The sequence below is a fragment of the Selaginella moellendorffii genome, unplaced genomic scaffold, assembly GCF_000143415.4.
Source record: "Selaginella moellendorffii unplaced genomic scaffold, v1.0 SELMOscaffold_53, whole genome shotgun sequence".
Lineage (NCBI taxonomy): Eukaryota > Viridiplantae > Streptophyta > Lycopodiopsida > Selaginellales > Selaginellaceae > Selaginella > Selaginella moellendorffii.
The window spans coordinates 183,473-255,561 of NW_003314314.1; the positions used below are offsets into that span (position 1 = coordinate 183,473).

At 41.4% G+C, this 72,089-nt stretch overlaps 2 protein-coding genes and 1 long non-coding RNA gene across 3 annotated transcripts; all 3 read right to left on the minus strand.

Moving 5' to 3' along the window:
- Positions 1 to 40,937: 40,937 nt before the first annotated feature.
- Positions 40,938 to 41,622, minus strand: LOC112350726. Its single transcript, XM_024687457.1, has 2 exons — positions 41,520 to 41,622; positions 40,938 to 41,462 (listed from the first exon to the last, which is right to left on the minus strand). Exons 1-2 carry the CDS (start codon positions 41,595 to 41,597, stop codon positions 41,235 to 41,237), a joined length of 306 nt encoding a protein of 101 aa, XP_024543225.1. The 5' UTR covers positions 41,598 to 41,622; the 3' UTR covers positions 40,938 to 41,234.
- A 21-nt stretch (positions 41,623 to 41,643) lies between these two features.
- Positions 41,644 to 42,235, minus strand: LOC9636266. Its single transcript, XM_024687345.1, has 3 exons — positions 42,090 to 42,235; positions 41,883 to 42,022; positions 41,644 to 41,745 (listed from the first exon to the last, which is right to left on the minus strand). Exons 1-3 carry the CDS (start codon positions 42,223 to 42,225, stop codon positions 41,644 to 41,646), a joined length of 378 nt encoding a protein of 125 aa, XP_024543113.1. The 5' UTR covers positions 42,226 to 42,235.
- Positions 42,236 to 70,113: 27,878 nt separating this feature from the next.
- Positions 70,114 to 70,720, minus strand: LOC112350729. Its single transcript, XR_002993863.1, has 3 exons — positions 70,451 to 70,720; positions 70,331 to 70,392; positions 70,114 to 70,265 (listed from the first exon to the last, which is right to left on the minus strand). It is a non-coding gene; the product is annotated as an uncharacterized LOC112350729 (long non-coding RNA).
- Between the last annotated feature and the right edge of the window lie 1,369 nt (positions 70,721 to 72,089).

Genomic DNA, 72,089 nt, shown 5'->3' on the forward strand with positions numbered 1-72,089 from the left:
TGAGCGTGATCGCGAGTGGGAGCGCGATGCGAGCGCGAGTACGATGCAAAACCTAACCTCACACGCGCGAAATGTTACGACGGTTGGTAATCCCGCCACGTCATCATTCCTCGGACTTGGGCGCCACCATTAATTTCTGGATCGCCGCGCGCATGCATGCACGTGAAATCCAAAAGAAATCCGCAACATCATCATTCCTCGGACTGCATGCATGCGAAATCCAAAAGAAAGATCATGATTGGGATATCATTTAATACCCTCGCTATATTTATACCATGCATGATTGGATATTCCAAAGCATCTTGTATTTCCAAAAATGCCAGATGTTCAGCTAAATAAAGAATGGTATACAATGTCCTTCTTGATGACCCTGCAAAGAAGCATCTCGATCGGACACCACATGAGACCACACGAGCCTTACAATGTTTCAGGGGCATTTGCTATAGATCTGACTGTTATTTTGCTCCAAGATTCTACAGTTTGGTGTGCATTGACCTTTCCATCGACACTGCAAAGGGACATCACAATCAGATGTGGGATCACAAAAAACCAACTTCACTAACTCTGGTTTCACCAAGATCTACATAAGGAGTTATGAAATGAAAGGACCCTCTCTATTGAAATGTGTTTATGGTCCTGACATATCAAAGGATTTTGCATCAAGTTCTGTATTTGCATGTTTATCAAATTTGTCAAAGGAATTATAAGATCTGTTTTGTCAGAGGATTTGATGTGACGTTCAAGCGTGTGGGCTCATGCAATTTTGATCCCAAAAAATGCACCAAAAAATGCTCGGCGTCATTTGGCGTTATCTCTTGAATGGCGTGGGGCTGCATGCCATTTTCAGGGGCACATAGGAGTATATTCCTAGAATATTCTGACACGTGCGAGATTGTTTTGAGTTTTCTGGAGATCCAAACGTTAGATCGCAACTAGATTTTACAGAATGGTATATAATGTCTTTCTTGATGACCCTGCAAATAAGCATCTTGATCGGACACCACATGAGACCACACGAGCCTTACAATGTTTCAGGAGCATTTGCCATAGATCCGACCGTTATTTTGCTCCAAGATTTTACAGTTTGGTGTGCATTGACCTTTCCATTGACACTGAAAAGGGACATCACAATCAGATGCGGGATCACAAGAAACCAACTTCACTAACTCTGGTTTTACCAAGATCTACGTAAGGAATTATGAAATGAAAGGACCCTCTCTATTGAAATGTGTTTATGGTCCTAGGGGCATTGTGACATATCAAAGGATTTTGCATCAAGTTCTGTATTTGCATGTTTATCAAGCTACTGAATTGCTAAACCCTAAACCCTAAACATGTGGCAAATTCTGCGTGAAGAAAGATGCCCTTTCTGGGCAAATGCTGTAAGAGGCAGATGCCGAGCAGATGTATCTCAGGCTAGTGAAGGGGACAAACGAAAGCTAGCTATAAACATGACGGGATGCAAATAGATTACTAGGCTGGTCCTGCGAAAATCAAAAACCATAATTGAAAACATTGAAAATGCAAAAAGAAAGGTTTATAATATTTTTGAATTTTAAGCAACCAAAGGAATGTAAGTAGGGCATGTGTTTGTAAGTTTAAAAATGCCTCAACCACTTAAATTCCCAAGTAAATAAAGCTGTTTCTATTTTTGGTATAGGTAAACTTTATAGTGTGTGGGCTCATGCAATTTTGAACCCAAAAATACACCAAAAAATGCTCGACTAGCATTATTCTTTGAATGGTGTGTGGCCTTATATTTCCATAAATGGACGTACACACATAGCATAATTATTCCTTTACACGGCGAATAATCTTGGCGCGGATCGCTGACATGGCATGGCAAAGTTCGAATCAATGACATGGCACAGCTGGATCGAGGCAAGGACATGATGTGACAAAGTTCAACCTCCAACAGCAAAGTTTAGAAGCTACTCAGTTTGAAATTTGTTAGAGGAATCATAAGATCTGGTTTGTCAGAAGATTTGATGTGACGTTCAAGCGTGTGTTATTTTTGAATTCTCGAACTCATTCCTAGGTCTATCATTTTTGTGCGCCGTGTTCTTGGTTCCGCTGAGCGCAGTGAGCGCTGCTTGTGTAAGCGGCGTTGTGAGCTGTGGTTTATGCGTCTACGAGCGGTTGCGGCATTGCGAGCGCCATTGCGAGTGGCAGTTTATGCGAGTGGCAGTTTGTGCGAGTGGCGCTACGAGCAGTTGCGGTGTTGCGAGCGGCGCTACAAGTAGTTGCGGTGTTGCGAGCGGCACTGTCTTTGGTGTGGCTACCGCTTCCTCTTGATATTCGGCACTTGTGCTTCCTGGTATGTTCACCATGGAATGGCTTAGGACCACATTTAGAAATGGCATGAGGCCACATACCATCTTGGGCCCTTGCAATTTCATGGCTAGCGTATTGTTATGTATGTTTTTACTTGCCTGCAGCTGTGTGTATATCAAGATGGCATGAGGCCTCATGCCAATTTTGTGAATGCGAAATTTCACGTGGGTGTCAATAGCATGTTTGAATAATGGCATGTGGCCTCATGCTATTGAGGTTGTTTGGTATGTTATGATTTAGGCCATTCTCCAATCATCTTTTGTATGGTCTTAACTTCTTTTCTGCACTTTCAGAATGGCCTCCGCAAGTGCGATGCATGTTCCCTCCGTGGATCTTAAGAACCGTGCTACATGGATTCAGGCAAAGGTGTTTCTAAACAACCCTGAGGGGGAGGTGGTAGCTGAGGGCTTAGCCACAGTTGTCGATCCAAGAGATGCGGTTGCTAATCAAGAATTGGGCTGGGATGATATTGGAGTTGCGATTTTAGAGGTTGTTGACACAGAAGAAAACAGTCTAACTATTGGAAGCATTGTGCGGTGGAAATTGAGGCACTTAGTGTTTGAGAATGTGAAGGATTCACAATCAAACACCATTACAATTGATGACAGAACATCTCTTCATGGGAAAAGAAAGTACACCTTCCTAAAGCGCAGCCAAAGGGATCTGAGCAACGAACCGAAAAGGCAGAAAATGGTGATGGAGGTTCGAATGGTCTCAACAGTTGCTTGTTGCAAGAGGAGGTGCTGTTAACATGCTGATTGGGATGTTATTGAAGAGGAGAGAGCAAGATACAAGACATTGTCCTAGAAGGCAGCTTGCAATTTTGTGTATGAGGCATTACGGTCATCTGTTGATGCTTCAGAACATCAGGTGGGGGGCATGGTCTTCCAGAGGGGTTTGGTCTGCATGAAGGCATGGAGAATCATTTATGGAGTCCCTCGAACCACATTCTACAGAATCAAAACTGAGTTCGAGGAACAAAGGGTTCAATAGGCAGTCCATGGGAACGACGGTACTCACAAAACCAGGGGTCATGTTGTATATGGAGAGGCAATCTTCAAGAGGTTTATCGAGACATGTAGCGAGTAGCAACCACATAAAACCCGCCCCTTGGAAGATGGAACTCGAGACACCCAACGAGTTCTCCCTTCCATGTATACCAAGGGGGCCATATTGGAAGATGTGAATCGGGAACTCCAGAGTAATGGCTACAGGAAGCTGAGCCAATCTAGATTTAGTAGATTGTGGAGCAACAGGTTCAGGGATGTGAGTATAGGAAAGTACTCCAGCTTTTCAAAGTGTGACGAGTGCACTGCTATCAAAATGGCTTTGTCGAAGAATTCTTGCATCGCTCAAGAGCGAGAGACGTTGGTTAGAAGGCGGCTCGACCACAACATCGAGCAGAGAAGCTGCAGGACTGCATATTATCATAACAGGATTCTCTCCATGGAGAGACCTGACTCTTACCTCTGCATCATCCACGACAAAATGGACCAGAAAAAGACGTGCTTACCTCGACTCAATCCTGCCCCCAAGGCAATCTCTTCATCCATGTAGCTGGCTGTGTCTCTGTTTGGCATAATCGCTCATGGGCATGGTGCCCAGAACTATGGGAACTTCTTTGTAACTCTATGGGGTGGCAGGGGTGCAAACATGATGATTGCGTCCCTAGCAAAACACTTAAGGTCTCTGCAAAGTGCGCAGACTGAGCTGAACGGCCAACCCTTGCATAAGGCCCTTGTCGATCGAACCCCATACAGGGTTCAGCTGGAGGAGGAGCAAAGGCTTGTAGTATTGCGTGGGGCCCCATGCCATCCCAGTGAATATGTTGGCCGTCAGATTGTAGGGTTATCACGTGAGGCCTCATGCCATTCCGACGAGGCTGGTCACCCGATGAATGCACAGCCTCATCCAAACGAAGCAGAATCTCAAGGAAGTTCTTGCGGCCGATATGGCCTTCCACCCCATCTTCTGCTCCAAATAGACAATGCTGGCAGTGAGAACAAAAACATGTACGTCTTCGCGTACTTGGCGATGCTTGTTGCCAAAGGCATATTTCAAACGGTTACACTTGGCTTTCTCATGGTTGGGCACACTCATGAAGACGTCGATGCCATGTTCAGTCACCTGGCAGAGTCCCTCCGGCGATCCAATGTCCTCACCCTCCCACAACTCTACGATGAATTCCAAAATTGCATCAAAGGCACTGTTGAAGTTGCACTTGTGACAGAGGTTCCAGACTTTAAGGGGTTTGTAAGAGGCTACATCAGGGATAGATCCGAAATGCTGATTGGCCACTCCAAGCCTCTTCAGTTTCATTTCAGCATGCGTGACGGTGCTCCAGTGATGAGGTACAAGATGAGAGAATGGGACACAGTGTGGCTGCCAGTGGACGGCATTGAACTCTTCAAGAGAGATCCCATAACTGGGGAACCTATGATTCCTTAGGGTTCCCCACGGCCGATGCACCCGGATGGACTCAAAGACCAGGAAAGTATAGTGGCCGGGATTAGACAGCATATTGCCTTCTGGAAGAGGGGGTTGGTGTTTGGTGGAGAATCCTATTTTCAGAGGTGCAAGCCTTTGATCGAATACTGGGAGAAGATTATATCTACTATCCAAAATGGGCCGGTTGTATATGAAGAATTGGAAGAGTCCTTTTGGCCAGAACCCAGAGCACCAGATAGTAGCGGAACAATGTCCTCTAGAAATGCAGTGACAGATAATGATGTTGAGGATCACTATTGTGGGCCGAGGAACAAGAAGCCGGATTCAGCATTCAATCCAGTACAGGTCTGCAAAGGAATGGTCGTGCTTGTCAGACCCAGTAATAAAAAACAAATGATATGGGTGGGGCGCTGCATCACTGATGCAGAGGAGGACACGGAAACTAACTCCTTCAATGTAACTGTGGAGTGGTTCAAGCCAAGTTCCGGATATACGAAGGATTGCCTAGAAAAGAGATGGGTGCTGAATCCAAGGGATCCCAGCATGAGCATATCGGTGGATAATGTTGTGCATGGTTGGATGCGGAAGCAGAGTGCCACCATCACCTTGCCAGACCATGCAAGAGATGCAGCAAGAGCATTCATAACCCGGGTTCAAGGTGAGATTCATTAATATTCCTTTACTAAGTTTCTAATGTATTTTATTTCAAGGTGAACAATCCGAATCTGAATCAGAGGAGGCGTGATGGCATGTGGCCTTACGCCATTCCTAGGTGAGATGATACAAATAACAAGTATAAATTCTTAGTTGTTCTAGCAAATCTTACTTAAAGTTCAAGGTGAACAAGCCGAATATGAATTCATCGGATTGTTATAACAAATTGCGAGGTGATGGCATGAGGCGATACGCCATTTGAGAGTGGTAGCCATTCCTATATGAGGTGAGTGAAATATTTATTAGAAATACCTCATTCAATTGTGCACTTCTAAGTCTTGGTCCACTTAGTACTGTTTGCATGTTTTTATTTTAATTCTTTCTCTAAAATGTTATTTAGCATGTGGCTTCATGCCATTGCTCTCCACAATCATGCATTGAATTTTTCTATCCTTGCATAATACTTCTCCATATATATAGCATGTGTGCACATGTGATATGGTTCATTAGGCCTGATATAGTGTGTGAGGTAAAACAAAGATGATATGACATATGCATTTACCAATCACACGTGCATAAATCTAATAATATGGCGTGTGGCCCATATTAATGGCACATAAACCCATATTGTGGGCTTACGTGCTTTATGTACCATCATTCCCTTGCAGCGTGTGTGTTGGTTTCCTTTTATAACACAACGAACTCCATATTTTAGGGTGAAGAGCGTTCTCATGGCAAACACAAAATCTGTAAGTGAGGCAGAAAAGGAGACGGAGAAGGAGATAGGTGAAGATGTAGAATATATAAGTCTTCCAAACTCCCCGTACTATACTCCAGGTGATCATTCTTTTGAACAAACGGCAACATTAACAACTATCGAGAACGCCCCAGTAACGTCAGAGACAACAATCCAAAGCAAAACAACTGACCCGGAGAAGGATGATAGTACCGCTGAGAGTACCAAAAAGGAGGTGTCCACTAACGCTTAGGCTTATAATGGCGTGTGCCCTCATGCCATTTACTTGATCACCAAATACCTTTTTCCCTTTGCACTAGTATATCTTAATACCGGTCTGAGAAATAGAATGGCATGTGCCCTCAGGCCTTTTACTAAATCACCTTTGAAAGAAATGCAAGCCTCTATGTCGTAAAAAAAAGGTACTAGAGAAATTCCTTAATAATATGAATGTTATTTAGTTTCATGAAAATACACTAAGGGTCAAATGAGTTAAATGACTTCTCCAGACTAGCAATGCCTCTTGCTACACCTTCACAATTAGATTCGTTAGAAAAAGATAACATTGAATAATATCTAAATGTTCTTACCATTAAGTTATATGTCTGGCTAATAAGAATGACATTCATCTTGGAAAGCTCACCACACGCTCAATGAACAAACAAATAGTGTGTGCGCGCATGCCATCGCTCTTCTTTAGCTTCAAATTCGGCTTGTTCACCTTGACAATGAGATTTATTATACAACCAGATGGACTCAGTCTGGACACAAAGTCACCGCGCTAGTCACCATGCCCTAGATATGTCTAGCCCCTGGACAAAAAACATATAATTTCACGTCATTTTCAAATACTTGAAAATTTGTACCTAGTCCCATTTTACTGAATAAATCCCACTTTAATGAAATAGAGCATTTATATAAACTAGTTATTCCAAGGGAACCAACACTTCCATTTTTGTACTGAATTTACCAATCCTTTCATTGTGTAAACTAACTATTCCATGTGAGGTAACTAGTCATCCACTTATACCGCAGTCCCAAAGTGGATACCTTCATTCGTGGATGCTCTACCAAGAGGAAGGATGTATGCATGGATGCCCAATACGTACGATTTCAAATTTAGGAGTAGGAATATATGTTTCTCAAGGGTATATTATATTTTTAAGTAACTACTAATCAATAGGATTTGAACCCGTGCCATTTGCTCCAATACCATACTATCTTTCTCCCCTTAAACCAACTAAAAAAGGATGAAAGAGCCTTTAGTGGTTATTTTATCCCTATTTATTCCCAAAGGTTCCAAAGATCCACAATGACAGTATATCCAAATCTCATCCCATGATCACATGCACTACACTAGCAAAATTCTTCCACTTTAATAATGAAAAGACTGCAATATAATCATTTTTTAACAATGTCTAAAAACTATGCAAATACGCATAAATCTTTTTGAAAGTTTTGTTATCATAGAGTAGTTAACCTCCATTAGTTGCAATATATGGCTAATATACACAATAGAATTATATTTACCAAATACAATCATGCTTTTTAGCAACAACACACCTTTGAGATAATGTCAAAAGCATCTACAAAAGGTTGAGTGTAGTCAAAATAGTCAAAAACTAGAAAAGTTGTCAACACATCTTTGAGATTTGCGAATGTCTGTTCACAATCCCAAATTAGATGAAAAATAATATGAACAACTTCATTAATACTTGCAATGATAAAAAAGACAATAACATGAAAAAGATATTGCACCTTGCCAAGAAAGTGTTGCATATTGTTCACGCACTTTGGAGTAGAGAACTTCATAACATTTACAAGTTTGTCAGAATCAATTTGTAAATTTTCATGAAAAATATAATACTCAAGATATATTCATTTTAACCGTATCAATGTCAAACTAACTTCCTATAGCTGATCCCAATGTTTTACAAACATCATAAGTGTGTTCCTCCTATGTCCCCTTAAAGTGGATCAAGACATTATCAATGAAATTAATAGTCACTTTTAACATATTGTAAAGAATATCATCCAAAAAGTCTCCAAAGAATTATTCAATCTATACAGCATCACCAAAAATTCATATAAATTAAATGGGTTATAGAAAGTAATATTTAAAACATCCTCCTTATGTAAGCAACTAAATCACTTAACCACACCTTTGACCACTTGAAGGAGTTTCACTCACCATTTTTATAAATTTTATTCCCATCTTAAGGACTTGTTAGCCTCATGAATGACTTGTATGCCACTCAGCTTTTGCACTTGGTCCAAATGCTCTAAATGTCCAATCCTATAATAAACACCCAAAGATACCAATGACATATCATCCTATTATACTAAGGCTATATCCATTCACCTTTATCTAACTGGTATCCCAAAACCACCTATACCACAATGTTGTCTCCCAAAGACTGGGCCATCTGTCCATGAGTGGTCATCTTATGACCACATCTTAGCATCCTTAGGATGCTCAAAGACATAGAAAACACCCTTCCTTAATATCCTTTTTTCAGTCCCTATCTAGTCCCTTTCCATCTATAGTTGTGCTTGCCAACACTACCACTGGGTTAGGGCCTAAAGGCCTGACCACTAAATCCCATCCACCTCTAAAACTTCCTTGCCACGTGATTATATGCTTGGTCATCACACAAGAGGATTATTCCTTTTCCTTTCTACAGTCTAGGACTTTAGGATAATATTTCGAAACACTGTAACCCAATACGAACCTTGTGGGTACTCTCCCCACCTTCTGCCTCTAGGTGCCCTAGCCATGTGGCTAGAGCAAGGTTCCGATAAGCCATACTAGGTATCCAAGTAGGTAGTAACACCTACACTTCTATGAGACACAAATCCTTAAGCCTTAAACTCTAGACCACTTAAGTAGTTTAAGGGAAATTAAAACCTTTCTATCTTTGCTCTTCTTGCATCCTCAAACAATAGCTATCTAGAGTGGAGCCAAGAGGGTGCATTATGGTAGTGGCTGAAGTGGAAGCCAAACAAGCATAACACATTTGGACTAAAAGCTTTAACTCGAAAAGTTGAGAGCAACAGTGGAACTTCTATTGAAATGCTCAAAGAATAAGCATAAAGCAATCAATAAGCAAGCTTCTAGAAAAGGGAAACAAGAGGATCAACATATGACATATGGAAGTGTCAAAATTGAGTCCGAGATGGATTTGAGATGGAGTCCAAGAAAGAGTCCAAAATAGAGTTTGAATTGGAGTTTGAGATAGATGCGAGATGGAGTCCAAGAAAGAGTCCAAGATGGTGTCGCGAATGTGACTTCGGGTATTGAAAGATACTTGTCGACCAGTCCTTATGGACACTCTTTCCTTACTACCATGACAGCAGGAGATCGGTACAGTTGGATCCCTTTAGTAGCCCCTCTTATGCTAATGGAGTTAACTGGGCATTTCAAGTGTACTTACACCGGACGAGCATAAGGACAGAATTCCTACGTGCTATTAGCTAAGCATACTTAGCCAAGTAAGGAGTTCCTGTCTCATTTTGTCTTGCACTTGCTAGTGATAAGAACCCTCGCGTATTGAGACTAGTCCCTCAATATCGCTAGATGATAGCTTATTGTGTCTGCCAAACACCCTCGCTATCATGCCCTTTGTGTTGGTCTCATTTCGGTCCCAAATACTATTTATAGAAAGTGTCTAGATTAGCTCATTTGGCATATTTACGGAATGTATAGATTAGCCTGAACACAATGGTGTTCATCCCATGTCCAAATTCGCAATCTAGCGCCATTCCATATTTAGTAAGTTTCGAGCTTGTCCCAAAGACTAACTCTTGATACTAAGGGAGGCTTTGGGTAAAAGCCCAAAGCATGTGTTCCTCAAAAGAGGGGGGGGGGGGCTATGGGGGGTTCTAAATGTATAGTAGGGATAGTGGTTGGAATGCATGTCCGACCACCTGAGATATTAATTTGGCTCCCGCTGGGCTGTGTCACTACTTGTTTTGCGTCCAGCTTGGGTCTAAACCCAAGCTCCACGCTACTCTAGTTGATAGAGTACCCTCCTCCTTGCGTTAGGCCACCGGTATGCCAAAATTGTGCCAGACTCTGTCTGACACCATTTTGCGTGCAGGTGCTGGATACGGGGAGCTGGTGCTCGTGGAATTGTACCAGACCCTCGTATCGTAGCGCAACGGGCTTGGAGTTCGGCTCCAAATTCATGTGCGCTACAGATGGACCCGAGATGGACCCAAGATGGAGTCGAAGAAGGAGTCTGAGATGGAGCCCAAAATGGAGCCCAAGACGGGGACCGGGACTGGGACCAAGATAGAGGTCGAGACCCAAACTGAGTCCAAGACCTAGTCCAAGTTTGAGTCTGAATCCAAGGTGAAAGCCCAAAGCAATTATTTCCCAAGTGAGCTCTAAAAGGATAGTACAGGGAGGACTTCAGTGGAACTAGTTTGGCTAGTAAAGCCAATGTGGCTAAGGAAGGTTATACCCACGTGGTGGGTGATAATATAACTATTGAGGAGTGCAAGATTAAAGTGAATATAGATAGACAAGTGGGGTAACTTCGTGAAGTATTCAAGAGCCAACTTTAGCTCCCCTGGGAGATCGAATTGTCAATGCTCCCAATCTAAGTGTGGGTGGCACTACTTACTTGGATACCTGGCATGGCTCATCAAAACCTTGCTCTAGCCACATGGCTAGGGCACCCAGAAGCAGAAGGTGGAAAGAGTATCTATTAGGGCATGTTTTAGCACCAACTATGGATCCATCCCTCATATATAAACTCACAAAGCCACAGTTTCAAACTCAACTGCAAGAGAAAATAGGGAGGACCCTTGATATTTCACCCTCACATCATTTTTATACAATCATTTGGAATATTTTAAGAATCAAAATATCCTCTCCCTCTCTCTCAAGACACCCATATCTACAACCGGGGAGTAGGAGTAGGAGTAGTAGTGGGAGCAGGAGCAGTAGTAAGAGTAGGAATAAAAATAGGGGTAGAAGTAGGAGTAGGAGTGAGGCAAGAGTAGGGTTAGGAGCAAGAGTAAGAGTTGCTTCTTTAGCTGCAACATGTGATGCAAAGAGAAGGTGGCTGTCAAGAATCCCCCAATTCTTGCCACATTCCTGACTCTCGCCGGATTCCTGACCTGCAGACCACATTCCTGACTCTCGAGACACTTCCCTATTCCTGACTCTCGAGACACTTCCCGATTCCTGACTCTCGAGACACTTCCCGATTCCTGACTCTCGAGCCACATTCCTAATGATGATGTGGCGCCTCCTCGACCTCAGCTGTATTTAGGCCGTCCTCGATCCAAGAGTGGTGGAGCTTCATCAACCTATAGTATATATAGGTTAGCCTTGTTCCATTTCTCCACAATCTGAATCAACACCAGTCTAAGGCTTCTTCTTTGTTTTCACTAGCTTTTTCTCTTTGTCTTTAGCATTTTCCAGTCTTGATCTTGTTGGGGGTCTTGACAGTTTGATTCAGATTGTGTTTTTTGCTTTTCTTTTAGCTCGTTTTGATTATTTGATTGCCTTTGTCTTTTTCCCCCTTTTCTTTTCTTTCTTCTTGCCAATGGAGTCTCCAAGCCATCCTGATTTCTTTGCCGAAGTCCTTGCAAAAATCCAGTCTGAGAATACCGAGCTGAAAGTGACCCTTCTTCGCATGCAGCAGGAGCTTGCTTCACTTTCGGCTCAAGGATCCAGCAAAGTTCCTGAACCGAAGGTGAGTTTCCCGGCGAAATTTTCAGGCAAGCGTTTGGAGCTTCGTGGATTTTTGAACCAAATGGAGCTGATCTTTGCACTTCAACATCAGCGGTACCCCACTCCCGAGTCTCAAATCGGCGCGATTGGGACGTTGCTCGAGGGTGCAGCTTTGTCATGGTTTTCTCCTCTTCTGGAGAAGAGCATGAAAGGGGTCGTGGTTCCGGAGCTGATGGATCTTCAATTGTTCAAAGAGAAGCTCGAAGTATGTTTTGGCGAGACGGATCGGGTTCGGGCTGCTACCACAAAGATGAGACGTCTCTCTCAGGGGTCTCGTCCTGCCTCAATCTACGCTGCAGAGTTCCAACTCCTTGCCTTGGACACTCAGTGGGATGAGCGGGCCCTGATTGACCAATTTCGTTTCGGCCTCAACAACGGTGTCAAGGATTTGTTGCTCACCATGGAGGATCCCAAGGACCTGTCGGACGCCATCAACAAAGCTGTTCGATGTGACAATCGTCTCTTTGAACGTCGTCAGGAAAGTCGCCGCGCCACTGTTTTTCCGTCCCAGACTCAGGAATCCCAGCTTGAGTCTTTGGGGCATAGTCCTGAACCTACTGCTCCGGTCTCGATGGATATTTCTGGTACTCCCCGACTCATTAGAGGGAAGTTGAGTCCTGCTGAGAGGCAACGTCGAATATCTCATAATCTTTGCCTCTACTGTGCTGATCCTAATCACAAAGCAGCTGTGTGTCCCAGGAAGCCTCCCCGATTGCTCGAGTTCACTCTGCCTCAAAGTCCACTTCTGTTGCAGTCGGGAAACGACCCTGTCCAAACAGAGTAGGAGCTGTCTGTTTGGATTCCCCAAATAAAAATCACTTTTCTTCCTTATCAAGCTCCTCACCACCTTTCATCAAAGCCACCACCAATTCCCGCAACTTTCGCGTCCCATGTCTCCTTTCTTTCACCGGACAATCAGGACTCAAGGCTTTGGCGCTACTGGACTCGGGTGCAACTTCCTGCTTCATGGACACGGACTTTGCTGCCCGATATCACGTTCCTCTTTCTCCTACCATACGGGATCTGAGGGTTGAAGGCATCGGCGGGCATTTTGTGTCTCCATCTTCTGGACTTAGGGAAACGTTACCCGTTCAAGTACACATCGGGTCCACCGTCACTGATATCGCCTTCAACATCATCAATAGCAAGTCCTCCTCTGTGGTGCTCGGTCTTCCTTGGTTCCAACTACATCAGCCTCAGATTTGTTGGAAGGACTTACAGCTCATCTCTCCCACATCACCATCTCCCACGGCTTCCCCTGGTGTTCATCGAGTCCGAATCAGGAAAAGTTCCCTAAACTCAAGTCGGGGTTCTGTTCCTGACTCTACGAAGTTTTCATCCTCTTCTTTTTCCTCTTTTTCCTCTTACACTGGACAGTATCCTCGTCTCATCATTCCATTTAGTCGTACCCCTTCTCCTATCTCCACAATCACTATGAAAGAACTCCTTCATGAAGAACCTCTTTTCCTTTTTGCTTTGCATGTTTCTCCTGTCAGTCTTCCTGAGAAGTATCATGATTTTGGGGATGTGTTTGACAAGAAAAAAGCTAGTGTACTGCCTGTTCATCGGCCTTATGATTGTCCCATTGATTTACAGGAAGGAGCGTCACCTCCATGGGGGCCTATCTACGGGTTATCCCCGTCCGAGCTTAAGGCCCTCAAAGAGTACGTGGATGAGAACCTTGCCTCGGGCTACATTCAGCATTCGCAGTCCCCGGCTGGAGCGCTTGTCTTCTTTGTCAAGAAGAAGGATGGGAGCTTGCGGCTAGTCATCAACTACCGAGGTTTGAACAAGGTGACTGTTCGGAACCGTTATCCGCTGCCCCTGATCTCGGACCTGTTGGAACGCCTCGGCGGTGCCCGCTTCTTCACCAAGATCGACCTCTGTGGAGCATACAACCTGATCCGGATCCGGCCTGGTGATGAATGGAAGACTGCGTTCTGAACCCGCTATGGCCACTTCGAGTACACTGTCATGCCATTTGGCTTGACAAATGCTTCAGCGGTTTTCCAACACATGGCGAACGACGTTTTTCGGGAGTTTCTTGATCAGATGGTGATCGTCTACCTCGATGACATCCTCATCTACTCAAAAACTCAGGAGGAGCATGACGAACATGTTCGCAAGGTGCTAGCGAAGTTGCGAGAACACGACCTATACGCGAAGCTTGAGAAATGTTCCTTTGATCAACAGCCTGTGGAGTTCCTTGGGTACATTGTCACTCCTGAGGGTATCACGATGGATCCTGCTAAAGTCAAGACTATTCTCGAATGGGAGCCTCCACAATCAATGTCGGACGTTCAGGTTTTCCTTGGCTTCGCCAACTTCTACCGCAAATTCATTGATCACTACTCTGACATTGTCCTTCCTCTCACACATCTCACTCGCAAGGATGCTCCCTTCTCTTGGTCTGCTGCTGCCCAGCAGGCCTACGACACACTCAAGGCGGCCTTCAGTTCTGCTTCTGTCTTGATCCATGCTGATTCCTCACAACCTTTCTTCATCGAGGCTGACGCCTCCGACTTTGCCATTGGTGCTATGCTGTCTCAACTCGGAGCGGATCACAAACTTCATCTGGTCGCTTTCCATTCTCGGAAATTCCAGCTTGCGGAGATCAATTACGAAATCCACGACAAGGAGCTCCTTGCCATCGTGGATTCCTTTGGAGAGTGGCACCGTTTCTTGGAGGGGGCGAGCCATCAAACAACAGTCTGGACGGATCACAAAAATCTCGAGTACTTTGCCACTTCCCGAGTTTTAAGCCGTCGTCAAGCAAGGTGGGCACAATTTCTGAGTCGGTTTGACTTTGTTATCAAGTACAGACCTGGAAAGTTTCAAGGCCTTCCTGATGCTCTTTCAAGGCGCTCCTATCTCAGTCTCAGGCCTGGTAATCCTGCCTTCGATCAACAGGATCAAGTTATCCTCGGTCCTGATCGGCTTCAAGTTATGGCAATTTCCCTGGCCCCTTAGGACTCCTCCTTGATGGATGCAATCAGAAACGATCTTCAATCCGATGATCTCGCTATCGACATTTTCCCCCATCTTCAGGCTGGACACCCAGTGACTCCCAACTACCGGCGATTTGACGAGTTCGAGTTCTTAGATGGCTTATTGTACCGTGGGGAGCAGCTTTACGTTCCTGAAGGTGATGCTTGAAGGTTGGTCCTGATGGCGTGCCACGATAGCCCGACTGCTGGTCACTTCGGCATTGCGAAAACCTATGAGCTAGTTGCACAGGACTTTTGGTGGCCTCACATGGACGACTACATCAAAGCTTTTGTTACCTCCTGTGACACTTGTGCCCGGAATAAGGTACCTCGCCACCTTCCTTCAGATTTGCTTCGTTCCCTTCCGGTCCCTTCAAGTCCTTGGGAATCCATCTCCATGGATTTCTTGAGTGATCTTCCGAGTTCTGGAGGCTTCAACAGCATTTTAGTCGTGGTGGATCGCTTCACAAAGATGGTGCACTTCTTGCCATGTACCAAGGAGTTTTCGGACGAGGACATGGCAAAACTGGTATTCAGGGAAATTTTCCGACTTCATGGGATTCCTACAGATGTGGTTTCGGATCGGGGGCCTCAGTTCATCTCTCATTTCTGGCAACGGTTTTTGCAGCTGCTTGGAGTGAAGGCCAACCTCTCTTCGGCATATCATCCTCAAACTGATGGGCAGTCCGAGCGAACGATTCAGACGTTGGAACAATTCTTGAGGTGCTTCATCAACTATCATCAGGATAACTGGTTCGATATCCTTCCCCTTGCTGAGTTTTCCTATAACAACTCTGTTCACTCCTCTCTTCGAGTTTCCCCCTTCTTTGCGAACTCTGGCCGAAATCCCCGATTCAATCTCTCACTTCCTTCTCCATCTGAATCCTCTCGTTCAAATCCCCGCTCTGAGGCATTTATCTCCAACCTCCAGGAAATCCACAACTCCATCTCCTTCCACCTCCATCGTGCTCAGGAATCTCATAAAACATTTGCCAATGTCCATCGTCAGGATTGTCCCCCTTACAATATCGGGGATAAAGTCTGGCTCCTCAGGCGAAATATCTCCACCACCAGGCCCTGTCCAAAACTTGATTTCAAACGCCTTGGTCCTTTCCCTATCACTGCCATCATTAATCCTGTCACTTATCGCCTTGCACTTCCCTCCTCATATCAAATTCACCCCGTTTTTCACTCCTCTCTCCTTGAGCCTTATATTCCCAGTCCTATTCCAAATCGGGTCATTCCTCCACCTCTACCAGTGCAGCTCGAGGATGGGTCTGAGTACGAGGTTCAGGACATCCTTGATTCCAAGATTTCACGGTCTAAACTCTACTATCTGGTGGACTGGAAGGGTTACGGACCTGAGGAACGCACTTGGGAACCTGCGGACAACCTGATTCATTCTCCTGACCTTGTTCAGGACTTCCACCGCCGCTATCCTTCTCGTCCCAGTCCTCATTTTTTTTCTCCCTCTCCCATCCCTCGCCGCTCATCTCATCCTCCACTTCATTCTCGTTCACATCCTCGTTCCACTCGTTCTTGAGGAGGGGGTGCTGTCAGGAATCCCCCAATTCTTGCCACATTCCTGACTCTCGCCGGATTCCTGACCTGCAGACCACATTCCTGACTCTCGAGACACTTCCCTATTCCTGACTCTCGAGACACTTCCCGATTCCTGAGTCTCGAGACACTTCCCGATTCCTGAGTCTCGAGCCACATTCCTGATGATGATGTGGCGCCTCCTCAACCTCAGCTGTATTTAGGCCGTCCTCGATCCAAGAGTGGTGGAGCTTCATCAACCTATAGTATATATAGGTTAGCCTTGTTCCATTTCTCCACAATCTGAATCAACACCAGTCTAAGGCCTCTTCTTTGTTTTCACTAGCTTTTTCTCTTTGTCTTTAGCATTTTCCAGTCTTGATCTTGTTGGGGGTCTTGACAGTGGCAATGAGGTAGTGCTGCAACAAGCAACTATTGGTGGGTGCACAAGACTTTGGTGCACAAAAACCCATGGTTAAGATGCTCCCATGTGCTAGAATGTAGTGTCTAGAGTGGGTAATTGCTGAAACAAAGAGAAATGGGAAAGAAAACAAGAGATGGAAATAAAAAATAAAATAAAGATGAAAATAGAAGATGGGAAAGGAATTTAAAGTGCAAAACTTGTGGGAAACTATGGGGTTGAATTAGATACTCAAGAAAGTAGGAAAAGAGGGAAAAATGAGAAGAAAAGAGCAAAAAAACTAAATGGAAAGAAGTTCAAACACTCTGGAAAGTAAATATGCAAATGCAACCTTAAGCTCATGTAGTTTATGCTCAAAACTTTGTCTGAGAATGAAGAAGAAAGCATAAGGACTGTATTGTCTAATGGTGGTAACTATGAAATAGAAGATGAACTATAATGGAAGAAAGTGATGATAGGGGATTTTGGTAAATGGATGATATGATTGAGTGTGTCCAAGGATGGGCTCTAATCTGATGTAGTGAAATGTGAAGTCATAGCTACTGCTCACACCAAAAACTGCTGGACTACTGCTTAAAAGGTGGCAAACTACTTCACTTATGATTTGAGCTAGAAGAAAAGGGTGTTGCCTTTGTTAGCCACACCTTTGAAAGCAGTTGGATGCCCTTTGCAATCAGGCTTTTCTACTAGAAGAAGAAATTAGTTCTAAAGAGAAGAAAGTTGCAATATATGACTAGTTCAACAAATATTTCACATATTGTGCATGAGAATATCTTGATTTGTGTTTTTGCTTGTCTGGAAGAGCCTTTATGATGAAGTGTTGTCCACAAATATCTAGTATGAATGGATGATGAATGGTGGAAAATGTGAAAGATATTATTAGGTATGTGTAGTGTGTGGTAGAGAATTCTAGAGAATAGATGATATAGAATGGTGATGAAAATGTGAGGATGGAACTGATGTAGGGAAAGAAGCTAAAGAAATGAAGCACAAATCAACAAAAGTCAAGAAATTTTCATACAATCAATAATGCAGCTAGAGCATGTTCATCAAAAAAGACTTTCTCCGCATAATTCCTTGGCCTGAAAAAAGATGTAAAAAGAGTGAGAGCAAAAAGAAAAACAAAAAAAGAAAAAAAAGTTAAAAAATGAGTGAGTAGTGCAAGCAACTTTTGTGATGGGTGATGATGATGGAAGCACCAAGAGGATGCAAGGCATCCTATAGAAGGCCTAGAATGCCGCTGAAACTGGCTTAGTGACCATCAAGTGCTAGATTGCATCGAAAATGCCTAAAGTGGTGAATAAGGGGATGGTCCAAAGTTGAGTTGAGTTCATGAGTTGAGCTCAATTCAACACAAGTCAACTCAAGTCAACATAGTCAATAAGAAATATTACAAAGGAGATCTAAATTGAACAAATGAAGGTTCTAGCAAACTTTAAAATATTAAAATACGTAAATATCTAAGTTAAAAGTTTCTATAAGATTGAATTGTTTAAAAAAGACAAAGTTCATGAGAACCTATCTTTTATAAAACTATATTATTTTATTATGACAGCTGTCATATTTGATTTGACTACTTAATATTTTGAATACTTTTACAGCTGTAGATACTATTCCTTCATTCAAAAGAGTTTTTAGGGTTCTTGAGAAGATGGGAAGCAAGGAAAATACAAGATCTGTGAGTAAGAGTTGTAGTGCAAAGGAATGTGAGAATGTTAATTTTGTTTCACTACCACAATCTCCATATTACACTCCTGGTCCTTATTACCCATCTGGGAGACCACTATCACGATTGATAAAAATGCTCCTGTTACTTCTGAAACAATAGTCCAGAGCAAGAGAAATGAAGAAATGAACAGCACAGCGGAAAGCACCAAGAAATCTACTCCATAAAACTTTCTATGACATTTGTAATTTACATATTAATTCATATTAAAAACTCTATTGCTTGCCTATATCGCAATCCTCTCATATGATAAGACCAAGGTATATTTTGTAGTGAATCCTCATTAAAAGTTTTTGGGAATTGTTTGTAAATAATGATAAAAGAAATCAAAATCTTTCGAAAGACTCAAAAGTAATATCACATCAAAGAATCAACTTTATCTACATTTCCAAGACTAAAAGGCAATCTCACATGAGAGAATGGTAGCGTGCTAACGTGCTCTACCACTATAATGTGGTCTATATTTCCTTGCAATTTATTTCCGTAGACATTTGGCATATGTAGAAAAGAATATATGTGTAGCAAAGTAGGATTCATCATAATGATAGAGCATGTGTATACACGATAATCTAAAATTCTAGAAGCTCTTATGTTTACAAGAAAGCTATGATTATGAAGCCCCATTTCCAAGACTGACATTTAAAGAATCTGAGTATTGTCAGTGTCATAATAAATAAACCTCATTCCCAAGAATCTGAGTAATGTCAGTGTCATAATAAATAAACCTCGTTCCCAAGAATCTGAGTATTGTCAGTGTCATAATAAATAAACCGCATTCCCAAGACTAAAACTTAGTATATAAACTATCTAGAAAAGTTATAGTCATTGTAGGTTTTTTGTTCTCCTTGAGCTCCTTAGAAGTTTATATTGAAATGGCTCAAAAAAGACCCATTGCTAATCGTACTTGGCCCCCCAGCATTTCATATCAATCTCCACCTCCATCCCCAAGTTCTACCAACATTCCACCTTCACCTCTACATAACAATCCTTTTTCTGCTGAGGGCTCTAGTGAAGCTGAATTAGAGCTCCCTATATGTGAAATTCCGGATCTTGCTACTAGAGAGGGATTGCCTTTAGCGCTTCAAGAGCAATGCCATATGTTTTTGCAAGATCTTGCTCCTGATATGGCAGGACTACTTGAAAGCACAGAACGCTATTACATTCGGTGTCCAATATGCTACTTTTTCTTGGACAAGACAAATGGCTCTATGGGTTTACAAACTTTTCTTGAGCACTGTAAGAATTGCCCAACGGCAGGTCTGGAAAATGTGCACATGTGGATGTACAATAGATTCAAGAATGAGTTACAGACACATACCCACTATCGCTTCATGGTGAGGAACAACATCCCCTTGGGAAACACTACATTGGCTAGTGCAAAATATAGGGTTTTTAGGCCACCCTATAGTGGAATATAAGATCTAGAATTACTTTATTATACTATAGTATTGTCACTATTAAAAGAAAAAATATAATAAAATGATATTAGTTGTAGGTAACATACCTTGTTCTAGAAGGTGCTATCATATCACATACAATTGTTTATAAAATGTTGAAGGAGGAGATGGCAACACACAAACGCTACAAAGTGATGGTGACAGGTGAGAATGATAATCTATAATTATGGTATCTGACACTGACACTGACATCTGACAATTTTACTGACATCTGACAATTTTACTGACATCTGACACTTTCACTGACATCTAACATATAACAAGCTTTCCATTTTATGTAAGGATGCAATTAACTTTCTTCTGCCTCATCATCAACATAATGATTTCTTTTATACTTCCTCCTATAGTGGTATTGTGGGGAAGATTCACCTTGCATATGTTGAGCCATGGCTTCTGCATAGTCAGGGAGACTTCGAAAGCCTCCAATTCTAGAAACTCCAGGTGACTGTGATCTATAAAATAGAATGAAATATATATTGAAATTTTAATAAACATAATTTACCTCCTTGAGGTTGAAGGCAACTCACGAAATCCTCTGAGCCGGCGTTTGAAGAAATGATGTTCTTCAATAGCAAACACTGACCTACCAGAGTCATGTGCTGCCTCCACCATAGAACCACTACCTGCTGTGCAATCAATCACAATACCATCTGGTGGGCAATAGAGCTCAAGCAAGACTTGCATTGCTGATGGAGTTCGGAATCGGTACCTTGGAAACGTGTTGCGGATTTGCTCATCCACAAGTTGGGTATGATGTTAGTGGAACTGTCGTACCCAGGCAAAACACGTGTTGCACGTTCGCTATCACGAAACCCATCATGTGTGTTTCTGCAGAAGGCATGATAGGTCCACATCATAACCTGGAAAATAAAAATGTTTAGAAATTAGATAAAAATATAAAATACATACTCACCTTTTCAGGCTTCCCTTGGACGCCCCTTGTATCAACGCCAATAGGATCCATAATGCACCCGGAAGAGAATGACTTGAAATGAACTTCTGCTGCGCACGTCATAAGCTCATACATCCAGTTGGGGTCGTTCGGTAGGATGAAGACGACATGGCCAGCTTCGAGCATAAGTACTTCGGACAATAGGAATGCATCGCGCAAGTGGTCAAGTGTGAGAAAGTTCCAATCCTCAACTTTCCCATCGATATCTGAAAGACCATCTGGAAAGTCGAAGAGAATGAAGTCCGCAACTGGGAGCACGGGCCTTTGTATCTTTCGGCACCAACGGTTGAACTGGCGGCGTATATCCATGTTGATGTCGTCTTCCGTGAAAGATGTCAATAATCTACTGTAAGAGCCAATGAAGATACCCACAATGCCTCGTTGTGTTATTGGGGACACAGGACGGACCTATAAAAGAGCTAAGTGAATGAAAAAAGTAATAAATAGTATGATACCGTCATATGGCGTGTTGTCGATGAGAGTTCCTCCAACTCCTCTTCACGAGCATCTCGTCGAGCTGGAATGAAATTACTACCAACAGTCATTGCTGCAAAAAACATGTATTACCACCTTTAGTTTGTAAAATTCACTTTTGCTTACCTCGAGGTCGACGTGATATTCTGTGAACCACTTGATCATCGTTATTTACTAGTAAAACCTGATCCGGATCTTGGTTGTTTGATGGTTGAATTGGAGCCTGTTCCTGACTGTCTGGTGGTGGAACATGAACTTGATCTGGAGCTTCCTCATCCTCGTCTCCATCGTCACTTGCATTGCCATCGTTGCTAGCATTGATAATTTCCTCGTGATCTAGTGTAGAGGTCTCCTTCCCTAGGAGCTCCAACTCCTAAGGGCATTCTATCTTCCGTGCCTTTGGAACTCTCGCAAACATTGTTGGATACATTCCTCCATCTCTTACACCCTTTGTAACAAGTCGAGTGCAAACTGGTGCCTCAAATGGCATGCCTCTATATCGAAGATACCTGTAAACAATATATTTAAAAAAACAGTCTTAGAAATCATATTATACCTATAAGTTGCACGTTGCATGAAATAAGGTTGACCATGTTGGCAATCATAAGTTGTTGTGCTTGTAGACTTCTCTGGCAGCCACCCCTCTTCGATCCCTTCCAATGACGTGTTGATGTAGGTGTCGAAAGACATGAATGTGCCATCTGGATCGTCACCAATGTGTGGTGCCAAGAACTTCTCACCTTCACTTATAGTTTGCGTGATGTAGACAACCCTTCTCATCATGTTCTCAAATAGTTCTGGCAGTCCTTTCTCTCTGTTCATCAAGCAGACATTGAGGAACTCCAGAGTCTCTATCTGTTGCTTATATGGAAGCTTCGATTTTGCGATATTGTAAATCATATCATCTGGAGTTTTGTTCACTGCAAAAGTAACATATGCATAATTAAGAAAAATGAAGTGTGATAAAAAACTTACATTCATGAGAAGAAATTTCGGCTATAGTCTCTAGCCACTCCTTCGGCCTGCGATTGTCTGCAATGCATACTAATTTCTTCAACTTTGAGGACTTTGCATGCTGAATTTTGTGCTCAATTTGTACAAACTCAGCTGAAAGCTCTTCCCGACTCTTCTTCGGATATGCAAGTTCGTAAGCATCCTGCTTGACCTTCACCAAAGGCTAAAAACCAAAACAATTAAAATAGGCTTTTATAAAATAAAAGGGAAAGACATACCTTACACCACACAGCGAGCATAAAACTGATTGGGTTGTTGAACCAAGTTGTACCGTCATTTCGAGTGCGTGAGTGCCGAACAAGTGTTGCGAGATCATCACCATAATGTTGGCGGATGTCATCCTCACTCAAGTCTGCCAAAAATCGAAGTTGCTCGATGTCATGGACAAGATTTTGTTTTTGAACAGCGAACTGCCCAAGCCTACATTTAAACACAACAAAACAAGTTAAAGTGGAGTTAGAGGTAAAATTATAAAACTTACGCATTTATCTTTTGGCAGGCCAAGATAAGTCTGTTGACATCCAAAGGTCCCCTCGCATAGACATGGCCGACTGGAACGTTGATATGGTAGACAGGATCATCGCGAAAATGATCGTCGATACACTTCATCCAAGCTCCATATCGGTGGTTACCGTCAATAATTTGGAACATTGTCCCCGCAAGCTGTCGAGTCTCAGGATGTCTGATAAGCATGTCATCAAATTCTAGGGACTTCCTCCTCCAAATAGGATCCCAGCTATTCACAATCTCGGGTGTGACAGTAATGATCTCCGTTGTTCCTGGCTTGCAAAAAGAGACTAGAAACATACCGATATTTGTTGCAAGGCCATTCTGTTTGAACAAGTTGTATATATCCGGGTTGACATACTTGGATGCTGTGCGGACAAGGTTCGTTTGCTGCAAACGGCAAAGGGGGATTTCTCTGATCAAGTCACAAGGGCCTGGCCACTTGAGCGCCTCAAGTGTTTGGTGAACTGCTTTTTCCCTTGTCCGCATAACAGTCTCTTGGAAGCGCTTGTCCACCACGTTGTCAGGAAGGTCTGCAACTCTTTCAGCTCCAGGTTGTTCCTCAGGTTCCCTATCGTGAACACCACTAGATTGCCCAACTTCAGGGATTTGCGTTGGTGGTGGTGGCGGTGGTGGCGGGAGCAAAGGCAATAGTGGCAGTGGTGGTGGCAATGGTGGTGGTGGCGGTGGCGGCAGGGGCAGAGGCAATAGTGGTAGTGGTGGTGGCAATGGTGGTGGTGGCGGTGGCGATGGAGGTGGTGGAGGTGGTGATGGAGGTGGTGGAGGTGGCGATGGCGGTGGTGGAGGTGGTGATGGTGGAGGTGATGGTGGTGGAGGTGGTGAATCTCTATCTAAATGTGTCTCTGTTATGCCAATGGACATGTTGATTGTGATGTCGTCGTCAGTGCCAAATTGAACTTCTCGTGTCTTCTTGGCTCCAACAACCTTTTTCTGTGTTACAATTTTCCTTTTCTGCAAGAGAAAAAGTTTTGTTAGTCAAACTAAATAAAGATAATGAGAAATTCAAACAGTCAAAGAGAAAAAAAAAATCAAGTGGGCCTAGACTCCACCTCGGGCACTTTGGCTGCCCAGGGGCCGAGTAATCAAATAACCTCGGCCCCTCGGCAAGCAAAAGTGCCCGAGGTGGCCGCCCGGAGCTCGACCTCGGGCACTTTTGCTCGCCGAGGGGCTGAGGTTATTTGAATAACCTTGGCCCCTCGGCAAGCAAAACTGCCCAATGTGGCCCGCCCGAGCTCGACCTCGGCCAGCAAAGAAGCAATCAAGAAAAAAAAGGGAAGAAATGGAATGGAAGTGGAAGCAATCAAATCGAAACTCACCCTTGGCGGCATCTTTCCTCCCTCGATTTCTTGATCGTGCTAGATTTCTTGTGCGCTCAATCTCTCCCGCTCGCACACTCAATCTCTCCCGCTCGCGCGCTCAATCTCTCCTGCTCGCGCGCTCAATCTCTCCTGCTCGCGCGCTCAATCTCTCCCGCTCGCGCGCTCAATCTCTCCCGCTTGCGCGCTCAAACTCTCCCGCTCGCGCGCTCAATCTCTCGATCTCTTGTGCGCTCAATCTCTCGATCTCTTGCACGCTCAATCGCTCGATCTCCTTCGCGCTCAATCCCTCGATCTCCTTCGCGCTCAATCTCTCGATCTCTCGCGCGCTCCACTCACGATGCGAACAGTAACCTAATCTTGGTGGCTACCCTAACCCTAATCCTGACGGCTGCCCTAACCCTAACCTATCTCTCATCCTGGCCGTTCATTCCGAATAACCTAAATCTCAACCATCACAATATCTTTGATCTTATTTTATCTTATCATTATTATTATATGTAAATTATGCTTCTTTATTTTGTATATTTTAATGATGGTATAACTAGCACCTATCAACATTTCTGTTATTAGAGATATGATATTATATTTTACAAATTATCTAGAAAGGATGCATTCTCATCACTATTTTGTACATATTTTGGAATCGTTACAAGAACTTCAAAGAGTATAAATAAGGCACGTTAAAATATGTTGTACTATATCCATCTATGAATGGATGAATCCTCATCCAGAAATTTATTTTGTACTGTATTAGATCCTAAACAATAGGCACGTGCTTTAAATGTCATTGAGCAGTGTTCACAATTATGGATAAAACTTGAGTTGTACTACGAATCAAATCTGTTATTGAAGAATAAGATTTGATAAGATTTATTATCATCTACCACTTAAAATTTGACAACTTGACATATCACACGTGCTGATAGTTAGATTGGATCTCTTGGTTTAACACGTTATAGCAGAATGTCATTACTGGTATCATTATTAACTATCAAACTTCACGTGTTGAAAATCTTTCCTTGGATCTATGTGTATACATGCATCAGACATCATAATAGATGACAGTAATATTAATACTGTCACACTTACACATGTTAAATTTGCTATAGAATTTAAATTCATTTTGTACGTTGTCTTCTTATTACTCTATTTAAATTTCAATTATGTTTCACTATAGATTTTTACAAGTAGCATAAAGAGAGAGAACTCCAAAACCTATTGAGAAGGATGGAGAGGTTTCTTCTTCATTTTCGAGATCACCCACCTCTTTCATTCTCTCAGAGTATTGTTTCTGAAAGTTTTTTATGTCGGCGTTTTGATCTTCGTCTTGGCTCTATTTCTTTAGAGGCTGTGATCCGCAACGACACCGGTATAGTTGCCGAGTGTTTGGATCTCCAGTCAAAATGCCAAAATGCGCTCCAGCGAAAGTGAATGTGAAGCAAGATTCAGTCGTTATCTTCTCGTCCTCTTCTAGTTCAAGTGAAGATGTCATGCTAGTGTCGGCGCCAAATTCACCAGCTCCAGCTCCAACTTCAGCAATATTCAAAGCCGTTAGCAATGCTTTCCAATTTTCACGCCTCTCAATCGACGTGCACTTGTTTTTGTATAGGCTTGTGAGTGAGCTTCCATCCTCCTACAACGGCAACATTTTCTTTGAGATACCACCTCTTGTCAGCAGCACAGGTTCCAAACGGAAGGGGATGGAAACCAAGCAGGATGTCCACAATTGGTGCAAGATCAAGACCACACACTTTCAACATTTTGAAGGCACAGTGTCTATAGTTCATTGTGGCGGGCATTTAGATTGTGTGGATGAAGCATGCAATCGAGACCGCTCTAGAAACTCTATATTTTTCGAAGGGTCTGCAGTCAATCCTCCAGCCTGTGACACCATTGCTGTTGGATTCAAATGTCGATTCTGCAAAAATGCTCCTCTATGTCGTGCTATCTGCGAGGCCAAGATGTACTACTTTCTTCCACGGGATGGAGTGGCTGGAAGAGCTGCAGTGCATGTTGGCACACATATGCATCCAATGTAGGAAGGGATACAAAGGAGTTCTCTCAACCGTTTCAAAGATGCTGTACAGGAAGAGACTATGAGAAACTCATCTGCAACTCCGAAGCATGTTCAGAAGACCGTCCTCAAGGATTTTATCGCAAATACCTTACTCAATCCAGGTTGCCAAAAGACTCAACTAAACGAGGCTAGCTTGCGGGACTTACTACGAGGAGTACAACCTGCTACTAGCCTAAGGAGGTACATCCATTATTTTTCATACGTTATAATAATAATTTTTTCTTACATTATATTGTTTAGGATAAAATCTTGGATGTGTGAATCTCGAGAGGGGAAGTTGCAATCAAAAATTGACTCCATCCTTGAATTGAAACGGACCTGTCCATACGAGTTCATCCACGGAAGTTTGTTTCCAGACCAAGTTGTGAATGAGCAAGAGCGCCCCTTCGTCTTCAAAATGTCTACCATGGGCCCTGCCTCTGGCGTAGATCTTGTCTCCCAAATGGACATGTTTGGGTCCAGTGACCTTGCAAATGCATGGGTACATTTTGACCATATGGAGCGTGTATCCGGTTGGACAACCATGGGAGCTCATGTGTATGATCCAAGGTAATTTTTATTCTCATTATATTGAAATTGTTATAATATTTATGTTTTCATAGGCTACGTTGTAACTTAACAATTGCGACAGCAGAGTTTAAAGTACAAGACCAGACAGCACAGGAAATATTTTGGAAGTCCCTCTCTGATATTGTCCTAAAGCGGACTGGTAAGCCTGCAAACTTTTGTGGTTTCATGGCAGATGGGGCTGGTGCAAACTGGAATGGTATCCGAGCAGTTTTTGGGAATGGTCAACCATTGGAAGGTCGTGAGAGGACTTGTGAGTTCCATTGGGCTCAAAGCCTAAACCAGCACTGCCACCTTATCAAGCCAGAGTTTCAATCAATATTTAAGGAGTTGTGCAAACAATGGCAGGTTGCACCTTCTGAAGAAGAGCATGAGGCAAAAGCAAACGAGATCCGAATGTGGTGGCGTGAAGATGGCCATACAGACGTAAGTTGCCTACCACAACTTGAGTCATGGTTAGGATGGTGGGAAGTTAGGATGTTCCAATGGGGACATCACTCTTTTCAGGTTGGTTTATATTTTTTCTTCTCCTTTTATTACCTTTTAATATTGCCTTTTCCATTAGGATCAACCACTTGAGGACCTCGCATACACCCCAACTGTGAATCTCTCCGAAAGTAAGCATTGGAGTTGGCGTTCCTCTGAGGCAGGGAAAGGGAAGATGAGTCTATACGAAGCCTGTCTATCAGATTTGATACGTGCTATAGAGCAATCTTCAAAAGCACTGGCATTCGAGGAAGGAAGATACATGGGAACAGGGCCTTCTGTTAAGATGTTACATGATAGGATGAAGAGAAAATTAACTCTACCCGCCCGAACAGTGGCAACTGCAGTTGAGGAAGTGGTCCGTGGCACATCTATGGAGTACACTCCCCGAGCTTCTATTGGTGATATAAAGACTGTCTGCTCAAAGCGTCGTTTTTCCTTTGCTGGGGAAGATGTTGGTACGGACCTTGGAGCAAAAAGCTCCCACAGGCCTGATGTCAAGTACCATTCTGCTCCAAGACACCGCTCTCGAACTGAGCCACCTCAAGTGGCTGATGAAGAGAGTGCATCGCAACAGGTTGAAATTGCTTACTGTAGCGTGGAGCCGAAGCAATGGGCAATCCGATGTGTGCCAACAAAATCAAATGTAAGGTGTGTGGGGATGCTTCCGAGGGGCAAGTGTTGGGCCTGGATTCGTGGTGAAAAATCTGCTTCTGTTCCAGCCCCATGTTTCTATGGGGAACGAAAGCAAGCAGGATTTTCAAGATGGTGCTGGCTATATTGTTGCAACACCGACGCCAACCATACGAAGCGGCTTGAAGACACTATAGTGACTAAACCTGATGCAGTACCTAAAGAATGGCCGGTTGTTAATGGGGTCGCGCTCACCTCGGATGAGATTGAAAACCTTGAGAAATCTGGTTTTAATCTTGAGAGGAGAGTTGGAGACATGAGTGACAGGAGCAGGACTATTCCTACAGAGATGCACAGGAGGCCAGCACGAAAAGGTAAAGCAATTAAATTTATTGGTACCGTCTCCAAGCAGAAGCAAGGTAAAATAAATTTGGCTCAAACACTTGAGTGTGAGATTCTCTCTACGAAGTACATCACTGCGCTTGCAAAGGAGTACATAGTCAAAACAGAAGGTGGAGAGTACACAATTGCCATTCACGACTTTCCTTCTTGCACATGTCCAGACTTTACGAAGCGCGAGGAACATGGGAAGGCATATGCTCCTTGCAAGCATATGTACTACATCTTCATCAACATCTTGCACCAGGATCCTAAAGTGGATATTCATATACACCAAGCAAGCCTTACTATTGCTGAGTTGCAGAAAACTTTTGGAGCTAATTAGATTTCTCCAACACTATCGATGTTTATTCTCTATCAATAAAACTTATTATACTTTATATAATTAATACAAATGTGCTTTTTCATTTCACTTTTCATTTTATATGCTTCCGAGTGTTCTTCTCGCAATACTGCCCATAGTACTCGTGTGTCTCCATTTCTGTCTTTACCATCTCAAAAAAGATTTCATGGTAGTCTTTCGGGTGCGTGATGTTGCAGTGTGTCGCAAGAGCATATATACCATCATACTGATCATTGCCATTGTTTCCACCAGACGCTAGAAAACATATGGGGCACTTCTTGAAAGTGGCAGAATTGCATTTTTCTAAAACAAGTAAGAGGGCATTCTTTTTCACCCAATTTGTTGCACCCTCTGTCATTGCATTTATCTCCAACTCATGATCACTATCCTCACTATCCTCTCTTTCATTCTCTTGTGTGATTTGGTTATGCTGTGCAATGGGATAGTTATTGCATCTCCTAGCCCTTGAGCCCTGGGAAGAAAGATTGTGAGAGTTAAAATTACCAACACTAGAACTCATAGACATTTGTGGGTGTATTTCCCTTTTTTCGAATGAGAGTGTGAATGAAAATCTATAAATTCTAGACAGTATGCTACGACAAACCCCTCAAGAATGTATTCTACAAAGAACCAAGTCTTTCTTTTATATGCAATAAGCTTACATCAACGGTTATTTTTTTTCCTTTCAAACGGTTATATGGTTTCACATAGAATCTTATTTCAAATTTAATAATTTTTTAATTCTGACAAACCTAACATTTACTAGCCAGAAAGCATAGAGTACAAATTTAAAGAAGTGACAAGAATACTCTTTTTTCAAACATTTTATTTTATGTTCTAACAAATGTCCCTATCATTGCATGTAGTAAATATTTAAATTATTAGAACAAAATGTGTTCTTTAGAACATTTTTATCTATATAATATATAGAGAGTTATTAAATTATTAGGTTCGCCATAACCTTAAAATTTTAAAATTTATAATGTTTGTACTAAATTACAATTGAAAATTGAGCTCAACTCGTGAGCTCAACTCTTCAACTCGTGAGCTCAAGTATGGTCCGCGCCCGTGAATAATATCACTGTAAGAGAATCTAGGATGCTAAAACTGCTTGGAAGGATGGCAGCCTCCTGAGGATGGTAGAAAGTGTCCCCAAGGACCTATGGAAGTCATCATGTGTCGCTGATGAAAATCTAGTGGTTGAGTGAAGTGTCGATAGTGTCGGAGAATGCTTTGAGTGTTGTAGCAGGTTGAAGTTGGGATCCAGCCATGAACCTAAGTTTGGGAAGAATTGAGATGAGGTGCCAAGTTGGGAGAAACTCCAAGGAAAAGTTGAGATGCTGCTGGGAAATGTCTACCACCTTTATGTCATAGTCGTATCCCAAGTGATTAGCAAGGCTTGACTGCAGGTTTGGGGTGAGAAGTGCCACCAAGAGTGTAGTCACTAAGTTGGAAAGTCAAAAGTGTACTCAAAGAGAGTGAAAACATTATACTCTCCAAAGTGTTGTTGATGCCTTGTGACCCTATTTCATTAACAGCTCCAAAACTACTATATAAATGCTAGAGTTGGAAAAGTGCTTGGAGAATCCACCACTTGGATAGATTCTTCACTATGCTGCAGCGAAGGAATTGATGTGAAATCCCTAGATTTGTTAAAGCCAAGGGATCTCTAGACTTGTGTAGTGATGGCAAAAAAGTCAAGTGTTAATGTAGTCTAGTCCATGTTGAAGAAGTCAATCATATTGCAGTCAACAACTTAGATCTCCAGCAATGTGTCATCCTCGATAAGTTTAAGGAAAAAAACCTTAAGAGCCTAGTCAACTTCAATGATGGAAGAAGCATCCACTTGAGACAAGCTAGATGGAAGTAGAGAATAACCATGGGTATTGAGAAGAGTTACTGCATAGATGCTGTCGGTAATCGTTGGTTCTCCCTTGGCCCAAGTTGTCATGTAAGTCTGTCCTAAGATAATGGAGTCCTTCAGCTTCCCAAATCCTAGCTGTTTGAAGTCCATAACAAGGAAATTTAGCATGGAAACCAAGATCTTGACATCCCAACAGATGCCTATATGGACGATTTAGTGATTGGCTAATATTTTGAGGATGAAAGCTGTGTTTCTCACCACTTCCAAGCCACTAGAAAGTGCGAAGTTGAGGGAGATGATGTTGCTCTAGGATCTAGAATCAAGTAATGCTTGTGCTATCAAAGATCTATCGCTGATGTGGACCTCTACAAAGAATGCTTCGGGATCATGAGTGGTTTGAGTGTTGATGATGTGCATGTCATGCTAATGTTCCACAAGGATGCCTGTGGACTTGGCAAAAGCCTCTAGCTAAGGAGTAAAACCAGGTACATATCGCAAAAGCTCACCAAGTGTGATCTAGACTGAAGTGTCAGCAATCTAAGCAAGAACCTTTTATGGGACTTGAGAAAGAGTGGAGGGCAACTGGGAGACCCCATATTGAAAGTTGGATGAATATCCAGTTGTTGAATTTGAAGTTGTGGCCAAGGATGTGGGTGGGGTTGCAAATACCAAAACATGGGGTAACTTGCATGCCATGAGAGATGGGGAAGTTTTAGAAACTAGAGCTGGATCCTGCTCACCATCAATATGTGAGGCTAAAGGAGAAACCTTCTTGCACCCTTGAGTTATAGCAGCCATCTTATAATTGTTCTCTACAACATAAACTATGTTGACATGCATCAGTGTCTTTCCATGGCTTGACAAAGGGGTGTCTTCAATCGCTTTCTACTTCAGTTGTTGCTAGTATCTATCTCTAGCCATGGAAGAAATATGTTGTCTGGTAGAAGTTACTGTTGAACATGCTGGATAGAAGGTGGTCGAAGTTCTAAGTGAAGCTTCCAACATCTCTCTATGCTGTGTATCATAACATAACAATGCAAGTAGTACCAAGAATGAAGAGGGCATCTCAATCTCTCTGCCTACTGTAAGCGGCATGCTCTAAGCTCCTCAAGTAGCTTCTCTTGCATTTATCATTGTTGCTAGATAATCTCCTTGTTTCTTGCACGCTTCGACAATGCCTTCTCAATCATTGAGGGAACTCTATCATCATTGTGCGGGGCTGGAGAAGAATGGATCATGGTAGCACATGAGCTCTCATCTGAAGGTGGGAGGAAAACCTCCTCTACCCTAGGAATCCTGAGATCTTGGAGAAGATCCCACTCCAAAGTCTCTACTACAACAAATGCCTCATAACACATCCAAAACTCTTGCTTAAGCATCTTGCATTTGAGATTTCCCTTGAGGCCAAAGATGAATGTAGTGATGCCATGAGGTTCATTTGTGATGAACTTGCACTGGACACACTCCTTCCAGTAAAACCTGAACCACATCACATATTCCAGCATAGATTCACATGCTCCTTGCCAAAAAGTGAACAAATCCATGAGTAGGCGATTTGCTGGTCACTGTTGATCAAAGTGACTTTAGAAATATGCTTTGAATATGGAGTAGTCAGCCATATCTACCTCCAAGACTGTCTCTACCCATGTTGCTGCTTGGCCAATGAGTGATCGCAAGAAGTCACAGAGCTTGTGATCATCGTCAATGATGCCATTTGACATGCAATATTGCTCGAAATGAGTGACGTGTGTCTTGGCAAAGATGTCACCATTGCCAGATAAGTATGTCAAGTCAGTGCCTCGCTGTAGAATGTGGATTTATGCAAGAAGAGCCATGGATGGTGACTCGATATCTGTAATGAATGATGAATCCTCCTCATCAAAAAGAGTAGTTTGATAATCGAGCTCTTGTAAAAGGTGTGAAAAATGTCCCCATACCCTAGGCATTGTATGGAAGTTTGCTGGTTGCCATCTCTAACTGGAACAAGTGCAAACTAACATAAAGTGTCCACTGTGCAGCAGATGCCAGGTTGTGGAAAGTACAATGCACTAAGGACTCTGACTTGTGTGAGAGTAAAGTATCTAAATGGGATAACTCCAAATAAAAGAGTATCTTCATGTGGATTTTCCCAACTAAAATCACTCTCACTCCTGCAAATGCCAATTTCTCACAACAAAAAAAAAAAAAAAAAAACTTGCAAAGGAAAGGGGGAAAAAAGAAAAATTAAACTCCAATACTCAAAATGCCTAAGAGGAAAACATTTGCATGGAAATCTCTTGACTTTGCACACAAAAATGGGTATGGATGGACTTGTTTAAAAGTTTATACTCAAACCAAAAGAATGAAACCAAAACCATGAGTTAAAATGCCTAAAATCTCAAAAAAAAACTGATTCAAATATTAAATTCTAGACAATAAAAAGGAAAACAAAAGAAAATGCACTCCCTAGTACAAGAAACACTCATTTTTAACATTGGTAAAAGGTAATAACATGGCCGTAATGATTTCCATGAGAATGACACCTCAAATTCCCTCAAGATTAAGTTAGAAACTTGCAAGTTTGAGTTATGAAGCGCCGTGAGAGAAAAACTACTCCATGTCATAGTTTAAAGCGAATTAGCTACCAAGAAAGGACTCTCCAAAAAGCTTGTCTTTAGATTTGCATGTCCAGAAAAAGAAATTCTTGAATCAGTCCCAAAATCGCAAGCTTAAAGTGTTGAAAATTTGCCGTGAAAAACAGAGCGTGATAGACAAAATTTCATTAAATTAGCAATTGAATCCTCCACAAAACAAGGTGCTCTTTAGCTTGTTGGAAAGAGGATGCCAAGTCGCATCGACCCAAAGAAAGAAAAACCAGAATCAATACACTAATCACGAGAAATCACTAGAAAACCAAGTGGAAAGAAGTAATGTAGAAAATTAATGCAAGGACGAGAAAAATCTTTAAACTTATACTCTAGATTCATGGAAGTCGAAACCCCTAATGGTCCTAGGGTCTCTAAGAATATGAATCTAACCCCTAGAACTCAAGATTTCTCTCAATTTCCTAAAAAAAACTCTCCATTCTTTCAAGAAAATTAAACTAGCTTATTCATGTTGAGTTCACCAAGTTTTAGGTCATCTTTCAGCCCTAACCATGGATCCATCCCTCACATACAAATTCACAAAACCGTAATTCCAAACTTAACTGTTAGAGGAAATAGGGAGGACCTTTGATATTTAGCCTTTGTAGAGTTTTACCATTTGGAATTTTTCAAGAATCAAAAATTCCTCTCCCTATCTCTCAAAACACCCATAGCTGCAACTAGAGAGTAGGAGTGGGAGTAAGAGTGGGAGCAGCAATAGTAGTAAGACTATGAGTAGGAGTAAAAGTGGAAGTAAGAGTAGGAGCAAGGGTAAAAGTGGGAATTAGAGTGGTCTCTTTGGCTATAACACGTGACGTAAAGATAAGCAATAATGTTGCAACATTTGAAACAAGAAATGCACCCAAGTTTTGGGATTTAGAAGGTTTTGTAATCAAGTTTTGTTATACCTAAGCATGTAAAAAACCCAAAGGCTTGGTGTGTTTAGCTGGTTGTGCCTAAAAGGAGTGTAATTAAACCTTAAGTCCAATTTAACCCGAGGAGGGGGATTAAGAGAAAAATTTACAAATTTGTAGATGGATGGCTCACACTCTATTGCTTGTGTAGTGAGTAGCTAAATCCAAATAGGACCAAGTAAGAGATGGTATAATAAATAGGGACCTTGGCAAGGAAACTTAACTAATGCCAAAGCAAAGGTGGTCAAATAGAAAAGGTAAGTTGGCAAATTAAAAAAAAAATATTTATAGCTTATATCAAATTCCAAACCCTTTGTGCAACAAAATGAAGATTTGGTATGCACTTAATATCTTCTACGAACACTAACTCCCTATATCCAACTTTTGCATGTAAAATAGTATCAGATGGTGTTTAGCCCAATTTTGGCATACTGGTGGCCTATAACAAAAAAATGGATACCCCACTAACTAAAGCAACATGGAACTTGAGATTATTCCCAAGCTAGATGCAGAATCATGAGCAATACAACCTAGCAGGAGCCAAATTAATATCTTAGATGGTCAACAATGCTTCCAAATACTATCTTTACTATACATTTAGAACCCCCCACAACCCCTCATCCCTCACCCTAGAAAAATGCATGCTTTTAGGCTTTCACCCCAACCTCAAGAACTAGTTTATGGGATTTGAAATTTTACTAGATATGGAATAAAACTAAATTGTGAATTGGGATGTAAAAACAACACCATGGAATTCATGACACTCTCTAGATTCCATAGATATGCATTTTAGACAGATTTAACCACTTACTATGGCCTGATTGATCATTGCATGCCTCGACCCTAGAAAAAAACCATGCAATTATATCATTTGCATCGTGGTGGATTTGAAGGTTTAAAAAACTCAATACATCAGGTATGATAGTGAGGCTATTTGGTGGACACGATAAACTATCATAAGCATTATTGAGGAACTAAACTCAACACATGAGGGTTCTTGTCATTAGCTAGTGCAACATACAACACATTTAGCTAATAATATATAAAAAAATTCCACCCTTATGCTTTTTTGGTCTAAATACACTTAAGATAACCAATAAACTCCACTAACATAAGAGGGGACAATAATAAAATGGTCCAACTATATTGACCTTTATGGCAGAAGAGAGAGTGTCCAAAAGTACTGTTAACAAGTATTTTTTTGATACTTGAAGCCACATTTATGATATTTTACAATATATGCCCAATGTACATGATAAGATGATGCTAACTAGGCATAATTATGCTAATTGTGAAATTTTGGAATTTGGTGATTATGAAGTTCTACTTGGACTTTTAATACAAAAAAATACACTAAGAATATTAGGAAATCCTCTTGATTGGAACTTTGGACATATCTAGAAAGATTGTTGTTGAGAAGAAACAAATTAATATCCTTGCAAGGACTTTATATTGCCAAAGTAACTTAGTGTTCTGGAGATTCTAGCATCTTTGTCAAGTTCTTCTAGTCAAGCTGGCCAGACTCACTAGTCTATTGGTATTTAGAAGTGCTCTTATAATAAAGTTGGTTGGACTCACTAGTCCCTCAAGGGGTTTTTTCTAAAATCTAAGAGCACTCAATTCCTCATGGTTGTCATGAGTCTATAATAGAAGCATGTGACTTTTAACTCTATGACTTTCTTCTAGCCAATTCACCAAATTCACCTAGGTGTTAAGACCAAACATTACACAATAAATAAAATATTGAACACATACCATCTACAAGATCTCTTCTAGTTATGACATCTATAGGCAAAACACTAAACTATAGTTAAAGTATGAAGAACAAAGAAACAATTAAAAACACAAAAGCTTTGATTTTCTTACTTTCCCAAACATTTCAATCAGCAATGTTAATCTAACTTTTCTTTGATCCCTTGGGCAGTTTTCCACCATAAAGGATCAAAGGACAATAATAATATTGATGGCAGAGGGAGAGAAAATACAAAAGAAAGCCTTAGGAAAAGTAAAGAATAATTGAGTAAGTGAGTGTTGTGATAGAAAATAATATTGGCATTGCTAATTATGTCAGTGTTGAGGACAAACCTCTACATAGCCATGATAATTAACATCATAGTAGGGAATTTTTAATCTTTAGGCAGCAGTGCTTCTTTGTACTCACTCATGTTGGTGTTGTTGGAGTTTTTGCTTCACATAAATATCCTATTTAAATACTATGATTTATTAAAGAATTAAAAAACTATATCTTTAATCTAATTTTAAATCCATTTTATTTATTTAAAATATAAAATTTTTATTAATTTTATTGTAAAAATTACTATAAAGTTTTTGACATTAATTGGTATATTGAGAATTTTAAAATATCATTATTTTAATATTTTTTAGATAAAATATATATTATTCTCAGCTAATGGAATTGTAAAAAATTTAGTAGTTGTATACCAGTCTGGTTTTATACTTTAAGAACACCTTTATATTGTGTGTGTGTGTGTGTAACTAAATATATATTAAATTATAATATTCTCTCAAAAAACATAAAATAGTGACACTAATAAAACTTTATTACCAATAAAAATTTTCTTTAAATATTAGCATCTTGATTTCATAGATTTTAAGAACCCATAAAAATATAAACTTGCAACATAATAACTAAATAAAGGAAAATGTCAAAGGCCAAATGTAAAGAGTAAAAAGAATCAATTAATAATCAAATTTCTACTTGGATTACAATTCTCAATTTAATCAGTATTTAGTAGGAACTTTTATTTATAATAACCAAACGAAGACAAGTGTTTCTACTTATCAATTTCCTATACAAGAGTATCTAAAAGAGTGCTTGTGTGTGGAGGCTGGTAAAATGTTGCAATGCTGATCTATCTATCAAACTGCAAGAAATTGCAGAGGTGAAGGGAAGTCTCTTGCCAATTGCAAATGCGATGGCCTTTAGACTCTCGTTCACGATTTGAAGCTTTCTTTGATGCTCACGAACAGCAATCTTACAAGTTTGATTGGTGGCGACGTGCAGAAATTTAGTTTTTTTCCAATACAATGGTAAAAACTTTGACTGTCTGGAAGGAGGTGGGCAAGCCTTTTCATCCGCTTATGACCTTCTAGACCAAGTCAAATGGCTTTATACCATATGGAACAACTGGAGGTGCGTACATATTAGCTCCTGAGTTCTTGCTCTAACGTGGTGTCGTGGTGTCGTGTGCCTGGGTGCCTAGAAAGTCGAACACCTTCGCTATCACCATCGTTACCCCACAGTCCAGCAGGAGATTTAAGGCAAAGCGTCCTTTATCAACGTGCACGTCTTCAAAGGCTTTGGAATTCTTCTAGTCTCATGTGATTTTGCTTTTTCCCAGAACCACTGGAGGTTCTTGTTAATAGTATGACTCTCATCATTGTTTTTTCTTGTTTCGTTCTTTTTATTTCACAGGTGGAGTTGCTAAACTCCCAGTGGATTGAAGATCGTTCATTTGGTCGGGTCGGTTCAAATTTACATGCTATGTGATGGTAATGCCTCTGGAGCAAACTATGTAAGATCTTAATTTCCTGAGCTGGATTTGTTTTTCCATTTTCTAATCAAGTTACGGGGACAAACTGATCAGGAATCCTTGCAAACGTACAAGAAGATCCACGATGTTAGAGACCAGTCTACAGATTGCAAATACTCGGCCTACATGGTAAAGTTCACGAGTTTTTCGGGGGATGCCTTGCCAAGCGGCCATGCCGCCAAGCCCTAGCGTGCTCTAGGTATCATCTTGTTGCAAGTCGGATCTCGGACCTTTCAGAGATTCAAACATTATGAACATTAAATCATCGTTTTTACAGCTAAATCAAAGAAAATGATATGAAAAAAACTATCACGAGTCTGAACTATTCTGCTGCTCGATCAAACTTGTCACTGCTCTTTAGCTGCTTCCACTTTTCTTTTTGAAGCTGCTGCCCCTACTCTGCTGGGCGAACTTAAAACTTCGATTTTTCAACCTGCTACCCCTGCTTGGTTTAAGAAATTTTTCGTCTTTAAGCTGCTCAATCTTTGCTGCTCGATCTTAGCTGTTTCAGCCTGCTCCCTTTCTCTCCAAGTTTTAAAATCATCTTACAGTTTTCCATTCCCACTTGCTCGATTCTTATGATCTCTGACGCTGGTTTTATCTTTCGCTGCTTCAAGTCCTGCTCCACCCTCATTTTCATATTCTTCTGGCGGCCTGCTATGATCTGGACCACGTTGGCAGTCAGACTATTTTCCAAATAGAAAAGAAACATAATCTCTCAAGGTTATTTACTCACAAGTTGGCCAGAATAAGCAGCTCCTTAGCGTAGTCTCTGAGATGTTTTATTTATTTAGTCTCGAAGAGACGGCCTCCTACGATCTGGACCAAGTTGGAGCTCAGAAGATATTCCACCAGAGGAGAAAATTAAAAAACAAAAAAAATACCATAGGATTTGTTGCTGATACTAAAGGAGCTACCATCACAATTTGTGTGTCGCTGCAGCTTGCTTCTTCTGTTTAACAACACGGATGAAATGAATGGAAGAGGAAAAAACGAATGACTCTACGTACCCTCAGTCCACATTTCTCGATTGTAAAGGTGGCCATTGAACCTCTGAATCGCTTTGCACCAGCTTCCACGTTCCATGAAACTCGTCTGATCTTCTGTCTTTATGACTGTTGCTTCGTCTTAGAGTTCACTCCAGCTCTTGTAGTCTCCGCATGTCAGGGGCGAACATCAGCCGTTTTTCAGTCTTTGTGAAGCCGAACCTCTGGCTCCACCGCCACAAGCAGTTTCTTCGAGTTTGAGATCATCTTGCCATCATCATCTTCTATCATCCAAGCACCTGTAAGAGTGATCCTGGACAGCATTGAAGCTCTCGTCCCGTTTCCGTCAACTAGAGAGCTTTGTCTTTGATCCGTCTTGGCATCTCATCTTCTCCTTCATCTCGCTGTTCCCACGCCAACGTTTGATGGACTCTTCTCCACTCGGCTGGCTGACTGCTCCGATCTCGGGCACCGTCTCGGCGAGCTCCGCTTGAGAAGCCCAGATCTTGACAAAATTATCTGCTATCTCCCGATTGATCAAGATATCTCCGAAACTTTGGAGTCGAGGGAGGATATCTCCTCGAAGAGGTTGATCTTCTCTTGACTTAGAAGTGTGGAGACTGGTCTCTGGCGCTTTGGAGGCTTGCTACTGCTTCCCTGCGCTGCTCGAGCTGTCAGTACTTGGCTTGCACCTCTGTTCTGTATTTGACTCTCGAGAGCTGGTTACTTCTTGAACTTCCATTCTCGTTTCTTCGACATGCTTAGAACCTCTAGCAGTTAGGGAATGCTTCCGCCACTTCAGGCCTTGATCGTGCTGAGAAGCTTGAGCGGAAGCATGCAAAAACACAGCTTCCTGCGAAGCCAGATGCTCCTTCTTGTCGCATGTAGCGTCCATCTGATCTGTCAAACCTCTGGAGCGCGGCGCTCCATGTGCTCTCACATCGGTTCTCCTCGGCTTGTCTTCTTCATCCTTCAGAGCTCCTCGCCCAAAGCTTCGCTGTGCATCTGGCACGTCTCTCTCTCCTCCAGCGCCTCGAGTCCCGTGATCCTCTCCATCAGCTGCCAGTTACTTGCTTCTCCAGCCTCGCCTTTGCGCTTCCAAACTCCGCCATCACGTGCTCTCGCCGAGAGCTCCACCTCGTGCAGCGGATTCGACTCCGTCAGCCATTATCCCCTGGGGCTTCTCCTTCAAGAACTCCTGTCCGAACACTTCCCTCATTCCACCAGATGACAGAGAACGTCTAGCGTAGTCTGTCTTATAGTCTCCACAGCCATCCGAAACCCTAGTCACGAGCAGCTTCAGCTATATCGTCTTCTCGCCATCTTGCAGCCATCTGACACTGGTTTACGTCGTTCCTCGCTACTATCATGGACAGCCTTACCGCAGCAGGCGCTCCTGAATCATCTCCATCCACTGGAAAGCCGATAAGATAGATTCCTCCTGCTCCAGACACTGTAGAGTGTAGCCCAACTTGATCCATTGATCTTCTCTTGACTTAGAAGAGTATGGAGGCGGGTCTCTAGCCTGTTTAGATGCGGAAATTTGATGGACTCTGCTGCACTTCCAGCCGACTGCTCTGCCTGGAGCCTCGTCAACCGCCGCTTTCGACTCTCCATCTCGGCCACCATCTTCCGAAACTTTCAATTCCAGTCGTTGATCTTCCCTCGACTGGAGTGTGGAGACTGGTCTCTAGCTCAGACTTGACGCTTTAGTGACCTGCTACTGTGGTGCTCGACTTGCTTGGACATTTGGCCACAGCTCCGAGTTTTCCCACTCCAACTTTTGGATTTGATTTCCCTTGAAGCAATCTGACACTGAGTTCTTTGCTGATACTTTCATCCGAGCAGCTGTACGAGCATTCCTGGACAGCCCTTTTTCAAAGTCTCCGTCAACTAGAAAGCTCTACCAGATGACAGAGAACGTTGAGCGTAGTCTGTCTTATAGTCTCTGCAGCCCTCTCTGTGAATCCAAATACCCCCACTGTCACGAGCAGCTTCAGCTATATCATATTCTCACTATCACCATCTCCTTGCAGTCGTTCCCTTGCTACTATTCCTTCAAGCTGTGAACATTATACCGCAGAATCTCCTGTCTCATCTCCGTAGACTGGAAAGCTGATAAGATAGATCCCTCCTTGCTCCAGACACTGTAGAGTGTAGTCAAACTTGATCCATTGATCTTCTCTTGACTTAGAAGAGTGTGGAGGCTGGTTGCTGGCCTGTTTAGACGCCTGAAGTGTGATAGACTTCTCCGCCTGGAGCCCTGAGACACAGTCGTCACGCACTGCTTTCACGTCTTGGACAGTTGCAAATCTTTGGAGTCAGTCCTCGAGAAGGTCGATCTTCTCTCGACTTAACTGGTCTATAGCTTTAGTGGCCTCCTCCTGTGCTGCTCAACTTGCTTGGAGATCCAACTTCTGGATTTGACTCTTGAGAGTTGGCTTCTCCGATGCTAGAGTCCGAGCACTGGCCTCCAGTTGACCAATCCTTGCAGCCAACTTCTCGAGCTCGGAGCCAACTTCATTTCTCGTTTCTTCGACGTGCTTAGAACAGTTTGCTCGTGTTCTCTTCTCAGGTAAACCCAGGGTCTAGTCGTCTTAGAGTTCGCTCCAGCCCGGCCGATCATCTTCTCGCCATCATGGTTCCGACAAAACAAACACTCATCGTTCACTTCAGCTCTCTACAACAAACACGGAAGTTATGGCCATCTGGAATCTGGAAGGTATATCAAACTTACCTGTCTCCTCTTGAATTCTGCAACAAAATCTCTCCCCGCACGATCATATAGTTCTTTTGCCTCCTTCACGAAGACCATCTCGCCGGACTGAAGCTTCTTCCACGGTTTCCTCTCACTCGGGATCCTATCCAGCATTTTCTGGAGCCTCATCATCTTCCGCGCTCGCTTGATCCTCTCTCGGTCGCTGGATTTGCCGTTGAGCTCCTCGTAAAGCTGCTCGGTGAGTCTGATCAGAATCCGGAGCGCACTAACACTCCAAGACTTTTCCTCGTACTTCTCCTCTTCTGTTTCCTCGCGCTTTTCCTCTTCCAAGCTGCGGATCTTCTTCTCGGTTTTTCCCCTCTGGTTTAGCCACCGATTTACCTTGTGGAGAGCTTCGAGATACGCGAACTCAACATAGCCCCCTCGGCCATCGCTAAGATGGGTTTCACTCCGCCGTCGGGTGCCGTCGGGAAGAATGTCCTCCGCTGAGGAAGAGAAGCGAACCATCTTCGGCCTGGAACCTGCAAGTCCAGAAGGCCATCGTGAGTCACAGTAGAAGAAGAATGCGAGAAGCAAAAGGAACCATACCTGGACGACGACCCCCGGCTGGCAGTAGAATTGGCTTGGGTCGCTGCTCCTCCTGCTTGGGCTTGTCATTCTCCTGCTGCTTCATCTTCTCTTGATCGTCTTCCCGTTCCAGAGGCTGCTTGATCGGCTTGATCATCTGCTCCTCCTCTTGTTCCAGCTGCTGCTTCATCGGCTTGATCATCTGCTCCTCCTCTTGTTCCAGCTGCTGCTTCATCGGCTTCATCCGCTGCTCCTCCTCCTGTTCCTGCTCTTGCTTCATCGGCTTGATCGGCTTGATCGGCTGATTCGGCTGATTCTTCTCCTCTCGTTCCAGCTGCGGCTGCTCCTTGTGACCTTGCTCCTGTTTCACCTCGCGCCTGAGTTCCTTCGTCTCATGGGCTTCTTTCTCCTGCTCCTCCTCGCTCAGCTGCTCAGCTTTCTTCTCTTGCTCCTCCTCCTTCAGCTGCTTCTCGGCTTCCTTTTCCTCCTCTTCTTCCAGCTTCATCGGCTTCATCTGATCGGCTTCTTTCTCCTCCTCGTTCACCTGCTCGGCTTTCTTCTCTTCCTTCAGCTGCTCCGCTTTCTTCTCTTGATTCTCCTCTTCGTCCTCCTTCTCTTGTTCCGGCTTGATCGGCTTGATCGGCTCCTTGTGCCCTCGCTCCTGTCGTATCGCTTCTAAGACGATTTTCACCTCGTGCCTGAGTTCCTTCAACTTCAAGGCGGCGGCGTCCATGGCTTCTCCCGAGACGGCCTCACAGACACGAAGCTTCGAGGCCGCCGCGTCCATGGCTTCCGGGTGGACCTTGTTGTCGCCCTTGTGCGCCTTTTTTGGTCGAAAGAGAGACCACAAACCTGTGACGCATCCACTGCGCTCCTGCTCTGTTCGCGCCATAGCTTGCCCTTTGCAAAATGCCTTTAATGCCCTAACCCTTACTAAATGTATTTCACATTAATGTATAAATTAGTAATTGCCTAGCATATGCTATCCGGTTTGCAAACACTTTATAGTTTTTAAAAATTAAGTTGGAATAGTATCAAAATAGCAATTGTTGTGTTTGAGGAAGTAACTATAAACATGGAGGAAACTATCAGAATCCCAGAAGCTATCTATATAACTACAAAATCCCATTACAAACACATAGAATAAACTTTATAAAATCAATTACCTCCTACAATGCTACAAGACACTTTGGCTGGAAGTGTGTTTATGAATGTCTGGATCTAGCCACATAAAAGTTTGAAAGACAAAGGAAATCAAATCGATGGGATTTTAGTATCTTTAGTCACATCAGAAAATGAAATTATTTAGCCAGTTTGAAGAAACATGAACTTTACCTTGGAAGTTACCTGGCTTGCAGATTCTACCAAGGATTGATCCATCACGAAAACGTTCTGGATGCCATAACACTCCAGTGACCTTAAGGTTGAGAAGAACAGTCAGTCAGCCACTCCTCTTGCTGCCACTCATGCCAATCTTGAGCTTGAAACCAGCCTTTTGGAGTGGCCCTTTGACGAGCTTGAGCATTGTGGGGAACTAAAACACCATTGACTTGATCGACTTGACACTATTGATTTTCTCGAGCATAGATATTAGCACATTGATCTTGGTGCTTAGCTTCACCCTTTCACCCATGATGTGTAGAGAATACCCTGGAATCCCGTGAGAGTGTGCTGGTGGCAATAAAGAGATTGGGGAGCTATGAATCACAGCACTCTAGAAGCAATCCAGCAAGAAAATTGAAGATATGCAAACCTGGCATTTTCAATCCGGTGTCTTGCACAGTGAAATCATAACCCTAGAGAAGAAGGTGCAGCATGAATCACCACTCTCAAGTGAGTCTCCACTGTAGGATACATTTTGATGGCAGAAGTCAGAGTGCAGAAGGTTGTGTCAATGCTTTAGAATTTGGTCAACATGAACGATTTCTTCTCTCGGCCCATGCAATTGGCAACCTCCTATTAGCTAAAAGTCAACATCAACACAATTATTCTCTAAGACATGGTTATAAAATGACTCTTTAGGATTTGACAATCCAAAAAGTCTGGCAACTTCTTATTATTATAGAATTTTTACTGTGACTTGGTAGCACCCTATAGAAATATAATTTGTTGTGCCTTGCATGTAGCAACATTTGGTCTGCTTAATAGTAGTGTCATTGCTATTTAGTATTATTGAACAATCCAATTGATTAATAATATAATTATGTTTATATTTATAAATCAATATTAACCTTATTGAGAATGAATAAGAATATATTAGGAAGTATTTAGGAAATTTTATAGATTATAAACATGTTTTATAAAAAATAAATAATACTCATTAAATATTAAAATATCCTAGAATATTTAAGTATATTCTAGGTATATCCACCACCATAGACAAAATTCTAAGGTGAAATAGAATACCTTACTTTTGTAGCATCACATCTTTGTGGCTTGATACTAGGCTAGCTTGCTAGCCTCTTGAAGGTAAAGTGCCTTAGGCTCATAAAAATCAGCTCATAGAATACATCCTAAAAGATGTTTACATTTTCTTGTCTCTCAAATATTTAGACTTTGAGTAAAAACCAACTCTAAGAACCTGTTCCAGCCTGCCTTAAGAATTCTTCCAACTTGAGAGTTCTTGACTTTGGATCAAACTGACTATAGAGCTAGGTACTAGTATATACTAATGGAGCTCAAACAACTTTCTAACCTACACTAGCATGAGTTGAGATTGTAGCTGTAGTGATTAAATATTGTTTAACCATTTTTGTAGTGCATGGGATTAGAATATACTATCACTGTGAATCTTTAGAATCTTAAGGAATAAATAGGAAAGGATTTGTTATCAAGTAATTATCAAGTAAGGGCTCTTTAATGACTTATAATGCTTTGATCTCCAGTAAACATGGTCAACAATATCATGCACCATCTCATGAAACTCCATAAAGAAACTTTATAGAGTCTATTAGAAGTTTGTAGCCCTCAAAAGCTTAAAGATAAACTTTATTCTTTCTATATCTTCTTTTCCTACTTATTCCATTTTCACAGACTCCCTCAATGATGTTGTTTAAGAAATTTACAAGGTTTTACCAACTTCTTCAACTGGATGATGGCTGAAAGATCTAGTGAGAAAATTAAAGTTAATCAAAACTCAGTAGCTAAAACATTTTATCATGTTCTGTTTACCTCACATCCCCACTGCTATGGAAGATACAATTCTAACTAGGTAATTTATCTAATGCTTTATTTATTTTAACAAATTCACTAAAATGTATTTACCTTTTAGCTCATGAGATAACTTCAGGTTTTTTTCCCATATATTGGAGAGTCTTTATGAAATCTATAATCCAGTTGAATTGGCTTTGCCACTTGAGTTCAACCTTGAATTTAGACAACTCATGAGACACAATTTTGTCAGTGATAAAACATTGTCAAGGTATGGCATTTTCTTCTGTTTCTTGAGAGTTGGTGAGTTGTGGAGTGGAGAATTGTCGAGATTCTAGAGAATATTCAAAAGAAGGATATTCTAAGAGTTTGTGACAAGAAGAAAGGAAGTTAAGAGAAGTTAGGAGAATGACAAGTGGAGCTTGGTGTGAGTTGGAGAGGCAGAACAATGGATTACAGTGTAGAGCCGATGTGGTGATGTGGCATATTCAAGTGCAGTGACATGCAGAGCAAGCAAGGTTTTCTAGTGAGCAGCAAGTGAGTACAATATGCCTGCACTGTGGGCAAGAGTTGCTTAAGCTGCTAGCCTAAGTCTTAGCTAAATTGTTAGAGGAATAGAAGCTTTTGTTCCTATGCAGCTCTTGGAGTATGAGTTCAATTGGACTTCTAGTTGTTATGTTTGGTGTGTCAGTCGGGAGCTACGTTCTTGAGCATTGAAGCTGAGCATGGAATGCCAGACTTCAGCTGTAAAGTAGTAGCTTGTGCATGCATGGCCAAAGATGACAACAAGAACAAGTAGAAAAATCCATAGAGGATATTCTTAGAAGGGAGAAATCAGAAAAATAGATAAAAGACAGAGAAACGAGATTTAAGAAGCACCAGCAAAACAATTCAAAGTCTTCTTCAGAAAAAACACCACAAAAGCCGACAGACCGAGGAGGAAGAGTGGGGACCTTATCAAAGTTCACCACAACACCAACAGCATCAATCAATTATCATGATGGCAGTAGTACCACCACCAGCAATTACTAGCTGGATGAAGTATCCCACATATGTGATATATGATGATCCCAAAGAGCATGTCACCATATTTGAGAACGTGAGCAAAGCAAATAGTGAGCAAACTTTGTGGCAGAGACTTTTTCTAGCAACATTGAAGGATGTTCCTGCGGAGTGGTATGCAACAATGGTGCAGCTTTCACTGATTGAGATGATTTGAAGACTGCATTTTTAAATGCTTTTAGCCCTACAGGATTCTATCAACGAGTGAGTGACAAGCTCAGTATGATTACCTTGCTGCCAAGAGAACTATTCAGTAGTATGCAATGAGATTCTGGCAACTCCTCTCGAAGAAGGATCCAAAACCTGCAAAAGATGATCAGATTTGATATTTTTGGCAAGGCTTACCAGAGAGCACATCCTTCTATGTGTGATGCCATGAACCAACTGATCTTGACACAATGATCTTGGCATCACGGTTTGAGCAGGCCAAGTTGCCAAGTCATTCTGGACATGTTCAAGCATCATCAGTCTTTGGAGGAATGACTACACAGTTTGTAGGCTTGCTAGATCATACAAATCTAGAAGTCTATCCAGGGGGATTACCTAAAATTTTGAATTCAACAAGTGTGATAGCTCTAACTTTGATCCCAGTAGTGGCTCAAGTGGCTCCAGTGGCTCCTATGCAATTTCAAGTTCCAGCTCCATCACTAGAGGTGCAAATGAACAAGGTTAAAGAAGATTTAGTCGAGGCTCTTACAAAGAAGATGGGGGACTTACAAGTTAATTGGATCAAGGGTGTTTAGAATCCTCCCCAGCCAATGCATGATCAATCAAATGTTTGGTGTGTGGAATGCAAGAATTATGTTCACTACCCAAATGATTGTCCAATCCAGAAAGTGAGAGTAAGTTGTCAATTTTGTGGCCAGACTAACCATGCATCAAAAAATTGTTTTTATCATCCTATGAAAGCACAAGTACAAGCAGTAACTGTCTATCAGTAGCAACAGCTTTATATGCAATGTGTGCCTCCACCAGTGAGTTTCCCACAATTGCAAGTACCTGTGGTTTCAAGTTATCATGTTCAAATGCAAACTCCATCACCATATTGGCCACAAGTTCCATACCAAGAGAATACGATGCAACAGTTTGCATCCAGAAGTGTTCCAGTGTATGCTGTAGGAGTTGGAGTGCAATAGTAGCAAGGTGGGATGTGGAAGAGGCCATGGTAGAGGTCCTCAATGCTACAGATGCTGGGAATTTGGTCATATTCAAGCAGATTGTCCAAATGTAAAGAAGCCAGAATATTACTAGCCAATGTGTGGAGTGTGTGGGACTGTCCTCACAAGTTGAAGCAGGACTGTGGCAAAAAAATAGTCAATTTGTGAGCTGTGTTTGTTCAAGAAGTAGGCCTAGATCGGACTCATTATAAGCTAGGCACAAGACGTGGTCATGGAAAGAAAGATGTGTTTACCTAGATGGTGCAAACTTGACGTGATCAAAATGAGGAGGTTTTTGCAGATCCTGAAGAGGAGAGTGAAGCAAAGGCGTGAGGCTAAGGAAAAAGAGGTTAGAAATTTTAGGTTGAGTCTTATTTTAGTTTAGGTCAAAAATGGGAAGGAAGATGAAGTGTGTGCTCCAAATTCAGTGGCAATACTCAAGAATGTAGGTATTCCTTCTCCAACACAGGTGAGTGAGCTCTTTGATCAGTTTAGAGGGAGTAAGAAGCCACTCAAAGCAGTCAAGAGGCAGAGGTATAGACAAGTCTTGAATCTAGAAGCTGATATTTTAAGGGACCTAGACAATCAAAAACCAACAATTACATTTACTCAGTTACTTTAGCTAGCTCTAGTGCTTTGAAGGTTGTTTCTGCTGCAATGCGATCTCAGAGAGAGTTAGTGGTGAACTCAGCATGGCCAATCATAGTAGATATGTCTTCTCCACTAATTCTACATATATAGTTTCTCTAGGATAGTGAGGTTCATGCGTGTTCATGGCAAATTTCTAAAGCCTATCTGTCCACAACAAAGCAGAGTTGAAGATACATTCTTTGAAATGTCTATTATTCAAACCAAAGACATAATTATAGGTGATTTGGTATGCTTTGTGTTGTTAAACATTTATCAAGTTAGTAGGAGGTTGCTTACTCCAGGAAAATAGCTCTTTTTTGAGAAAGGAGATATGGTTTTGGCTTGGAAAAGCACTCTAGATCACTCTGACTTAGAATAGACTTTGGTTCAAAAGGTGGATTGCAGAGATCAATTGGTTGAGCTAGTTTGACTTTGACAATATAAAGGGAATGTAAGGAGACCAAAAGATGGAAATTTCTTACAGATAAGATGACATTCAATGACATTTAAAATTTGAACTATTAAATATAAATTCATAGAACTTTGATGAAAAATCTCAAAAAGAAGTTGTTCTTCCCAGGATTTGGCTTTGTGATCATAGCACAGCCTTTAGCAATATAGCTCAGGAACTCAACTCAGGAACATGGTACAAGAACTTGGCTCAGGAATATGAGGAACTTGAGGAGGCCATCTTAATCTAGCTATTTAGCTTCATGATAGTATTGTCAAAAGTCTTATCTCAGCTGGGAGGGGAAATGCTTAGTGCTGGATTCTACTATGAGTTCTATTTACTATCATTATAAGTTTCAAATCTATAAAACGTACATCTCTTATCACAACTTTGAATCTTTTATTGGTTGTTCAACTTGTATATAGTGCATGCAACTCTTGATAGAGGTGCATTCTTGAGTAGCTGCAATTTCCAAGATTATTGCTAATCCCCTATTCATGAATCATACTTAGTCTAAAAAAATGAAAACCCATGGATATTGTCTTGGTCTCCATCAAGAACACAATCTAGCCCCTTGATAATTATTATTCTGAATTTATTACAAATTTATTATCTAATTTGATAACTAATCTTTATAAAAGAAGTATTTTAACACTACACTACCTATTGTCATATTGTGAGTGTATGAAATATAGAACATGAATACATAAATGTACATATTCAATTAGCCTAAAAACCCTCGTTTATATTCAAAAGTGAGTGGTCTAAATTGAAACGAATCTAATAGCTCTCATAATCCTATTATGTTAATAGTATTGTAGACATACACTTGGACCTCACATCATCCCCTCATGTTGGAAAGATGGAAGGCAATAAGAGTCTTTTGGTTGATGGGCTGGGATCTAGAGGAATATCATAAAGTAAAGAACCTCATTAAAAAAAGATAAATTTAATTTTGCACCTTGTGGATATTGAATATTAAGTAAAACGTTTATAGATGGTATGAGATCTTTGTCCAAAAAATTCACTAATGCTAGAATAATATGCCATTAAAAACATGAGACAAGAGCAAAAAAGGCAAAAGAGCTCAAAAAAAGGGCATCAATATTAGCCAAAGAACTCTCCAAATGATGAATAATTTTAAAATTATATATTTGAAGCTTTAGATCCCACTTAATAGTACAACCAATCAAATTCTTCCACTTCAATAATGAAGTGATTGCAATATAATCACCCTTTAACAATGTTTAAAAACTATGCAAGCATGCATGAAATTTATTATAGCGAACTTGAATTTGGAACCAAACTCTAAGCCTTTTCTACACCTGATTATAACTGTGGGAATCTTGAGAGATAGAAGAAATATTCCAATTCTTGAAATATTCTAAATGATTATATAAAAGTGGGTGAAATATCAAGGTTCTGCACTTTGTGTCTTAAGCTAAAGCATGGAGAGAGAGAGTTTAAGACGTGAGCAAAGCCACGCGAAGAGGAGGATTAAAGTGCCACACCTCAATATAGTGAATCCAGCATGACACTCACCTTCTTCCTTTCTAGAGCTTTTTTGTTTAATGGAGAGGATTCATGAGATTTGGAGTGAAGATCCTAGAGAGGGATAGACTAAGCGTAATAAGAGTTACCCCCATAGAGAAGTTTTTGAGTGTGGGAGTGAGATTTCATGTTTTCAGAGTTATGGCATGCAATGAGTTTCCAGTTGGATTTTCTCCCTTGTCTTTGATCCATTTGAGACACTCCTTCTGTAGGTATGTAGATTTTGAGGTCCTCTTTTCAACAAGTATAGGCAGTTGTGATTTGGTGGAGAGATGAAGGAATCCTCACAATTTTTCCTTTCAGTTTTCATTCCTCTTCTTACATGCATCTTCTTTTACTCTAAGCTTGAATTTTGGGGAGAGATGGTATCAGTTTGTTTTATGGGCTCTTAGATCTTGCTAAGAGCTATCCGGGAAGTGATTTCTTGGAGGTCAATTCACTGGAAGCCATGACATGCATATGTTTTTCTTTCTGCACATGAACATAACTCGATGTGGAATCTTTGCATGGTGAGAACACTCTCCAATTTGTGCATCTTTGTAAGATCTTTCTTCTGAGTGGTCTTAAGGCATGGAAAAAGCTGCCCATCATCCAGATTTATGCATTTCCATTTTACTTGTCAATTGCGCTTTAGTTTCTTTCTTCCCTATGCCATAGCAAGTTTTGAGCATCAATTTCTCGAGTGTTTAAAGTCCATTTTCATTGCCGTTTGTGGCATCATATACGTCTTGCTCTGTTCTTTCTTTTGAGTTATGACTTAAAAATTTGCATGGAGTTTTGAAACCGGTCCAAGTCATTTTCTCTAACGTGTGTGATAAACAAAGTTGCATGCTTCTCTAGCGTATAAAGTTTTTACCTTTATCACAATCTCTTGCATTAGAATTGTAGATGCTTTTGTGAGTTGTCATTCCCAAGTTGAATTATCCAATCCCATAAGATCTTGCTATTTTTCATTAGATTTCATCCTTATTTGAGCGTGATAATTATTCTTGAAAGTGATTCTCCCATTTTGCACTTGGTTTTTGCAAATCTTTTATGTAAGGATGTAAGTGATTAATTTTTCCATTCTACTATAGTCACTTAACCACACTTCCGACCACTTGGAGGAGTCTCATTCACAACCTTCATAAATCCAATTCAGGACTTGGGGCTTGCTAACCCCAAGGATGGCATCCATGCCACTTAACCTTTGCACTTGGTCTAAGTGCTCCATGTGTCCGATCCCATGACTAACACCCCAAAGTACTACTAATATATCAGCCCATTACGCTAAGGCTTTGCCTATTCACCTTGATCATACCAGTGGTCTAATACCACTTGCCTCACAATCCCGTCTCTCAAAAACTAGGCCATCCGTCCATGAGTGATCATCCCAAATCCACTCCTTAGCATTCTTAGGATGCCTGTAGACATGGGGAATAACCTTCCCCAATATCCCTTTTCTAGTCCCCACCAAGTCCCTTTTTGTCCATGGTTGTGTTCATCAACACTACCATTGAATCAAGGCCTACAAGCCCAACCACTAAGTCCTTTTGTTCTCTAGTACTCCCTTGTCACGTGACTACATCCTTGGTCACTACATTAGAGGATTGCTCCTCTTTCTTTCCACCATCCGGGACTCTTAGGACAACATTTTGGAACACCACGGCCCTATATGAGCCTCGTAAGTACTCTCCCCACCTTCCACCTTTGGGTGCTCTAGCCATGGGCTTAGAGCGAGATTCCATTGAGCCACACTAGGTATCCAAGTAGGTAGTGCCACCCATGTTTGGATTGGAAGCATCGACCATTCGATCTCCCGGGGGAACTAGAGTCGGCTCTTGAACACTTCACCAAGCTACCTTGCTTGTCAATCCATATTCACTTTAGCCTTGTATTTTCCAGTGGTCATCTTATCACCCAACAGTTGGGTGTGGCCTTCCTAGACCAAACTAACCTTTCTTAGCCCAACTAGCTCCATTGGGATCCAAACCCCATATTCTCCCTACTATACTTTTGGAACCCCTTATAGCCCCCCCCCCCCCTGGGGATGATCACTTTGGGCTTTCACCCAACAACTTGTGTATTAGTATTTGGATTCGGACTTGGTCTCGGACTCGGACTCGGACTTGGACTTGGACTCGGACTCGGTCTCGGTCTTGGTCTCGGTCTCAGTCTCGGTTCCATCTCGGACTCCCATCTCGGGTCCATCTCGGACTCTATCTCAAATCTATCTCGGACTCCATTTCGGGTCCATTTTAGACTCCATCTCGGGTCCATCTCAGACTCCACCTTGGGTCCATCTCAAACTCCATCTCGGGTCCATCTCAGACTCCATCTTAGACTCCATCTTGGACTCTATCTCAGACTCCATCTCAGGTCCATCTCGGGTCCATCTCGGACTTCATCTTGGGTCCATCTTGGACTCCTCCACATGTCATATATTGGTCCTCTTGTATCCCTTTTCTAGAGACTCACTTATTGGTCGCTTCGTGCTTGTTCTTCGAGCCTTTTGTTGGGAGTTCCACTCCCACTCTTGACCTTTTAAGTCAGAACTTTTAGTCCAAATGTATTACACTCGTTTGGCTTTCGCTTTGGCCACTACCATGTGGCACCCTTTCGGCTTCACTTTGGGGCTTAGGGATTTTTGTCTCACAACTCCACCACCCCATAGACGAAGTTAGATGTCCTCATCGAACGATAAATTATTTTATAAAGTAATACTAGCATGTAACACCCTTTCCATCCTTGGCACCTAGAAAATATTCGTCAATGGTTTGACACCAAAGGCTTACCATGCCTTGTCCATCCTTTAAGAAGCATGGTCTCTCCAACTTAGAGACTCATTCAACTATTTGTGGTGGTTTTCTCCTTTTATTGGTTTAGTTTTTGCTAAACTTGTTAAAGACACCTTTTTTATCTCATTCCCGCTACTCATTCTCAAGTATTAGTTTCCATTGATATAACCTTTGCATTTTGGAACTTTTATTTTTTATTTCTCGGAGTCAATTTCCTAGGTGTCTCCGACACCTTGCATTACACATTTGGTGCAACTCCACTTTCCCATCCTAGGAAGTTCTTTACTTGAGGGCACTTTTCTATTTTGTGCCATATTTAGCACTAAGTTCTAATTATTATAATTTGTGCTAGGGCTGTCCACAGCCCTATTATTTAGCTACCTTACTGCTCCCTCCCTTAGAGCTTTCACTTTCGCCAAATCAAAGCAATTAAGAATCCATCCTTGGAAACACATTGCCTCCTCGTAATCCGTTAGCATCCAACACATTAGTATTCTTGGCCTAACTTTGCCATTTGGGTTCTGTCCCATGATTCCCATGGCTCTTTTCTTAGCCATTAATCTTTTGCTCCTATCCATTAATTGTTACTGTCTCTCCTAAAGATTATTTTCTTTGGACTCACTATGCCATCGTATTGATATAGCTCATTTCCCTTAAGTGTTCTTCCCACTTGGTCACCTTGACTAAGCCACATCATTATCATTTGTTTAAATTAATACTTTAAACTAGGAACCTTATTCTTTACCCAAACAAGGACTTTGTCCTTATTTAGCCTCAACATCACCTAATGATTTCATTTTAGCACCTTAATAAGTTTGCCAATAGGTATTAAGTCTTCCAAACTTTTAAGTTGTTAACCATGACCCCAGGGGCACTTGGTGGTGCACCCAAACCAGCCCTTCTAGCCAAAGGTCCATAGCAATTAAGACTGGGTGTCCCCATCTCATTCACCATGTTTTTGGTGCCACTTGCACCAAAGTGTTCAAGTTAGATATACCGAACCACATTAAGCAATTTAACCGTACATCACAACTCCAGAGCATCCCCTGTTTAGCAGTGTGCCCAAGCCAGTTTCCTTCTTGAGAGTCTATGACCACTGAAAAATGAGTGTTTTCATATTTCAAACCATCACCACGCCCTAGTGAGTTGGGACTCGAACCTACGCACTAAAGGGTTGGGACTCGAACCCAACCTCTGTATATGCATCTACGGATGGCATCACTTAGAATGCCTGGCGTGACTCCCCATGCTGGTGCACCAACTTACACTTAAAGCGTGCTACAAATCACAGCTTAGGAACCTAGTTCCTCCGCACTGCCAAATCCTCTCACTTGACATGTCTATAATCATGCATATGCTCCTCCATGTTTGGCCTCATGGGCCACCCCTTTTGAAATTAACACCTTCAACTAGGGTATTTGTTCCCCCAACTTGCTAATCTTACCTAACAAGCCATCCGACCACTGTAGCATGGTTCATGCACAAGTGTGAAAGTCCTTAACCATCAACTTTTGTTCAAATCTCTCTCTTTGAACACTCGGGAACTATTTCCCTAACCTTGATAGCCTCGCCTCATAGCAAGCTTCAAGACCACACTTTTACTGCACCACTCTGATTTCATGTGTTTTATGAACCATTTACACTTGGCTCTCTATGTACTAAGCTACTTAGAATTGTTTTTGGGAACCTTGAAGGGATTTTATCCCTTAACTTGCTAAGGCTTCTTCTTTCACAAATTTTCTAATTGCCATATGATCTAACATGGATAATTCCATGCTTTAGACTCTCCATGATATCATAGTTGCTAGCAACAATATACTTGAGCACCTATTTCATTCTCCACTTTCAATTTACATAACCACCCTTAATTATGCCCGTTAATTCCTTTGGTTTGGTCCTATCCCTTTACTACTTGTTTTTTAGCCTCACACATTTCCTTTAGTTATTCTCCTTTAGATTAGTAAGATAGTTTTGCACTTTTTACTATGCCTTAGCAAGTATTTATAGGGATGAACCTACCTGATAACCTAGGGAGTGGTTCCTCAATCTGGATATGCTCATCTTATAATCCCACACACTAGGATTAACGTTGCTACTTATACGCTTTTATATGCCCATTACTAACCTTGCCAAAATCCCATTCTTAGTTTTGTCCAATTCGGGTAAACGGACTTCTCCCATCTTTGCAACCTTGGACGTTTGGATAACACCTTCTATCCATTATTCGCTAGGGACTTAATCCTTTAAGCTTTATTTATTACCCTCACAACACCAAATACCACCTTCTAGTGTTCTAAAGTGCTTGGGTGTCCCAATGATGGCCTCTTTGACAATGAGTATTCCCTTTATGACATTGACTTATTATATTGCAACATAAGCAATTTATCCCCGATAAGGGTATATCTAACTTCTTTATCCTAATAAAAAGTTTTAGATAGTTATCTTTTATCAATTTAACCAATTATTTTGCACTTTTTGCTTAGTTACTTCATAGTTGTTTAGTCGTACAACTCATTGCTAGTGCTTCCACACCTCTATCATTATTTGGGACACCACACTCCAACCACATGCCTTCCAGCTTATGCTATACCATTCCCATTTCTATTAGAATTTCTTTGGGAAGGGGTTCTCATAAACTTGCCAATTTGACCTCAAGGCATCACATTTTGGTACATTCGGTGTCTCCATATCATCAAGTCTACGAGCTTACATTTATGACACTTCTCACTTGTGTCTAAATCCTTACCAAGACCAATATAATTCCTTCTCATGCCAATTGTTTGTTAGCATTACACCATAGAGTTTACACACAACTTTGTGTCAAAGTTATTTTCTTCTAAGAACACCTTCCCTATGACTTTAGTATGGCCCATTTTGCCATCAATGAGATACCCATTATTATCATATATAGATCTTATGATCCTCCTCATCTTTTGTGGGGCACAACACACCTCAGTCCAAATGTTTTCACCAATCCCTTAGGACCATTCCTTGACTCTACTTGAGTCATCCAACATTTTTGGACTTTGCTAATCTAATAACCTATAAAGTTTTATTTTTTGAGGTGCCAACTTGCTAGAATACAACTTCGTGTATTCAAGTCTTACTCATAAGGACCATTTTTGCAAATGTTACTCAAACACTTGATTATTTTCCATTCTCTGTGGGCTACCTTTACCCCTTAGGACTATCTGTTGATATGATGAGAATACTAACTCATCCTCTGAGCACACCCCGAACTCCTTAGGTTTGTTCCAGCATTTATAAAAAGTAGCTCTGGCTACTATTTCAAGGACTTGACCTCTAACGGCTATTAATTCCAGTCTCAAATTCATGAGCACCAGCCTCAATTATATGAGGATAATCTTGTGACTCCTTTATTGTTTTGGAGTCTCTATCTTTCCTGTGATCCCAACTATAATTGTTTACCACAACTATATTAGCTAATTTGATAAATTAAATGCTTATCTGGATCATATCCTCAACTCTCTGAGAAAAACCTTATACTATTCCCAAGATCCCGAAGTCATTCTGTTATTGGCCCTTTTTTATCCACCACCACATATGAACTATAGTGGAGAGCCATGTTTTCCCGACCTGCTACTCTTCAAGGATAGACCCACTCCTAAGACCTTCCCATGTCAACATTACTGGTGATATATTTGAGCATCAATAAAAGTTAGATTAAGGAACAGCTCTAATACCAAATTGTAAATAACTAATTTTTCCATTCTACTTTAGTCACTTAACCACACCTCCAACCACTTCAAGGAGTCTCGTTCACAACCTTTATAAGTCCAATTCAAGACTTAGGCTTGCTAACCCCAAGGATGGCATCCATGCCACTCAACCTTTGCACTTGGTCCAAGTGCTCCACGTGTCCAATCCCATGACCGACACCCCAAGGTACCACCAATATATCAGCCCGTTACGCTAAGGCTCTGCCCATTCACTTTAGTCACACCGGTGGTCCAACACCACTTACCTCACAATCCAGTCTCTTAAAGACTAGGCCATCCATCCAAGAGTGATCATCCCAGATCCACTCCTTAGCATCCTTAGGATGCCCGCAGACATGGGGAATAACTTTCCCCAATATCCCTTTTCCAGTCCTTACCAAGTCCTTTTTTGTCCATGGCCGTGTTCGCCAACACTACCACTAGATCAAGGCTTATAGGCTCGACCACTAAGTTCCCTTATTCTCTAGGACTCTCTTGTCACGTGATCGCATCCTTGGTCACTACACCAGAGGATTATTCCTTTTCCTTTCCACCATCCGGGACTTTGGGATAACATTTTGAAACACCACGGCCCTATGTGAGCCTCATGGGTACTCTCCTCACCTTCCACATTTGGGTGCTCTAACCATAGGCTTAGAGTGAGGTTTTGTTGAGCCATGCCAAGTATCCAAGTAAGTAGTGCCACCCATGTTTGGACTAGGAGTGTCAAGACCCTCAACAAGATCAAGACTGGAAAATGTAGAAGACAAAGAAAAAAGTTAGTGGAGACAAAAAAAAAGCCTTAGACTAGCGTTAATTCAGATTGTGGAGAAATGGAACAAGGCTAACCTATATATACTATAGATTGATAAAGCTCCACCACTCTTGGATCGAGGACAGCCTAAATATAATTGAGGTCAAGGAGGCACCATGTCATCATCAGGAGTGTGGTTCGAGAATCAAGAATCATATGGGAAATCAAAGAGTCAAGAATAGGGAAGTGTCTTGAGAGTCAAGAATGTGGTCTGCAGATTAGGAATCCGGCGAGAGTCAGAAATGTGGCAAGAATTGGGGAATTCTTGATAGGGAGCATAGACCATTCAATCTCCTGAGGGAACTAGAGCTGGCTCTTGAACACTTCACCAAGTTACCCCACTTGTCGGTCCACATTCACTCTAGCCTTGGATTTCCCAGTGGTCATCTCATCACCCAATAGCTGGGTATAGCCTTCCTGGGCCAAATTGACTCTACTGGGATCCAATCCCCACACTCTCCCTACAATACTTTTGGAACCCCCTGCAGCGCCTCTCCCCCCCGCCCCCCCTCGGGGGGACGATCTTGAACTCAGACTCCATCTCGGGTCCATCTCAGACTCCATTTCGGACTCCATCTCGGGTCCATCTTAGACTCCATCTCAGACTCCATTTCGGGTCCATCTCAGACTCCATCTTGGGTCCATCTCGAACTCCATCTCAAGTCCATCTCGGGTCCATCTCGAACTCCTCCATGTGTCATATGTTGGTCCTCTTGTGTTCCTTTTCTAGAGACTCATTTATTAGTCACTTCATGCTTGTTCCTTGAGCCCTTCGTTGGGAGTTCCACTCCCGCTCTTGACCTTTCAAGTCGGAGCTTTTAGTCCAAATGTGTTACGCTCGTTTGGCTTTCACTTTGGCCACTACCACGTGGCACCCTTTTGGCTCCACTTTGGGGCTTAGGGATTTTTGTCTCACAAAGGATGATCTAGCTTCTTAGGCTAATATTGAGCCACTTTCTAGAAAATTCCATCTATCACAGCAAGAGTTCTTAGCATAACAACACAACACTTGTTTCTTTTGGGGACATCTCAACATTTTCACACCTCTTAGAGTTTTATTTTTGGAGTTTACAATGTTCAGAACCATTTATTTTGGTTGTGAGCTTTTCTTAGAGCATTTAGAGGATGATTCGACTTACTAGATTTGGTGCATTGCTTAGTAATATTTACTGGATTTAGGCATTTACAATGATTTGAACATTTTATACCGGTGACAACATGTTCACAATCACCTGGAGGATCAATTTGGAAAGCACCAAGTCCCCACTCTTAAAGGCAAGTTTTCACCTTTAAGGCGAGAGCTTGATTTCCAACAATTTGTCTTGGACGAGGAAGATTCATTGGATCCAGAAAATACCTTTTCTAGAGATTTACAACAGCCGGTAGAGATGGTTAATCCAATCCATATCCTATAGGGGGATGTGGATTTACCTCTCTTCACATCAGGAGCTTCATCAATATGGAGTCATATAGTAGAATTTGAGGTCTTTTATGACTCAAATAGAATTATGGTAGATGCAAACAAGCACAACCACTTCCTTTGATTGATGCATATATAAGCTCAAGTTTGGGCAAAGTCATTTTTGGATATAGAATGGGAATGATACACAGAGGTGAAGAGGCTCTTCCTCAAGACATTTGGACAAAAGAAGGATCTCCAACAACTCCACACCAAGTACTTTTCTTTCTGGCAAGCACCACATGAGTCTATTGTCAAGTATATCTAGTGGTTCAAGCAACACTAGAAGTTATGCCTCACTCAGATTCTAGACCTCATAGAGACAACTATGGTTGCTGCTTTTGTCCAAGGGTTGAAGCCACTCATCCAATGCAAACTTCTCAAGTGTAAGCATACTGAGTGTTGTCCAGCTTTTAAACATGCTGAGGAGATTGAGAAGGAGTTTTGCCTCACTCTAGGTGTCTCCCAAGTTTCCCAGCCTCCATCCAGCCACCTCCTTGAGCATTTGATCACAACAATTTCTCACCAACCTACACCTAGAGTCACGGAAGAGAGATTGCCACTAGCATTAGAATCTGCTGTTACAAAATTTTGCTAGTACAAAAACCTCCTTGACTGTCAACAGCAAGCTCTCTTGCACCAGCAACAGCAACAAATTGCCATTCTCAATGAACTTAAGGCACTAAGACTTCAGCAAACAGATACAACATCGAGATGACCCCATCATTGGTATACCCATTGCGAGGCCAATACACACTCAATAGAATGGTGTTATCACCTCCATCTAGAGCTTCAACCTCCCTAGAGTCAACATGTCCAAGAGCATCCACTTGCTAATAACTCCACACTTTGGCCACCTCTAAATGGATATCAACAACAGCTCCAACAATGCGCAATTGAAGCTGCCCCATTGACAAGCAAGGGAAAAGAATCAGCTCTCCACATCAACACCATTAATGACGAGACCCTTACAATTGTGACTTGAGCTTAGAAAAAGTGTCAGCCAACAGCTTCAGACATCAATGGCAAGCAAGACTTAGCTGTTCAACAAGTACTAGGTCCAACTATTGCATGCAAGTTACCCTTTAAGTTGGCATTTGCTGGATCCCTTATTGTTGATGTTGGACCTTCTCAATTTGACAGCACATCTTGTCTAGGCTTGGCTGGTACATCTTTCATGACTCCTACCATATCTTCAACTCTTTTGATGGATGTCATGTAGCAACTATTACACAGCTCAATCACCCTTTCACTCAGACAACTTTTGTGATCAGTCCTAGGATTTGGACAGCAACTAGAAGCTCTTACACATTCTAGCCAACATCTTATTTGTGCTAAAGAGGAGATCTGCATTGTGGATACCACAATAACACAAGATCCAAGAGCTTTTATGGCATCAGTAGGAGATACTACCACAGTAGCACTCTTGGATTTAGGATTAGCAAGTAATATCATTTTCTTGGTATTGGCAAAGTTTACTAGGTTACAAATCTAGGACAACACAACAGTTATCTTCAAAACCTTTGCAAACCATACTATCAATCCAAGGGATCTCATCGTTAATGGATTTTGTGGTGGTGGACTTTCAACATGTGAACTCCCACTCCCTCACCAATCTTATCATCTTGAAACACACATAGCACCTCCAATCAGATGTTGAGACATATTGGAAGTAGGGAATGATGCAAATCAATGATCACATCAAGACTGCCAAGTTGTACAATGCTCATGGCCCCTCCTCACACAAGACAACTCCAGCTCCTACTCCTACCAAGACTCCAACACGTTCATCTTTTCCAGCTGAGCTGGCAATTGTCTTCCCCGAGCTCCTTGATGATCCATCCTTGCCAAAAACGGAGGTATATAGCATTAGTGCCATCCATGAGTTTTCTATGACAACTACAAGCTAGCCAGTACCAAAACACACAGATGATGGCAACTCCCCCTCTCCTACAAGGCCCATCCACACTCAGTGTTGCTTACCACCTTGGCCCTTCACATCTTATACAAGTGCTAGGTTTGGCCTCTTTACTTGAGGGCCACACCCTGACAGCTCACTGGATTTCCCCAAGTACACCACCAGGGGCATGACATGGAAGCTTGGATCCAAATTTCCCACGATGGTTTTACTCATTCCTGTCAAGAACATGGATCTACTCACTCATGCCCTGATGAGCAATACATCAAAGATTTACCATCATTGGCTCATTATGTTCAAGCTGCTGGCAAAGACCAAAAGGTGGCAACACCATTACGTGGGCTAGAACAAGGTGTTTTTTATACTTCCCCCACGGTTCCTCTTCCAGAACCAGTCATCAGTCCTGCTCCACTATTCCTTGATGACCAGCCAGCATAGTTCCTAGCATACTTCGACAGAGCTTTCAGGCCAACACATCACATGGCAGGTGTCGACATTGATACATGATGAGGCTGAGAACATAGTGACTCATCTTGCCACTACCCTGCCCACTACATCTGCCAATGAAGCTGAGTACTTGGCCGTGATTACTACTATGGAGCTCACATTACAATATGGTCTCCTTAATGTTTAGTTTTGTGGAAATTCCCAGCTTGTCATCCGACAACTCACTGGTTACTATAGTGTTCGTAAGAATAACATCAAAGCTCTTTAGCAAAGAGCAATGGACCTCAAAGATCTCTTCCAGACCGGCTTCAATCACATTCCCCGTAAAGACAACTTTTGGGCAAATAAGTTGTCCCACCATGCCATCATGGACCTTTGGGCCAACTGCGGTTCTCATTCCTCCACAAACTCCATTCAGGATGACACTCCTCCTCATTCCATTAAAGACTCCCCTCCAGATTCACGGGTGCATCAAGTTTTTTTGGGAGACCAAGCAGAACCAGTCTTGATCAATAACTCACTTTCTCCAATACACAGCACACAGATCCTTTCTCTATTTCAGAGATTCAAGGATATCTTCACTTGGGACTATTCCAAACTTCTAGGAGTCCCTATAGACACAATCACACATTGCATTACCCTTTTCGAATCAGCAAAGCCTGTCAAGCAGAAGATGCGCCCGCTACAATCCAGCATTACTACCAGACATCAAAGCTGAGATCCAAAAGCATCTTTCAGTTAACTTCATCTTTCCAGTGGAGCATTCAGAGTGGGTGGTGTGTCCCAGCTTGCAAAGCCAATGGTAAACTCCGGCTTTATATGGAGTTTTGAGATCTCAATAAAGTCACACTACGAGATCATTTTCCCACGCCTTTTATGGACTCTGTCTTTGATGAGCTAGCAGGCCATCACTTCTACTCTTTTATGGATGGATTCTCAAGCTATAACCGGCTTTTCATCCATCCAAATGATAGTGAGCTCACAGCATTCAAGACACCTTGGGGGGTATTCGCATACAATGTGTTGCCATTTGGGTTTTGCAATGCAAGAGCCACATTCCAGCGGTTTATGACCTATGCATTCCATGATATCTTGGGGGATGTTCTTCAAGTATACATGGATGATCTCTGCTCAGCCTCAGCCACATTTGATGACCACCCTCACCACTTGGAGCAAGTTTTTCTTCGTTGCCAACATCATCGGTTCACTCTTAACCCGGTGAAGTGTAACTTTCGTGTCACCAAAGGCCACCTCCTTGGTTTTGATGTCTCTCATGATGGAAACTAGCAGCATGACACAAAGAGAAAAGATATTCTCAACTCCTCTCCACCAGCAAACATCAAACAAGTACGATGATTTCTCTACCAAACCAGTTTCTTCAGCCGGTTCATCCACGACTATGCCTCTCTCACACATCCATTGGTGGCTTTTCTCAAGCATGACACACCCTTTTGTTGGGATGATTCAGCCCAACAGGCTTTCAACAAATTACATGCAACACTACGACAAGCTCCAATACTACAACCACCAGTTCTTGGCCAATCTTTTGACATATTTGTCACTACTAGTGATGAAGCTTTTGGATTTTGCATCTGTCAACGTGCTACACCTGGCCAGCCACTTCATGCCACATACTTTGCTTCCCACTCCTTGACAGAGTCTGAGAAAAAGTTTATGACTGTTGAAAAGGAAGCTGTCGCATTGGTGTACACTCTTTGGCATTTCCGGCACATGCTCTTGGGGAGCCATATCCTTTTTCATGTTTCCTCTCATGTACTAACATTCCTCCTGCAGAAATCTTTTCAAAACACACACATTCTTTCGTGGATCACCACCATCCAAGAGTTCTAGCTGGACTTTGTCATCAAATGAAGGCACGTTCTTGATCCTAGTTCATTCCTGGTATCAACAGTGAACACTCAGGCCATTCCACAGACTCTCGAGGAGGTGGCTACGTACTTGGCCTCAAGCAAGTTTCCAATACACCTCACAAAGGAACAACGAGCAGCTCTTGGTGTCAAAGCACGGAGCTATTGCCTCCTTGATCGCTCCTTGTACCGGCAAACTTCCTCTGGTGTTCTTTTCAGATGTGTTCTCAAGTGAGAGGTTCCCTAATTATTGCAAGCTTTGCACACTTGTGCGGGACACTTTTCTGTGAAGACTATTGCTCAACTTCTCCTTCGATATGGATACTTTTGGACAACGATGCATCAAGATGCCACAGACTATGCCAAGTGTTGCTTATAATGCTAACAGTTCAATCCACAGAACTATGTCCCTCATCTTCCTTTTACGTTCATCACTTCTCCAGGACCTTTCTTCAAATGGGGACTTGACTTCATTGGCACCATCTCACCTCCTAGTTCACAAGGTCATCAATATCTCCTCGTGGCCACTGATTACTTCACAAAGTGGGTGGAAGCAGTTCCTCTTTGACATGCAGATCAACTTTCCATGGAAAAGTTCCTCTATGAATCAATCATTTGCAAATTCGGCATCCTAGCAGTCTTCACCTCCAATCATCGAGGAGCATTCTTGAGCCAAGTAGTTGAGCACCTCATGGAAGGGCTGGACGTTCAACACACTCTGAGTAGCAGCCATTTCCCTCAAGCGAACGGCTAGGTAGAGTCCTCCAACAAGATCTTAAATTCCATCCTTGGCAAGCTGATTGCCGGTCATCCTCGCAAATGGCATGACCACTTGGTAGTTGCACTCTAGGCTTTTAGGACATCCTTCAAGTCTTCCATCTCGGCCACTCCTTTCTCTTTGGTTTACAGCATAGAGGCCATCCTTCCGGTGGAGCTTACAGTTCCATCATTGTCACTTTCACTTCGACACAATGCAAACACATGACTTACAGCAGATGAGAAGTTACAAGCTCAAGCTTGGGACATCATTGTCTTGGATGAACAATGATAGGCAGCTGCTGATCACCTCCAGGCTGCAAAATGCAAACTCAAAGCCCAAAAGGACCATGCCAAGCTAGATGCTGAGTTCGCACTGGGACAACTAGTTCTTCTTTGGGACTTTAATCCACCATTCAAGTTCTCTCCGTGGTGGCAGGGACCATTCTTCATTCAGCAGTGTTTTGGTCACTGTTCTTACACCTTGGTTGATGAGGATGGTCATGAGCTTCCCCATAAGTAAAGCCACATAGAGGAGGAGGATTGAGGTGCCACAACTCAATAATATGGCTTAGGAACTCAACTTAAGAACATGGTACAAGAATTTGGCTTAGGAATACGAGGAACTTGAGGAGGCCATTTTAATCTACTTGTTTAGCTTTATGATAGTATCATTAAAACTCTTATCTTAGATGGGAGGGGAAACGCTTGGTGCTGGATTCTACTATGAGTTTCATTTGCTATCATTATAAGTTTCAACTCCATAAAACATATATCTTTTATCACAACTTTGAATCTTTTATTGGTTGTTCAACTCGTACATAGTGTATGCAACTCTTGATAGAGGTGCATTCTTGAGTAACTGTAATTTCCAAATTATTGCTAATGCCCTATTCATGAATCATACTTAGTCTAAACAAATGAAAACCCATAGATATTGTCTTGGTCTCCATCAAGAACACAATCTCGCCCTTTGATAATTATTATTCTGAATTTATTATCTAATTTGATAACTAATCTTTATAAAAGAAGTATTACACTACCTATTGTCATATTGTGAGTGTATGAAATATAGAACATGAATACATAAATGTACATATTCAATTAGCCTAAAAACCCTAATTTATATTAAAAAGTGAGTAGATTGAAACCAATTTAATAGCTATCATAATCCTATTATGTAAATATTATTGTAGACATACACTTGGACCTCACATCATCTCCTCATGTTGGAAAGATGGAAGGCAATAAGAGTCTTCTGGTTGATGGGCTGGGATCTAGAGGAGTATCATAAAGTCAAGAACCTCATTAAAAAAAGATAAATCTAATTTTGCACCTTGTGGATATTGAATATTAAGTAAAACATCTATAGATGGTATGAGATTTTTGTCTAAAAAATTCACTAATGCTAGAATAATATGCTATTAAAAACATGAAAAAAGAGCAAAAAAGGGAGAAGAGCTCAAAAAAGAGCATCAATATTAGCCAAAGAACTCTCCAAGTGATGAATAGCCTCAAAATTATATATTTAAAACTTTAGATCCACTCAATAATATAACCAATTAAATTCTTCCACTTTAATAATGAAGTGATTGCAATATAATCACCCTTTAACAATGTTTAAAAACTATGCAAGCATGTATGAAATTTATTATAACGCACTTGAATTTGGAACCAAACTCTAAGCCTTTTGTGCAACAAAACAAGAATCTAATACATACTCAGTATCCTTTATAAACACTAACTCCCCATATCCAACTTTTACATACCAAATAGTGTCAGATGGTGTTTGGCATAATTTCGGCATACCGATGGCCTAACACAAAGAGGTGGGTACCTCACTAACTAGATTAACATAGAATTTAGACTTAGGCCCAAGCCAAACATAAAATAAAAAGTGACACATTCTAGCAGAAGCCAAACTAATGTTTTAGATGGTCAACCATGCTTCCAAACACCATCTTTATTATACATGTAGAACCCTCTAACCTCCTTCATCCCCCACCTTAGAAAAATGCATGCTTTTAGGCCAAGAGTTAGTCTCTAGAACAAGCTTGAAAACTCGTTAAATATGGAATAATACTAGATTGTAGATTAGAATGTGAGAACAACACCATAGGATATAACACTTTCTACATTTTTCAGTTATGCCACTTAGACAAATCTAGACACTTACCAAAAATAACACAAAGGACTGGAACAAAATTAATATATAGTGTATGATAATGAGGGTGTTTAGTGGATACAATAAATTATTATGTAGGATTATTGAAAGACTAGACTCAACACACGATGATTCTTATCACTAGCTAGTGAAACACACAAGATGGGAACTCTTTACCAAGCTAAATAATAGCATATAAAAATTTGGTCCTTATGCTTGTTTAGTCTAAATACACTCAAGATGTACAATCAACATACCTCCGAAATTAATATTAAAAGCACTTATATGCAAGATGAAAAGTCAAGTGTAGTCAAGATATTCTAAAACTAGAGGAACCATCAAAACATCTTTGAGATCCACAAATGCCTACTTATAGTCCCTAAACCAAATGAAAGATGCAAATGAACTAAGTTATGCAAAAAATGCATCAAAAGCAATTACTTAGATATATAAAACAATCCACCACCTTGCAATCATGATTCAATAGTAGTCTACTTAGATTATATTTAGAAAACTTTTAGAAATTGTGTATTATGATTAACTCTCTTTCTGAGAAGGGTGAACCCTAAATCTATATCCTTAAAATTTCCAACTTCTTAAATACTGTATAAACTTTAACATCTTTCTTTGATTTTTCTATTTATAATTGTGAAATTTAATTCTTGGAATCTAGTAAATTTGAAATTCTACTTGGACTTTTAATACAAAAAAAATGAGCTTACGGTAAAAGTATTAGGAAATGCTCTTGGTTGGAACTTTAGGCACATCTAAAAAAATTGTTGTTGAGAATAAATAAATCAATATCCTTGCAAGGACCTTATATTGCTAAAGTCACTTCTAACCTAGTGTTCTGGAGATTCTAACAATTTTGTCAAGCTCTTCTAGTCAAGCTGGCCAAACTCACTAGTTTATTAGTATTTAGAAATGCCCTTATAATAAAGTTGGTTGGACTCACCAGTCCCTTAGAGGGGTCTTTTTTGAAATCCAAGAGCACTCAATTCCTGATAGTTGTCAAGAGTCTATAATAGAAATATATGATTTTTAACTTTATGGCTTTTTTCCAGCCAATTCACCAAATTCACCTAGTTGTTAGGATAAAAAATTGCACAGTAAATAGAATATTAAACACATATCATCCACAAGATAACAGACAACAATTTCCTAACGTCTTCGCTTCTAATTCTAAGGTTTATAGGCAAAACTTTAAAACTATAACTGAAATATGGAAAACAAGGAAGTAATTACAAACACAAAAGCTTTGATTTTCTTGCTTTCCCACACATTTCTATCACCAGTGTTAATGTGACTTTTCTTTGATCCTAGATTACCCTTTGATAGTTTTCCACTGTAAAGGATTGGAGGAAAATACTAACATTGATGGAAGAGGGAGAGAAAATACGAAAGAAGGGCCTTGGGGGAAATTAAGCAAGTGCTGTGATGGAAAATAATATTAGCATTGTTGACAATGTCGGTGTTAAGGAGGATAAACCTCTATATAACCATGATAATTAACATCATAGTAGAAAAGTTTTAATCCTTAGGCAGCAGTGCTTCTCTATGCTTGCTTTTGTTGGTGTTGTGGAGTTTTTGCTTCACATAAATATCCTATTTAAATACCATGATTTATTAAAGAATACAACAACCATATCTTTAATCTACTTTTAAATCAATTTTTCTGCATGGAATATAAAAAAGGAATACAAAAGTATACATATTTGATTAGTGCCAAAACCCTAGCTTATATACAAAAGCAAGTGGTCCGGATTAACAACAATCTGATAACTATGAAAATCCCACTTTGTTAATATTAGTATATGGCATTGTAGCCATATGCTTCGAACTCACACTAATAAAACTCTTACAAAGGAAAAAAAAATTTAAAAAAGGAATATTTAATGCTTTTATAAGTTAGATTAATAGATGGATGACTAAGATCTTATGATTACTATTACATTATTATCCATTTATAATCAATAGACTACATAACTCATAAAAATCATTAAAATCACATTATTTACTTTTTTAAAATTATTTTTTGATATTTTTCAATTCTAGTAAAATATATCTAAAAAGTGCTTTCTATTTTACATCTTAAAATCTGGATTTTGTAAGCTCCTAAATATGCACTTCCTAGTAGGTCATACATCCCAGTAGTACTTAAAATAACTCCATGGTATCTTAACACCATTAATTGATTGAAAAAATAGTGTACTTTTATTTATAGATCTTTCCCTTTTATTTTAAAACTCTAAAAAATTATTCTCAACTTGTTTTACTTTGGTTTCTTACAGATTACTTGCTAGTATAAAAATATTGTAAAATTTAAATTATAGATATATCTAATAAAAATATCATTGTAAACTTTAAATTTTTAAAAATTTAAAACATTTTAAAAAATTAAATTTTAATTTTATAATAATTAATAATTTTTAAATATGACAATAATAAGAAATATACAAATTTGTAAGCTTGTATTTTTAAAATATTAATTTAATGCTTTTATAAATTTCACAATTTCAAAGTAAAAGAGTTAAATATTCGATATATTCTAATTAATTTATTTTAATTATGGAAAATTTTATTAAATATATTGTAAAACATACTGTGAAAGTTATGTTGAGAATTTTAAAATATCATCACTTCAATGTTGTTTAGATAAAATATATATTACCATCAGCTAATGCAATTGTAAAACATTAGTAGTTGTAAACCAGTCTGGTATTATGTTTTAAGAATACCTTTATATTGTGTCTGTAACTAAATATATATTAATTTATAATAAACATATAATAGTGAAAGTAATAAATCTTTATTACAAATAACAGTTGCTTTAAATATTACCATTCTTGTAGTAAGACATTGTGAACTAATTTCATAGATTTTAAGAACCCATAAAAAATAAAATTGCAACATAAAAACTAAATAAAGAAAAATGTCAAAGGCTTAATGTAAAGAGGAATATGGAAAATTCTCAATTTAATCAGTAGGAAATTTTATTTATAATAGCCAAACGAAGACAAGTGTTTCTGCTATAAATTTTCTATATGATAGTATCTAAAAGAGTGCTTGTGTGTGGAGGCTGGTAAAAAGTTGCATTGCTGATCTATCTATCAAACAAAGTGCAAGAAATTGCAGAGGTGAAGGCAAGTCTCTCGCCAATTGTTACAAACTCAATGGCCTTCAGACTCTCGTTCACGATTTGAAGCTTTCTTTGATGCTCAGGTACAGCAATCTTACAAGTTTTATTGTTCACGACATGCAGAAATTTAGTTTTTTTCCCATACAATGGTAACAACTTTGACAGTCTGGAAGGAGGTAAAACCTGACAGGGCAAGCCTCTTCAGACCTTCTAGACCAAGTCAAATGGCTTTATACCATATAGAATAACTGGAGGTGCGTACATATTAGCTCCTGAGTTCTTGCTCTAAGGTGGTGTCGTGTTCTCGGGTTAGAAAGTCAAACACCTTCGCTATCCAAACTACGTAAGAATCTTATTTTCCTGAGCTGGATTTTTTTTTCCATTTTCTAATCAAGTTATGAGGACAAAATATCAGGAATCCTTGCAAACGTACAAGGACAAGTCTAGAGATTGCAAATACTCGGCCTACATGAAAGTTCACGAGTTTTTTCAAGGGATGCCTTGGCAAGCGGCCGTGCTGCCAAGCCCTAGCGTGCTCTAGGTATCATCTTGTTGCTAGGACCAAATTCGGATCTCGGACCTTTCTAAATTTGAACATTAAATCATCATTTTTACAGCTAAATCAAAGAAAATTATATGAAAAACTATTCTGCTGCTCTGCTCGATCAAACTTGTCACTGCTCTTTAGCTGCTTCCCCTTTGCTTTTTGAAGCTGTTGCTGGGCGAACTTAAAACTTCGATTTTTCAAGCTGCTGGCCCTGCTTGGTTTAAGAAATTTTTTCGTCTTTAAGCTGCTCAATCTTTGCTGCTCGATCTTAGCTGTTTCAGCCTGCTCCCTTTCTCTCCAAGTTTTAAAATCATCTTACGCTTTTCCATTCCCACTTGCTCGATTCTTATGATCTCTGACGCTGGGTTTTATCTTTCGCTGCTTCAAGTCCTGCTCCACCCTCATTTACATATTCTTCTGGCGGCCTGCTATGATCTGGACCAAGTTGGCTGCCAGACTATTTTCCAAATAGAAAAGAAACACAATCTCTCAAGGTTGTACTCACAAGTTGGCCAGAATAAGCAGCTCCTTAGCGTAGTCTCTGAGATGTTTTATTTATTTAGTCTCGAAGAGACGGCCTCCTACGATCTGGACCAAGTTGGAGCTCAGAAGATATTCCACCAGAGGAGAAAATTAAAAAACAAAAAAAATACCATAGGATTTGTTGCTGATACTAAAGGAGCTACAATTTGTGTGTCGCTGCAGCTTGCTTCTTCTGTTTAACAACACGGATGAAATGAATGGAAGAGGAAAAAAAGAATGACTCTACGTACCCTCAGTTCACATTTCTCGATTGTAAAGGTGGCCATTGAACCTCTGAATCGCTTTGCACCAGCTTCCACGTTCCATGAAACTCGTCCGATCTTCTGTCTTTATGACTGTTGCTTCGTCTTAGAGTTCACTCCAGCTCTTGTAGTCTCCGCATGTCAGGGGCGAACATCAGCCGTTTTTCAGTCTTTGTGAAGCCGAACCTCTGGCTCCACCGCCACAAGCAGTTTCTTCGAGTTTGAGATCATCTTGCCATCATCATCTTCTATCATCCAAGCACCTGTAAGAGCGATCCTGGACAGCATTGAAGCTCTTGTCCCGTTTCCGTCAACTAGAGAGCTTTGTCTTGATCCGTCTTGGCATCTCATCTTCTCCTTCATCTCGCCGCCGACGTGATGGACTCTTCTCCACTCGGCTGGCTGACTGCTCCGATCTCGGGCACTGTCTTGGCGAGCTCCGCTTGAGAAGCCCAGATCTTGACAAAATTATCTGCTATCTCCCGATTGATCAAGATATCTCCGAAACTTTGGAGTCAAGGGAGGATATCTCCTCGACGAGGTTGATCTTCTCTTGACTTAGAAGTGTGGAGACTGGTCTCTGGCGCTTTGGAGGCTTGCTACTGCTTCCCTGTGCTGCTCGAGCTGTCAGTACTTGGCTTGCACCTCTGTTCTGGATTTGACTCTCGAGAGCTGGTTACTTCTTGAACTTCCATTCTCGTTTCTTCAACGTGCTTAGAACCTCTGCCAGTTAGGGAATGCTTCCGCCACTTCAGGCCTTGATCGTGCTGAGAAGCTTGAGCGGAAGCATGCAAAAACACAGCTTCCTGCGAAGCCAGATGCTCCTTCTTGTCGCATGTAGCGTCCATCTGATCCGTCAAACCTCTGGAGCTCGGCGCTCCATGCGCTCTCACATCGGTTCTCCTCGGCTTGTCTTCATCCTTCAGAGCTCCTCACCCAAAGCTTTGCTTTGCATCTGGCACGTCTCTCTCTCCTCCAGCGCCTCGAGTCCCGTGATCCTCTCCATCAGCTGCCAGTTACTTGCTTCTCCAGCCTTGCCTTTGCGCTTCCAAACTCCGCCATCACGTGCTCTCGCCGAGAGCTCCACCTCGTGCAGCGGATTCGACTCCGTCAGCCATTATCCCCTGGGGCTTCTCCTTCAAGAACTCCTGTCCGAACACTTCCCTCATTCCACCAGATGACAGAGAACGTCTAGCGTAGTCTGTCTTATAGTCTCCGCAGCCATCCGAAACCCCAGTCACGAGCAGCTTCAGCTATATCGTCTTCTCGCCATCTTGCAGCCATCTGACACTGGTCTACGTCGTTCCTCGCTACTATCATGGACAGCCTTACCGCAGCAGGCGCTCCTGAATCATCTCCGTCCACTGGAAAGCCGATAAGATAGATCCCTCCTTGCTCCAGACACTGTAGAGTGTAGCCGAACTTGATCCATTGATCTTCTCTTGACTTAGAAGAGTGTGGAGGCGGGTCTCTAGCCTGTTTAGATGCCGAAGTTTGATGGACTCTGCTGCACTTCCAGCCGACTGCTCCGCCTGGAGCCTCGTCAACCGCCGCTTTCGACTCTCCATCTCGGCCACCATCTTCCGAAACTTTCAATTCCAGTCGTTGATCTTCCTTCGACTTAGAG

Bases quoted from the DNA above. Each gene is read 5' to 3' on its own strand.
- LOC112350726 (XM_024687457.1), bottom strand. From the start codon at position 41,597: ATGGTCTTCGTGAAGGAGGCAAAAGAACTATATGATCGTGCGGGGAGA. The intron at 41,463-41,519 runs GTAAGTTTGATA...TGTTTGTTGTAG, and splicing joins CAGAATTCAAGAGGAGACAG to AGAGCTGAAGTGAACGATGA.
- LOC9636266 (XM_024687345.1), bottom strand. From the start codon at position 42,225: ATGATCAAGCCGATCAAGCAGCCTCTGGAACGGGAAGACGATCAAGAG. The intron at 42,023-42,089 runs GTATGGTTCCTT...CTGGACTTGCAG, and splicing joins AGCCGGGGGTCGTCGTCCAG to GTTCCAGGCCGAAGATGGTT. The intron at 41,746-41,882 runs GTAAATCGGTGG...GATTCTGATCAG, and splicing joins ATCTCGAAGCTCTCCACAAG to ACTCACCGAGCAGCTTTACG.